The sequence below is a fragment of the Dryobates pubescens genome, chromosome 17, assembly GCF_014839835.1.
Source record: "Dryobates pubescens isolate bDryPub1 chromosome 17, bDryPub1.pri, whole genome shotgun sequence".
Classification (NCBI taxonomy): domain Eukaryota; kingdom Metazoa; phylum Chordata; class Aves; order Piciformes; family Picidae; genus Dryobates; species Dryobates pubescens.
The window spans coordinates 9,538,656-9,607,351 of record NC_071628.1 but is presented as its reverse complement, the minus strand read 5'-3'; the positions used below and the strand labels follow the sequence as shown (position 1 = coordinate 9,607,351).

The window sequence follows — 68,696 nt, the reverse complement described above, 5'->3', positions numbered from 1 at the left end:
CCAGTGCAATAGCTCGTGTGGATAGCCCAAGCTCAAACAAATGTTTACTTGGTCTTAGTTTGCCACTGAACTTCTAAAAGTGGCTGAGGAATTGTGCTCCCCAGCTCTGCTCCAGCCTCCAGCCTGCAGCAAACCACCCTTCCTGCTCAGACTAAGCTCAATACCCATAATAGCTCTTAAATGCCCACATGGAATAGCTTGCCCAGGCAGGTGGTGGGGCTGGAAGCCCTCCTCTCTGAGGCTGAGCTGAGAGAGTTGGGCTTGCTCAGCCTGGAGAAGAGAAGGCTCCAGGGACAGCTTCTGGTGGCCTTTCAGCACTCAAAGGGGCCAGTCAGAAAGCTGGGGACAGACTCTCGGGCAGAGCCTGTTGTGACAGGACAAGGGGTGATGGTTTGAACTAAAAGAGGGAGATTCAGACTGGAGAGAAGGGAGAAAGGTTTGACCCTGAGAGTGGAGAGAGCCTGTGCCAGGCTGCCCAGAGAGGTGGGAGGTGTCTCATCCCTGGACCCATTGCAGGTCAGGCTGTTTGGGGCTCTGAGCAACCTGCTCTGGTTGCAGACGTCCCTGCTGACTGAGTGGGGTTATTCCACTTGCCCTTGTTGAGCTTCTTGGCGTTCCTCTCTGCCCTGTGCTGCTCACACATGCATCAGTGACTGTGTGGGACCCACGGCACCGGTGTTGGGGGACAGCAGCCCCACTGGTGCTGGTGCAAACCTTCCTCATAGAGCTTGTGCTCCAAACCCCTCAACAAAGCTGGAGAGGGCTTTGAAGCACAGCCCTGTGAGGAGAGGCTGAGGGAGATGGGAGCTGGGAGCTGGAGAAGAGGAGGCTCAGGGGAGACCTTATTGCTGCCTACAGCTACCTGAAGGGAGGTTGTAGCCAGGTGGGGGTTGGTCTCTTCTTCCAGGCAACCAGCACCAGAACAAGAGGACACAGTCTCAAGTTGTGCCAGGGGAGGTTTAGGCTGGATATTAGGAAGAAGTTCTTCATAGAAAGAGAGATTGGCCACTGGAATGTGCTGCCCAGGGAGGTGGTGGAGTCACCATCCCTGGAGGTGTTTAGGAAGAGCCTGGATGGGGTGCTTGGTGCCATGGGTTAGTTGATTAGATGGTGTTGGGTGATAGGTTGGACTTGATGATCTCAAAGGTCTCTTCCAACCTGGTTAATTCTATTCTATTCTATCCTATCCTATTCTATCCTATTCTATTCTATCCTATTCTATTCTATTCTATTCTATTCTATTCTATTCTATTCTATTCTATTCTATTCTATTCTATTCTGTTCTATTCTATTCTATTCTATTCTATTCTATTCCATCCTAGTCTATTCCATTCTAGTCTATTCCATTCTATTCCATTCCATTCCATTCCATTCTATTCCATTCCATTCCATTCTATTCTATTCTATTCTATTCTATTCTATTCTATTCCATTCCATTCCATTCCATTCCATTCCATTCCATTCCATTCCATTCTTCACAGGCCTGTGGAGGGGAGAGCACAGCAAGGGGCTACCAGAGGGCACTGAGGGCTACCAGAGGGCACTGAGACCTCCTGCACTTCCAAACGGCTGCCAGGACCTGGAGCAGGGCGAGGCAAAGGCTAATAAATGGTTTCAAAAAAGCCTTTCCAAGCAGAGCAGAAGGGCTGCTTCCCTTGGAAACGTGGCAGGGCAGAAGATTTCCTCAGCAGAGCTGATGTTCCTCACCATCTGTGTTCCCTGGAAAGGTTAAAGCTCCGTGAGCCAAGCTGTGCTGAGGGCCTTTGCCGTGACCTGCTGCTCCACACACTCATTTAATCTAATTTCTCTGGCTTTCGTCTGCAGAACACCTTCTACCCCCTTTCAGCAGCACAGAGCCAAAAGCCCAAAGCTAATATTTATGCCTTAGATCTCCTTGATGATGCAATCGAGTAACAAATCACTACTTAAATAATCCAGCCATTTAATCATCCAGAAATGTGTAGAAATAAGAGGATTAGCCTTCCTATCCTGGGGAATTGTATTTCACAGGCTCCAAGGGTTGGGGTTGGGGTTGTTGGGTGGGTGTTTTTTTTTCCCCTAAAAAAAAAAAAAGGGCAACAAGAGCAGCTCTAAAAATAAACCCAAGTAGCCAGAGCTCCAGAGCTGGTGGGGCAGGAGGAGGCTTCCCCATGAGGCAGAAGAAAGCTTCTCCATGGGGCAGAAGAAAGCTTCTCCACGGGGCAGGAGGAGGCTTCTCCATGGGGCACAAGGAAGCTTCTCCACAGGGCAGAAGGAGGCTTCTCCATGAGGCAGAAGGAGGCTTCTCCATGGGGCAGGAGAAGGCTTCTCCATAGGGCACAAGGAGGCTTCTCCATGGGGCAGAAGGAGGCTTCTCCATGGGGCAGGAGAAGGCTTCTCCATAGGGCACAAGGAGGCTTCTCCATGAGGCAGAAGGAGGCTTCTCCATGGGGCAGGAGAAGGCTTCTCCATAGGGCACAAGGAGGCTTCTCCATGGGGCAGAAGGAGGCTTCTCCACGGGGCACAAGGAGGCTCCTCCACGGGGCAGAAGGAGGCTTCTCCATAGGGCACAAGGAGGCTCCTCCACGGGGCAGAAGGAGGCTTCTCCATAGGGCAGAAGGAGGCTTCTCCATAGGGCACAAGGAGGCTCCTCCATGGGGCACAAGGAGGCTTCTCCATAGGGCACAAGGAGGCTCCTCCATGGGGCAGAAGGAGGCTTCTCCATAGGGCACAAGGAGGCTTCTCCACAGGGCAGAAGGAGGCTTCTCCATGGGGCAGAAGGAGGCTTCTCCATGGGGAACAAGGAGGCTTCTCCATAGGGCAGGAGGAGGCTTCTCCATGGGGCAGAAGGAGGCTTCTCCATAGGGCACAAGGAGGCTTCTCCACAGGGCAGAAGGAGGCTTCTCCATGGGGCAGAAGGAGGCTTCTCCATGGGGAACAAGGAGGCTTCTTCACAGGGCAGGAGGAGGCTTCTCCATGGGGCAGGAGAAAGGTGCTCCACAGGGCAGAAGGATGCTCCTCCAGAGCAGGAGGAGGCTTCTCCTCTACCAGCAACAGTTCTTTGCTTGATCATTCAAGAGCTGGATCACAGGTTAAAGGATGTCTTTAACTCTTGCACGTCCAGCCTTGGAAGCCAAGACGAATTCTTAGTAGGAGCAAACTGGGAACCATCATAGAATCATAGAATGCCCTGGGTTGGAAGGAACTCTTGAGGTCATCTTGTCCAACCCCTCTGCAGTGAGTGAGCAGGGACACAGAATCACAGAACTTACCCACAGCTCACAATGCCACCACTGCTGCTGCTAAGCTGCTACCGCTGAACCATGGCCCTCAGAACCACATCCACACAGCTTTTCAACGCTTCCAGGGATGGTGACTCCACCACCTCCCTGGGCAGCCTCTTCCAGAGCCTGAAAACCCTTTATGGGAAGAAATTTGTCCTAATATCCAACCTGAACCTCCCCTGGCACAACTTGAGGCCATTTCCTCTTGCCTGTCACTTGCTGCACATGAGAAAAGCCCCAGCCCTGCAGGAGGTCTTTCCCCAACCTTCTCTTTTCCAGGCTGAACAACTCCAGGTCCAGGGCCCCATCAAGTTTGACCCTGAATGTCTCCAGAGGTGTGGACTCCACCACATCCCATAGACTCATAGATTCATAGAATGGTTTGGTTTGGAAGGCACCTTCAAGATCATAGAAGCATAGAATCAATAAGGTTGGAAAAGACCTCAGAGATCATCAAGTCCAACCTGTCACCCAAGAGATCATCTCATTCCAACTCCCCTGCCATGGGCAGAGACACCTTCCACTAGAGCAGGTTGCTCAGGGCCTCATCCAGCCTGGCCTTGAGCACCTCCAGAGAGGGGACATCCACAACCTCCCTGGGCAACCTTTCCAGTGTCTCACCACCCTCACTGGAAAGACTTTCTTCCTCATCCTCACTCTAAATCCCCCCTCTTCCAGCTTTAAAGCCATTCCCCTTCAACTACATCTCTGGGCAACCTGTTCCAGCTTTCCACCACCCTCACAGTAAAGAACTTCCTCCTTATGCCCAGCCTAAACCTACCCTGATCCAGCTTAAAAGCAGCTAATTTTGGGTGATCCAACCTTGCCAGCGCTCTCCCTGCCCCTGGATAACAGCTTTGGCCACAGCAAAGGAGAAACTTCTTCCCCGCAGAAGGCAACTTTTGGTCCTGCCACCACCCAAGCACCATTTCACTCCTTTTTCTGAGGCTTTCTGCCCACAAAGCCAACCAGAAGCAGAGACAATGCAATTTTAGCACGTGGGTGGATTATTTTTAACAGCATCTGAACCCAGCATCCATCACAGGCAGGCCCTGGAGACAAAGGCTATTTCTGGGAAGCAGGGAGCAGCTTGTTGGAGATCATCATCACTTAGATGTGGTTCAGGCTGCTGGAGGAGGTCCTGCTGAAGGTGGTTGGCCACCAGTGCTGTCTGCTCACAAACATCTGCCCCTGTTGGGAAGGAGGGATAAAAGCTCAATCCCTGGCATGTGGATGCTGCCAAGATGTCACAGAAACTGGCTGTTTGTCACATCAGCTGCTCTCCCCAGCAAGATGAATGCTTCTGCCTCAAGTTGTGAGGGTCAAGGTAGGAGTGAGGTTCAAAAGAGTTGGGGTTGTTCAGCCTGGAGAAGAGAAGGCTCCAGGGAGACTTTCTGGTAGCCCTTCAGAGCTTCAAGGGGCTGAGAAGAAAGCTGGGGACAGACTTTTGAGCAGGGCCTGTTGTGACAGGACAAGGGGCGATGGTTTGAACCGAAAGAGGCAGCTATAAAACTCTTGAGGTTGGAAGAGACCTCTGAAATCCTCAAGTCCAGCTGAGAGATTCAGATTAGATAGAAGAAAGACATTTTTGACACTGAGGGTTGTAAGAGCCTGGCCCAGGCTGCCCAGAGAGGTGGGAGCTGCCCCATCCCTGGAACCATTGCAGTTCAGGTTGTTTGGGGCTCTGAGCAACCTGCTCTGGTTCCAGATGTCCCTGCTGACTGCAGGGGGGTTGGACTAGGTGACTTTCAAAGGTCCTTTCCAACCCAAACCAGTCAGGGTTTCTATGATTCTAAGGTGGCTTTCATCACCCACAAACCCTTGGCTGCCACTGCCAGTGCTGTCCCCCCACAAAGCCACCCTGCTCTGCCAGCACAGGCTATGCCATGTGCCAGTGGCATGACTTCACATGGGTCACTTGTGCCTGCCAGGCTTCTTGCTCACCATTATTCACACTGAGCCACCAGGGGCAAGATTCTCAGAAGAAAAGAACTCCAGTTTTGATTCCTTTGGGCAATCTAAAACTCTGAAGAGCTTTTCAGCCTTCCTAGCCAACCCCTAAGTACCTCTCAAAGGGCATCACTGTGGGGGAGATACAGGTCATCCCACAATGAACCACTCAAGCCTAGCAAGCATTGACCTCACCAAGAAGCCACAACACAGGCCACACATTCTGCAGCCTTGGACATGAAAGAGGAGACCACAAGAGTGGAAAACACAAAATGCTGTGAGAAAGAGCATTGAAAGCAAAAGAAAGCAGTTAAAAAGCATCCCAAGCCTCCAGCAGTGGCTGTTCTCTGATCCCACCTTGTGCTTTGGAGGATGATTTCTTCAGAGCCAGATGAATTCCTGCAGCCTCACTGAGAAACATCTGATGGACACATCTGATTTAGAATGGCTTGTGGTGACAGGACAAGAGCAATGGTTTGAAACTAGAGCAGGGTAGATTTAGGTTGGACATTAGGAAGAAACTCTTTGCTATGAGAGTGGTGAGACACTGGAACAGATTGGCCAGAGAATTTGTGGACACCTCAGCCCTGGAAGTGTTTAAGACCAGGCTGGATGAGGCTTTGAACAGCCTGCTCTAGTGGAAGGTGTCCCAGCCCATGGCAGGGGGGGTTGGAACTGGCTGATCCTTGGGGTCCCTTCCAACCCTGACCATTCTATGGGTCTACAATCTGTAAGGTCCCTTCCAGCCCAAACCATTCTATGAGATGGGCAGGAGCAGAAGCCCAGCTTCCTGCACCTGAGGTCAGTGCCTGCCTCTGCAAGCCCATTTTGCCTCTGCAAGCACATTTTGCCTCCACATCCCACACTGAGGACAAGGCAGTGGCACCAAGCGCCAGCACAGCTCATGGGCCGTCAGGGAGCACAGCTTGGCACAGGGAGCCAAAGCAGTGATGGTTGCCAACGACTTTGAAGCAGGAGTTGCCTTCCATACCACACAGCCCCCATTTCATGTCCAGTTCTGGGCTCCCCAGTGCAAGAGGGACAGGAAAATACTGGAGAGACTCCAAGGGAGGCTACAAGGATGAGGGACTGGAACATGTCTGAGGAGGAAAGGCTGAGAGACCTGGGGCTGCTTGGTCTGGAGAGCAGCCTGAGGGCATTTGATCAATGCTCACAAACAGCTGAAGGGTGAGGGCAAGAAGAAGGGGCCAGGCTCTTTCCAGAGGTGTCCTCTGATAGGGCAAGGGGCAATGGACACAAACTGGAACACAGGAAGCTCCACCTCAGCTCGAGGAGGAACTTTAGCGTGAGGGTGCTGGAGCCCCGGAGCAGGCTGCCAGGAGAGGCTGTGGAGCCTCTTTCTCTGGAGACTTTCAAGACCCTTCTGGCTGTGCTCCTGTGTGACATGCCCTAGGTGACCCTGCTTTGGCAGTGGGGTTGGCCTCAATGATCTCCAGAGGTCCCTTCCAACCCCTACCCTTCTCTGACCCCTCTCTGCAAACAGCCCCCAGCAGACAGCATGGGAGGCTCTGCAGAGCCTGCCAGTCCCTGTTGCAGAGGCCAGGCTGAGAACAGCTGGAGCTGATGGGGTCAGGGTGGGAGCATGGCAGCACACAAGTGTGAAGCAGGCACAGGAGCTGCCAGCTCCAACAGCAACCAGGCTGCTCCATGTCAGCTTCTTCCTCCCCTGCTCGCTGGCAGCCTGCCCTGCACAGCCTGGGGTCAGCCAGGACACTGCACAGCAGCAGGCTGCAGCCACCTGCTGGGCTTTGTCTTCTGTACAGCACTTGGCCATAGGAGCAGCAGGGCAGTGAGACCCCCAGGAACCGCACTGGGAAGAGCTCAGCTCATCCTGCAAGATGCTGGCACTTGCATTCACTGGGAGCAGGCTGGTGTCCTCAACTTCTGCACCTTGTCTCAACCTGGGTTCGAAAGAAACCTTTGGAACAGCCCCAGCTCAAGAACAGCTCCACTCCAGCTCTTTTGTGTCTGCACTCCCAAGGACATTGAGGAGCTGGAGCAGGTCCAGAGAAGGGCAACAAAGCTGCTGAAGGAGGAGCTGGTGAGGAGCAACTGAGGGAACTGGGGTTGTGGAACCTGGAGAAAAGGAAGCTGAGGGAAGACCTTTCCACTCTATAGCTCCCTAGAAGGAAGCCAGAGCCAGGTAGGGGTTGGTCTCTTTTCCCATGGAACAAGCAATAGGACAAACATGAATGGCCTCGTGTTGCCCCAGGGGAGGTTTAGGTTGGACATGAAGAAGAATTTCTTCCCCTTGAGGGTTGTGAAGGCCTGGCCCAGGCTGCCCAGGGCAGTGGTGGAGTCCCCATCCCTGGAGGGGTTTCAAAGCCCCAGAGATGTGGTACTGAGGGCCATGGTTTGGTGGTGAGCTGGCAGTGCTGGCTTAACAGCTGGACTTGATGATCTGGAAGGCCTCTTCCAACCCAAACTATTCAGTGATTCCACTATTTCAGGGCTGAGGCTGCAGGTTATTAATTTGCTTTTCATTACTCAGCAGAGGCTGCAGCCAATTAATGCCAAGAACATTCAAGCAGCAGAGTCCTGAGCCTTCACCTTTTGCCAGCAGGAAACTCTGACACCTCAGAACTGGCAGGAAGATCAGGCAGCCTCAGCTGCAGCCTTCAGCCCATCATGGCAGGGCTTTGTTACCTCAAAAGGCAAACATGAGTTCTGTTTGGTGTTCCTGACCACTGCTGGCTTGCCAAGGAACTAGAGAACGAGCCAACTGACAGAGATTCTTCTCTTGCTCACAGAGCTGGGCATCCACTGCTTGTCAGCTCTTCCAGAGTGGAGCAGCTGGCTGGGAGTGTTGAAATTCTGCAGGCTTGCAGCTCCAGGAACCAGCAGCAATCAGAGAAACTGCAGAATACAGAACTAACCAGGTTGGAAAAGCCCTTTGAGGTCATAAAGTGCAACCTATCACCCAACACCATCTAATGAACTAAACCATGGCACTAAATGCCCCATCCAATCTCTTTTTAAACACTTCCAGTGATGGTGACTCCACCACCTCCCTGGGCAGCACATTCCAATGGCAAATCACTCCTTCTGTGAAGAATTTCTTCCTAACACCCAGCCTAAACCTTCCCTGGCACAGCTTGAGGGCTACCAGCCTCAGAACAAAGGCACCGAGGAGCTGCTTTCACCAGCAGGCTACAGGCCCTTGCAAAGCAGCATGATGGATCACACTGGAGTATGGCCTGATCCCCCTGGCCAGCAGGAGGACTGGCAGAAACAAGAGGGACCTGCCATGAGCCTTGTTTAGATGGAAACAAAAAAGCCTGAATCACATAGATGCCTTCACACCACCCACGCTGCTTTCTGTGTGCTCATGGGACTGAGCTCTCCTCAGCAAGAGGTTCAAGCATAGGAGAATGGGTTTGGTTAGAAAAGACCTCCAGGATGATTGAGTCCAACCATTGGCCCAGCACCACAGTGGCCACTAAACCATGCCCCAAAGTGCTATGCCCACATGTTGCTTGAACACCTCCAGGGATGGTGACTCCACCGCCTCCCTGGGCAGCCTGTTCCAATGCCTGACCACTGTTAGGAAGAAGTCCTTCACAGAAAGAGTGGTTGGCCATTGGAATGGGCTGCCCAGGGAGGTGGTGGAGTCACCATCCCTGGAGGTGTTTAGGAAGAGATGGATGGCATGCTTGGTGCCATGGTTTGGTTGATTAGATGGTGTTGGGTGATAGGTTGGACTGGATGATCTCAAAGGTCTCTCCCAACCTGGTTAATTCTATTCTATTCTTTTCTATTCTATTCTATTCTATTCCATTCCATTCCATTCCATTCCATTCTATTCTATTCTATTCCATTCCATTCCATTCCATTCTTCCATCCCAACAGGAAGGTGGATGGGCAGCTGCTGTTCCAAGCAGAGAGCGAACAGACCCCAAGCCAACAAATCCAACCCAAACATTCCTGCTGTGGGCAGCAGGGCCCTAAGATCCCCCTGAGGTGCTCCAGACATAGCTCCAGCCCAATAAATTGCTCTAATATTGGGGAATAAGAAATTCAGGGATTGAGAGGTGGGCCCAAGCCAACTTCAGGAAGTTCAACAAGGCCAGGTGCAAGGTCCTGCACCTGGGAAGGAGCAATCCCAAGCAGATATCCAGGCTGGGTGAGGAATGGCTCAAGAGCAGTCTGAAGGAGAAGGACCTGGAGGTGTTAGCTGATGAAAAACTCAACATGAGCCAGCAATGGGCACTGGCAGCCTAGAAGGCAGCTGTGTGCTGGGCTGCATCAAAAGAAGCGTGGCCAGCAGGGCAGGGAGGTGGTTTTGCCCCTCTGCTCTGCGCTGGTGAGACCCTACCTGGAGTCCTGTGTCCAGCTCTGGAGTCCTCAGCAGCAGAAGGACATGAACCTGCTGAAGAGGCTCCAGAGGAGGCCACAAAGATGATCAGAAGGTTGGAGAAACTCCCAAGCTGAGAGTTGGGACTGTTCAGCCTAGAGGAGAGAGGGCTCCAGGGAGAACTTAAAGCAGCCTTCCAGTACCTGAGGGGGGCTAAAGGAGAGCTGGGGAGGGACTTTTTACAAGGGCTTGTAGTGACAGGGCAAGAGGCAGTGGCTCTGAGCTGAAAAAGGGAGATTGAGCCTGGAGATTAGGAAGAAATTCTTTATGGTGAGGGTGATGAGACACTGAAACAGGTTGCCCAGGGAGGTTGTGGATGCCTCCTCCCTGGAGGTGCTCAAGGCCAGGCTGGATGAGGCCTTCAGCAGCCTGGACTAGTAGAATGTGTCTCTGCCCATGGCAGGGGAGTTGGAACTAGATGAGCTTGAAGGTGCCTTCCAACCCAACCCATTCTATGCATCTAGGAATCCTATGATCTCCCCCTCAAAAGCTTGCCTGCTAGAAACTTGGAACTTTGAGTTATTCCTTCCCTGCTCTGGGGAAATGTTAGCTGCAATCAGGGAAAAGCTCCAGGGAGAAATAAAGGAGCAATAAAGGAGAAATAAAGGAGGGTTTATTTGCACTGGAAAGAGGAGGGAAGGGGGAGGGTGGGAGGGGAAAAGCTGAATTTCCAAAGATGAAAATGTTTCTCCAAAGCCCCACTTGCTTAAAAAAAAAAAAGGGGGGGTGGGGAGGGAGGAAAAAAGGCTTTTCCATCCTCCTAGCTGACAGCAGACTGGTGGGAGCTGACTCCAAGCAGTTGAGCTGTTTCACAGAGGAGCCTTGGTAGAGGCAAGCCTCCCTGCTGCTGTTTGTTTTAATGCTTCCCACTGAATGTCAGCGGAGACCAAAGAACGACAAGTACACAGAGGTACCCACCATAAATGCCAGCCCTTGTTAGCCAAGTAAATTGTGTGCTTAGCTGAGTCTGAGAGGAATCTTTGCAGAGTAAACAGTGCCAGGAGCGTGAGGCAGGGTAAATATGTGAAGAAGACACAAAGACATGAGGAGCGACTCCGGAGGAATGCGATGGAGCTGCCGCCGAAGGCAGCTCTGCTGACGGGGAAGCTTGGCTAGGCCTGGCTTAGGAAACAGAGCTTGGTGGGCATGCTGAGCTCCTCCTGCCACTGCTGACACCACAGGTCCCATGTCTTCTCCTCCACCAAGCTAGCAGGCTTCAGTCCTAGAATCACAGAGTGCTTTGGGTGGGAAGGGAACTTTAAAGTGCATCCAGCCCAGCGCCCTGCAGTCGGCAGGGACAGCTGCAGCTAGAGCAGGTTGCTCTCCCACCTCTCTGGGCAACCTGGGGCAGGCTCTCACCACCCTCAGGGTCAAACATTTCTCCCTTCTCTCCAGTCTCAATCTCCCTCTTTTAGTTCAAACCATCACCCCTTGTCCTGTCACAACAGGCCCTGAGAAGAAGTCTGTCCCCAGCTTTCTGATCAGCCCCTTTGAGCACTGAAAGGCCACCAGAAGGTCTCCCTGGAGCCTTCTTTCCTCCAGGCTGAACATCCCCAACTCTCTCAGCCTGGCCTCACGGCAGAGGGCTTCCAGCCCTCCCATTTCTGCTGTGGTCTCCTCTGGCCCCTCTCCAGCAGGACCCTGCCTGTGCTGTGCTGAGCACTCCAGACCTGGCCCCAGCACTGCAGGTGAGGTCTCAGCAGAGCACAGGAGAGGGGCAGAATCCCCTCCCTCCACCTGCTGCCCATGGTGCTGGGGATCAGCCCAGGACATGGCTGGGGCTAGGCTAGGAAAGCAGAGTGTTGGCTCATGTTTGGCTTTGCACACACCCCAGCACCCCAAGTCCTTCACTTCTCTGAATCACCTCTCACAGAACCCAAGTCCTCATCCAAGTTCTGCTTCTTGCCAGACACGAACCCAGGGCAGCTCTCAAAGCTCTTTCTCACTCATTAGGTTTCAGTCTTTGAAGTTTGTTCTGGTGCCCATATCAGGAGGTAATAATAGCATGTGAGTAATTAAAGCTGGAACTAAGACAGGAGGGAGGTGCAGTAGGGTCATGCTGACTGCACAGGGGTGATGACTCCTCAGGACTTCAAGCCCAGAAGAGCAGCTCCAGCTTTTACCCTACCCTCAAATGCTACTCAAGGCAGGACAGTTAGCTCAGTCAGAGGCCTCAAGGACAGTTGAGGGACACGAAGAACAAGCCCCAGAGTCAAGACTGGTTGTCACCATGCTGTCACCTTCCTCACAGCCCTAGCAAGAACAGATCTCCTCCTCAGCAAGGTTTTATATTTGCACTTTTGATTAGCATTTACAACAAGACAAGGTGGCTGCAGCAACTGCTTCCCATGTGCTTAACAGCTTTCTCCTTCAAAACAAGGACCCCCTGAGCCAAGCTCTTGCCAAAAATCAACATCAAACTAGATGATCTTCAAGGTCCCTTCCAACCCAAACCATTCAAAGAATCTATGAATTATGGGTTCAAAACAGAGAAGGTGGCGAGGGCTGAGAAACAAAACACTTTGGTCACACATCTTTTGCTGCCAAGGATATAAACCAAAACCCCACAAACCACAAACCAGCAGCGTTTTGAGAGCTAATTTAGAGGCTTTTGAAGGAGTCAAATGAAGCCAAATGCAGCTAAATGTTTCCCCCTTCACAAAGTTCTGAATATCAGTTTCTCATGTCTCCCAGCCAGTTTTTCCCCCCCAGTAACACCTTTGAGATGACTTACACTGATGACAGGATGATTGAGTCCAAAAAAATCAGAGGGATAATGCATCTGACAGCTGGCTCATCATTCATAGGAGATTAAATCATTTCAGGAGATGTGAAGGAATTAATTTAAGTGCCAGAAATAGGACCACAAGCTTTATTGGAGTTTCTTCCACCGTTATTTGTTAGCTGCCCTTCTCACCCCCATCCTCCCACAGAGCAGCAGCAAAAGTGAAGGCGATGGGGTGGTGCAGAGGAGCTCCTGCACAGCTCAGGGGTCTGCCAAGACTCCTGGAAAGGGAGAATACCCTGCCCAGGGTAAAGCCTCCCTTCCCACAGGAAAGAGGAAGAGGGGCTGGAGCCCGAGCGCCTGGTGGTGATTTCACACCATCTAGTGGCACCAGTTCGCCATGCAGCTTCCCACGCTCCATCGCCAGCCAGGCTCTGCCTGCCCATCAGATTCACAGAAGCTTCTCAAACCGACACAAGAATTCCTTCAGACTGCTTCTTCCTCTTGATGTTTTTGGGGTTTTTTTAATTCTGATGAGATAATTAGCTTCTTATGAGCCAATTATAATTAGGCCGAGAATAGGATAGAAAAGAATAGGAACAGAAAAGAAAGGAAAAGAAAAAGGGGGGAAAGGGGGAGAGGGGGAGAGGGGGAGAGGAGGAGAGGGGGAGAGGGGGAGAGGGGGAGAGGGGGAGAGGGGGAGAGGGGGAGAGGGGGAGAGGGGGAGAGGAAGAGGAAAAGGAGAAATTAACCAGGTTGGAAGAACCTGGTTAATATCAGGCAACATAATGTGCTGCCCAGGGAGGTGGTTGAGTCACCAACCCTGGATGTTTGGGGATATGGTTTAAGGGATGAACCTTGTAGAGCAGGACTGCTGGTTGGACTTGGTGATCCTGAGGGTCTTTTCCAACCTGAACGTTTCTGTCACTCTGTGATTCTGTAATAGCAACATTTACTTCAGCCAGCGTCTGAGCAGACTGCAGCCCTGGGGCCAGCTCTGGAGTCCTCAGCATAGAACAGACATGGACCTGTTGGGAGAGGGCCAGAGGGGAAGGGGATCAGGAGCTGTCAGCACAACAGGAGAGCTCGGGAGTGAATTTTGCAGGCTTGGTTAAGACGTGCTTGTGCAAAGATCAAAGCTCGGTTCCTAAAGTGCTTTCAGAGCATTGAATAGAATTAACAGATTATTGGGGGCGGGGGGGGGGGAGGAGGGGGGGGCCGAGGCGGGACGGCCCCTCGGCAGCAAGCCAGGCTAGGCCAGGCAGGCCCAAGCCAAACAGTGCCCCGTGGCCGGACAGGGAACCAGCGGTGACTTGCGCTGCCTCCATGCGGCGGGGAGCAGGCCCAAGCCGCCGCTCCGCTTCCGCGCTGCGATTCAAGTCCAACCAATCAGCGTGCGGGGCGCCGCCTGGCGCCGTCACGCAGGGTGCGTGATTACGTAAACTCGTCGCCGCCAATCACCGCCCAGCCCCGTGCGCGAGCGGAGGGAGGGCTGCGTGGGTTGTCATGGCGAGGCCAACGGGCGCGGCTCAGCGCGCGGGCGCCTCCCGCTGGGCACAGTGCGGGCACAGTGCGGGCACAGTGCGGGCACAGTGCGGGCACAGTGCGGGCACAGTGCGGGCACAGTGCGGGCACAGTGCGGGCACAGTGGACCCCCCGGCGTTTGAAGAGGGTCCAGACCAGCCCCGGTACAGCGGGACCCGGAGCCCCGAAGCCAAGTGAGACCCAGGCCTGGAGGGAATCCCGAGGCCTCGCTGTGGCCTCCAGTGATCCCCGCAGCTGCGCTGGGGGTGCTCCCACCTTGGCCTAGAGGACGGAGCCAAGCCCTTGCCTGAAGGAGATGGTGGAAGCCGTCGTGCTGAGGGCTCTGGGTGCCCATTAAGCAAGGAGTGCCCAGTGAGGGAGTGGGAGCAGGCCCCTCCACACTCCACCTTTTCCCCCCATGGCTGCTTTCCTGCGTGTCAAACTGCCCTGAGCTCGAGAGGGGATGGAGACAAAGATGTCACTGGAGTGCATGGCCTGAGCTGCAGGGCTCTGGGCCTTGGGAGCCTCTGCCTGGGAGGCTGCCTGGGCTGTGCCTTGTCTTCTGAATGGCAATTTTTATCTGCTTGGTGTAAATAAAGGTTGGAGTTGAGAGCAAAACTGTGATCCAGCAAGTTGACTGTGCCAGGGGCATTCTAGAGCTGGCATCTACCTGGAGGTCGATTGGTTAATTCACAGCCTGTAGGAAATGATTGATGGTGGAAAACAAAGGTTAAACCGTGAAGCTGAAACGCTTGGGTATACAGTGCCCAACCAAACAAGCCCCCTGGAAGGCCAAACTTCCAGACAAGGAGATGCACATCAGATGGGGAAACTGAGGCAAAGGATGAAGTCACTTGGGTTCCAACCCTGGGTGAGAGCTCTAAAGCCTCCAGGGAAGCTGAACTTTTATAAACCACAGAATTCAGTCAGTTCTCGGGGTTTAGTGCAAATAACCAAGTAAATTTACTCCCTTAAAAGTAAAAAAAGGAAATCCCAACAAACTGTCTTCTGTTTTTTACCGTGACTCCTGTCAGAGGAAGCCACTCTCCATCTCCTGTAGCCACCTAGTTGGCACCTGGCCCAACCTTTGCGTCTTAAACAGTGGTTTAAAATCCCTGCGAGACCGCGTTTCACTTTTCTTCGGTGCTGCCGGGCCCGCCGTACCGGGACTAGCTCCTCCCCAGCTCTCCCCAAACCCCAGGGCTGCAGTGGGAGCGCCCGAGCTGAGCCCGCGGTGCCCAGCAGAGGGGAGCAGCGCGCCGGGCCGCGCCCGTTGGTTGCCACCATGGCAACGCGTGCGGCCCTAACCTCCCTACGCCCCGCCCTCCCACCCCTGGGCGGGTGTTGGTTGGCGGCGTACGCGCGCACGCTGCGCGATGACGCCAGACGCCGCCGCACGCTGATTGGATCAATTTGAATCGCGGCAGGCGCGGGGCGCAGTCCGTGGAAGGCAGCGCGGAGCCGGAGGGGCGGCGGCGGGGCCGTTTCGATCGCAGTACCAGCCTGCTCCCCGCGACATGAAGTCAGCGTAAGTCACCCTGCGCTCCCTGCCCGGGCACGGCTTGGCCTGGGTCTGACCCGCCTGTCCCGGTCCTCAGGTCGCCCCTGCCCCACTCCTGAGGGGCTGACCCTCACGCTTTCTCCTTATCACAGTAGGGCCAAGACGCCGCGGAGGCCGGCGCTGAAAAAACCGTCCAACTCCAGCCTGAAGGATCCCGTTGGGGTAAGTGCAGAGCCGCAGGGAAGCGCCCTGGTGAGGCTCCTCCGGGGAGGGCGCTCCTGGGATGCTCGGGCTGCCGCCACCCACTGGGGCTGCTCGGAGTGAGAAGGGGCCCTGATCCCCCGAGCTTTTCCTCCCCAGGTGTACTGCAGGGTGCGGCCCCTCAGCCGTCCGGACCAGGAATGTTGCATCGAGGTGATCAACGAGACCACGGTGCAGATCCACCCGCCCGAGGGCTATCGGATATTCCGCAACGGGGAGTACCGGGAGGTAAGGGAAACCTACGTGTCCTCTGCCCTGGAGCTGGGCCGAAGGGGCCGCGTGGAGAATGAAGGATCGAGGGCCGTGTTGTCGAGATTTTTCTCCTTAGAAATGTGGGTTTTAAAACCCACCAAAAAAGGCTGCAAAAAAATGCACCCTTAGGCATCAAATGAATTCTTAATGTAGAATAGGATTAACCAGGTTGGAAAAGACTTTTGAGATCAAGTCCAACCTATCACCCAACACCATCTAATCAACTAAACCATGGCACCAAGCACCCCATCAACTCTCCTCCTAAACACCTCCAGGGATGGTGACTCCGCCACCTCCCTGAGCAGCCCATTCCTCCTCTTCTCCAGGCTAAGCAACCCCAGCTCCACCAGCCTCTCCTCACAGGGTTTGTGCTCCAAACCTCTCACCAGCTATATGAAAAGGCTTTAGCAAGGTGGAGGAAAGGGGTGAAAGAAGCTAAAGCAAGGCTGACAAATGTTTAAGCTGCTTGAGAGACATTTTCATGTAGAAGTGCTGGGCTGATCCCCAGCAGGTGTGCGCTGTAGGTGGAAGGAGAACTTAAATTCAAAAGTCTTTGCAAACCTCAACAGTTCTATCTTCTTCCCTTCAGACTCAGTATTCATTTAAAGAAGTCTTTGGCACCCTTGTTGTGCAAAAGGAGCTTTTTGATGTTGTGGCTAAACCTCTGGTGGAAGATCTCATTCGAGGGAAAAATGGTAAGTGGTTTTACAAGGCTCAAGGTTTATTGGCTAGGTAAAAAGATGAGCATCTTGTTTGCCATAGCTCCCCTATACAGCAGCTTTGGAAGCTCTTCTTGCCTTTCATTAATTCTAAACCTGTTTATCCTTGTTTGCTGCAAAGCCCTGTGTTTTTGTACATCAGTAGCTGGAGAAACTTCCTTTTTTCTACAGAAAGGGCTAATATCTCTGCTAAAGACTGACAACAGACTTAGTTGGTAGGGCTTGGACTCCTGGGTGTTGTTTGGTGTTGTTTTGCTGGTCCTTGAAATCTCTGGTTTACATCAGAATCAGTCATAACAACTCAGCCCTGAGGAGGGTGACTTTGGAGTGCTCATGGGTGAAAAGCTGAACGTGAGCCAGCCCAGAGCAAACCTGTCCTGGACTGATCCCCAGCATTGTGGGCAACAGGGGGAGGGAGAGGATTCTGCTCCTCTGCTGAGAGCTCACCTGCAGTGCTGGGGCCAGCTCTGAAGTCCTCAGCACAGCAGAGACATGGGCCTGTTGGAGTAGGGCCAAAGGAGGCCATAGCAATGATGTGAGAGCTGGGAGCCCTCTGCTGTGAGACCAGGCTGAGAGAGCTGGGGTTGTTCAGCCTGCAGAAGAGGAGGCTCCAGGGAGACCTTCTGGTGGCCTTTCAGTGCCTAAAGGGGACAATCAGAAAGGTGGGGACAGATGTTTAAGCAGGGCTTATTGTGACAGGACAAGGGGTGATGGTTTGAACTGAAAGAGGGAGATTGAGACTGGAGAGAAGGGAGAAATGTTTGACTCAGAGGGTAGCAAGATCCTGGCCCAGGTTGCCCAGAGAGGTGGGAGAAGCCCCCTCCCTGGGTGGTGAGAGCCTGGCCCGGGTTGCCTGAAGCATTGATAGATGCCCTATCCCAGAACCCATTGCTGCTGAGGTTGGTTGGGCCTCTGAGCAACCTGCTCTAGCTGCAGGTGCTGAGTGCAAGGGGCTGGACTGGATGACCTTTAAAGATCTCTTCCCACCCAAACCAGTCTGATGTTATGCAAACAGCAATGGTGAGAGTGGCTTTTGCTGGGCTGGAATAATTTAATGTCATTGTATTTTACCATCTATTTTAGGGTTGTGCTTACCACTCAGCTTCTTTTGGGGGACAGCAAACCTGATCACCCAACTCTCCCGTCCCTCCTAGGTCTGCTTTTCACCTATGGTGTGACAGGCAGTGGGAAAACCCACACCATGACAGGATCTCCTGGTGATGGAGGACTTCTCCCTCGGTGCCTGGATATGATCTTCAACAGCATAGGACCCTTCCAGGCCAAGCGCTTTGTGAGTGTCTTTCCCCTCAGTTCCCTCCAGCCTCCAAAGAGTGGATAAAATGCTGTGTTTGAGGTGTTGCTCTCCTGTCCAGATGTGTGACTGGAGAAAAAAGCAACCAGAAAAACCTTCATTCCCATGGGATCTGAAGTGCAGGGCCAAGGGGGCAGATGTAGCAGCTAGGGACAGATGTCTCATGAAGATGTGTGGTCTGGCTGTAACTGCAATGGAGCTGGGGGGAAAGAAAGAGGAACCTTTCTGAGACAGAGAATGAGCTCTCACCACAAGGTCCAAACCCACAGGAAAACACCTAAAATAGCCTAGAATATGTGACCTTTTCTTGTGGTCACACATCTCAGGTCTTTGGCTATCTAAATGAAGTAACAGTGGAAGACTTCTTTTTGCCTTGAGAGCTTTTAGGAAGTGTCTTGGAAAGAGCTGTTTGCTGTGGAGGATGTGCAATTTGTTAGTCTCCAGAAGTCTTGATCAAGTAATTTGTTTTGCTGGCCAACATCAGCTTTTCCTTGGTGTTTGTCACTCTGTCTAAACCTTGCTGCTCAGGTTTTTAAACTGGATGACAAGAATGGTGTGGAAGTTCAGTGTGAAGTAGATGCTCTGTTAGAGCGCCAGAAAAGAGATGCCATGCCCGTGACAAAAACTCCCTCTGGCAAGTAAGTGACTGCTGCTGTAACAGGGATGAATTTGATTGATCTCAGTCTTATTCTCTGGGGTTTGACTTACCTTGGTTTCTTCATCCTTGGTTTGGAGGTTGGGGGGGGAAAGAGAAAGAAATATAAGTAGGGTATGTAGAATCCTAGCATGGTGGGGTTGGAAAGGACCTCTGGAGATCATCCAGTCTGAGCCCCATGCTGAAGCAGAGGCACCCACAGCTGCTTGCCCAGCATCACAATGGCCAGGTGGGGTTGGAAGCTCTCCAGGGACAGAGACTCTACAACCTCTCAGGGCAGCCTGCTCCAGAGGTCCAGCACCTTCACACCAAAGAAGTTTCTCCTCAAGTCGAAGTGGAACTTCCTGTGTTCCAGTTTATATCCATTGCCCCTTGCCCTGTCACTGAGCACCACTAACAAGAGTCTGGCCCCATCCTCTTGCCCACTCCCCTTTAGCTTGTGCTGAGCACTGAGCAGATCCCCTCTCAGGCTGCTCCTCTCCATGCTCAACAGCCCCAGGGCGCTCTCAGCTTTTCCTCCTCACAGAGCTGCTCCAGGCTCCTCAGCATCTTTGCAGCCTCCTCTGGACTCTCCAGTAGTTCCTATCTCATTAACTGGAGAGCCCAGATGTGGACCCAGTACTCTAGATGTGGCAGAGTAGAGGGGAATCCTAGAATGCCAGGATGCTTTGGGTTGGAAAGGACCTGCAAAGGCCATGTAGTATTTTGAGTGATTGCATCATTAAGTATTTAGATCAAAAAGACTTGGAATCAGTCAACAGAAGTCTGGGGTTTGTACCTGTTAACCCATGAGTGAAGCTCATCTTCAGGCCATGCTGTCTATCAACAAAGCTGTTTTGTGGTGGTGTTTTTTGAACTGTATGGCTGCTGCCTGAGAGGTTCCCTGGCTGTGGCTGCTCCACTACAATCACTTCCTGTGTGTCTTTCAACAGGAGACAAATAGATCCAGAATTTGCTGACATGATCAACGTGCAAGAGCACTGCAAAGTGGAAGAGGTTGATGAAGACAATGTCTACAGTGTCTTTGTCTCCTACATTGAGATCTACAACAACTACATCTATGACCTCTTGGAAGAAGCTCCCTTTGAGCCTATAAAACCCAAGTTAGTTTCCTCCTTGAGCACTGCTTTTGTGGGAGCTCCAGTGTGTCTCTGTGGTTTTGGTCTTGGCAAGCCTGGCTCAATTCACAGGAATCACTTAAAAATCACCTTCAAAAGGTGATGGCAAAGGAGTTCCAGACAGTAATATCACAGTATCACCAAGGTTGGAAGAGACCTCAAAGACCATCAAGTCCAACCTGTCACCACAGACCTCATGACCAGACCATGGCACCAAGTGCCACCTCCAATCCCCTCTTGAACACCCCCAGGGATGGTGACTCCACCACCTCCCTGGGCAGCACATTCCAATGGCAAGCAAAGTGTGCCAAGTAGTTGTTGTGTTCCTGCTAAAGCTTGGTGCTTTCTCCCTCATTAACACAGGAGATTAATAAGCAAATCTTTCATTTGTTAGACAGTGTGGTGTATCCCCCAGAGATTCTAAGTCTATTTAAGCTGGTCCATGAAAGCTCCTCCCAGCAGGTGACTACAGCTTGAAGAGTAAGCTGAAATAGCTGACACTCTGGGTGGGGTTTTTTCCCCCCTTCCCTTGCAACAGCATATTGGGCACAACCAGCTATGTACTTATTTCTTTAGCTTTGAACTTAATGAAGGTTTGCATATTAATCCCCTGTCATTTCCATAAAAGGCAGTCCCTCATTTTCTCAGGAAGGAAATTCTGGGTAGCTTTTGGAAAGCTGTGTGCTTGGCTGAGTGGGGGGAAAAAGAAAGGGGGGAGGGGGGAGAAAGCCCCCAATCTGCAAATTCAACTTTGACTGCATTTTAAGTTCTCTAATCCATCAAGGAAAGGCCAATGCCAATTGGTACATGTGTTTAATTAAAGATTTACAAAGAGCAGAGCAAAACATGCTCTGTCTGAACCATCAAGGGCTGTCTCCAAGGTGCTGATGCGAGGGAGGGTTGGAATCAAATGATTTGGTTTCATATTGTGCTTATGCTTTAAAGAAGGGAAAAAGAATCAGCCTGGGAAGAATTTTTGGGTTGGTTCTACTTCTGGCAGCTTCAGTGTGTGTGAAAAAGCAGAATGACTTCGTGTGACTTTGTTTTTTTAACCCTGTTTTTTCGGTAGGTGGAACAGTTGCAACACTCCTGTGCGAAATGGTGACTTGATGTACGTGCCCATGTGACAAAAAGCAAGCCAATTCTCTGGCAGTAGAAGCCAAAAGAAAGCAGCTCAAAGAGACTGGCTCCCTCTCTTCTTGCTTCACTAGTGGCTGTAGAATGCTGCTGAAGCCACCTTGCTTCTGCATGCATGTAGTAAACCGGTAGCTGCCACCCCAAGCCATGGTTTGCAGTTAGAGTTGCAATCAGCAGTAGCTTCTAAATTAGAGCAGTAGCCGAAGTGTCACTAATCTTGGCTTGGATGTGTGTCCCTCTGCTTCCTCTTCCATTTGCTGTATGGATGACTGGCTGTAGGATGAGATTGTTTTTTGAGCACAAACCCTCTCCATTTCAGTGGCTTGTGTTTTCTCCCTGTTTTTTCAAGACCTCCCCAGTCCAAACTGCTTCGTGAGGACCAGAATCACAACATGTACGTCACGGGCTGCACCGAGGTCGAGGTGAAGTCGACAGAAGAAGCTTTTGAAGTGTTTTGGAGAGGTATAAAAATCTTGTTCAGCTCAGTACAGAGGGGCTTGTCCTGGACATCATCCTGCTGGAAACAGAACTGACTGGTTAAATGAAAGGTTTTTAGAGGGGTTGTTTTTCCTTCCTTCCTTCTTCCCAGGTCAGAAGAAGAGGAGGATTGCAAACACGCAGCTGAATCGAGAATCGAGTCGCTCTCACAGTGTCTTCATAATAAAGCTGGCTCAGGCACCCCTGGATGCTGATGGAGATAATGTGCTGCAGGTGAGTTCTGGGGCAGGTTCTTTAAGGAGAGCTGTGTGGGCCATTTTAGTTTTCACAGAATACATCTGGTTGGAAGAGACCTCCAAGATCACCCAGTCCAACCCTCCACCCAGCACTGAAGGGCTGACACTAAGCCAAGTCCCCAAGCACCAGGTCCACACACTGCTTGAACCACCTCCAGGGGTAGTGACTCCACCACTGCCCTGGGCAGACCATTCCAGTGTTTGAGAACCCTTTCAGTGAAGAAATATTTCCTAACACCTAGCCTGAACCTCCCCTGGTGCAGCTTGAAATGTTGTCTCCTAGTCCTGTCACTTGACACCAAGGAGAAGAGGCTGCATCCTCCTTGCTCCAACCTCCCTTCAGGCAGTTACAGAGAGCAATGAGGTCTCCCCTCAGCCTCCTCTTTTCCAGCCTGAACCCCTCCAGCTTGCTCAGATGCTCCTTGTAGGCCACATGCTCCAGGCCCTTCACCAGCCCACTGCCCTTCTCTGGACATGCTCAGATGTTGGGAAGACATTTTTCTCTCAGGGTGGTGGTGCACTGGAACAGGTTGCCCAGAGAAGCTGTGGAGGGTCCAAGCCTAGAAGTGTTCAAAGCCAGGCTGGATGAGGCTTTGAGCAGCCTGGTCTAGTAGGAGGTGTCTTTGCCCACGGTAGGGTGGTTGGAACTAGATGATCTTGAGGGTCCCTTCCAGCCCAAACCATTCTGTGATTCTCTGATATTCTAAGTGTAGAGGCTGATTTGAAGAAGCTAGGGTGTTCCCCTTAGCCCTGGTAGAAGGAGCATGTTGCTAATCATGTGTGTTCTGTGACAGGAGAAAGAACAGATCATCCTGAGCCAGCTGTCTCTGGTGGATCTGGCTGGAAGTGAAAGGACAAACAGAACCAAAGCTGAAGGCAGCAGGTTGCGAGAGGCAGGTATGTGCCACCTTCAGGCAGCCTGGTGACTTCATGTGCTAATCCATCTTCAGGTCACTCTTGTCTCTTAGAGAGGGCATCACAGGGTGAGTTGGAGGGTTCTGTGATGTTCAGTTGTCTGATTTGATGTTCTTAAACCCTCCACTTTGGAAAGCAGAAGTTTTCAGCAACACTTGGGCTAATTAGAGCGGCTCTCTACTAATAAATGTAACTGGAGCTTATAACTTCACCAGTTTCTTCTCAAAAAGAAACTGCTCAATAGCTTGAGAACCTGATCCAAATGGCTGCTAACAGATTCATTTTCTGTTTCTTGGGTGGTTTTATTTTAAGGCAACATTAATCAGTCACTCATGACACTGAGAACCTGCATCGAAGTCCTAAGGGAAAACCAGATGTATGGAACAAATAAGGTATGCAGCTCACTGAGTAGCCTTTGATTCGATGCCTGGTGTCAGGAGAGCTTGCTAGATGTTTTCTGTGCTTCATTTGAAGATGGTGCCATACAGAGACTCCAAACTGACTCACCTCTTCAAGAACTACTTTGATGGGGAAGGCAAAGTCCGTATGATCGTGTGTGTCAACCCGAAAGCGGAGGACTACGAGGAGAGCTTGGTAACGCCATGCAGATCTTCACCTCGTTCCATCCATCTTCTTCCCTCTGTATCACTGTTCAGTAGCTCAGAGGAATGATACATTTTCTTGCCTGGGCACTTGAGGTGATAGTCAAATATAATATTGTAGGGCAAATATAGGCCAGAGAGAAGGAAGAAAACTTTTATGCTGAGGGTGGTGAGACCCTGGCCCAGGTAGGTGATAGATGTCCTGTCCCTGGAGCCCTTAGACATTAGGAAGAAAGTCTTCCCCCTGAGGGTGGTGAGGCACTGGAACAGGTTGCCCAGAGAAGTTGTGGAGCCTGGCAGTGTTCACAGCCAGGTTGGGTGAGGCTTTGAGCGACCTGCTCAAGCTGCAGATGTCCCTGCTGACTGCAAGGGGGTTGGACTGGATGGATGGCTTTTAAAGGTCCCTCCCAAAGCAAGCTGTTCTAAATGTGTCCTCAAATCCTTCATTTTCCCTCCTAAAAATGACACCTGCTACTTGTTTCTGAACCAGGAAAGCTTTCCCTTAACTCCAGAGAGCCACATTTAGGTGTTTAACCCCTCCTATGACTGTACTTGGAAAGACTTCAGCTGTCTCAGAGTGCTGGTGGGTGATGATGGGAGGTGATAGTGGGTAGTTTCTGGATGTTCTGCTTCAGAACCTCAGCTAGTCAGGAGCAACTTGAGATGGCAGCTTGCTGATGGCCCCTCTAACGCTTCTGTTTGCCTTCAAACTGACAGTGTGCTGCTTCTGGCTCCTTCTGGTGTTGACCCTGTGTTCTTTCACAGCAAGTCATGCGCTTTGCAGAGATGACCCAAGAGGTAGAAGTTGCCAGACCTGTGGACAGAGTCCTCTGTGGGCTAACCCCAGGCCGGCGCTACCGGAACCAGGCCTTCAAAGAGGAGCTGGCCCGCAAGCTGGAGCTGCGGGGCGGCCCCATAGATGGAGGTGAGTGCTGCAGTGTGTGGTGAGGACAGCACAGGGTCTTCTGCTGGCTGGGCTGAAATGCTGTTTGAGCCTTGGAAATGCCAAAGTAATCCCAGCATGGTAGGGGTTGGAAGGGGACCTCTGGAGATCGTCCAGTCCAACCCCAGCACTCACAGCAGCGTGACCTGGTGGGTTTGGGTGCTCTCCAGAGGAGACTCCACAACCTCCCTGGGCAGCCTGCTCCAGGCATCCAATCCAACACCCTCACACCAAACAAGTTTCTTGTCCTGTTCAGATGGAACCTCCTGGAGTCCTGTTTGTGCCCCTTGCCCCCTGTCCTGTCCCTGGGCACCACTGAGCAGAGTCTGGCCCCATCTTCTTGCCCCCCACCCTGTATCTTGCTAAGCATTGATCAGATCCCCTCTCAGGCTGCTCTTCTCCAGACTCAACAGCCCCAGGGCTCTCAGCCTTTCCTCCTCACAGAGATATTCCAGGCCTCTCAGCACCTTTGTAGCCTCCACTGGGTTCTCTCCAGTAATTTCCTGTCTCATGAGCTGGAGAGCCCACAACTGGACCCAGTACTGCAGATGTGGACTCAGTGGGCCACAGTAGATGGGGAGGAGAACTTCCCTCTAGCTGCTGGCTACACTTTTGCATGCATGCACCCTGGGACACCATTGTTCTTTCTTGGCCACAAGGGCCCATTGCTGCCTCACAGTGACCTTGTTGTCCATTAGCACTCCCAGGGCCTGCTCTACAGAGCTGCTTTCACCAGGGGAGGTTTGGGCTGGATGTTAGGAAGAAGTTCTTCACAGAAAGAGAGATTGGCCATTGGAATGTGCTACCCAGGGAGGTGGTGGAGTCACCATCAGTGGAGGTGTTTAGGAAGAGACTGGCTGGGGTGCTTGGTGCCATGGGTTAGTTGATTAGGTGGTGTTGGGTGATAGGTTGGTCTTGATGATCTCAAAGCTCTTTTCCAACCTGGTTAATTCTGTGTATATTCCCAGCAGGCCAAGCCCTCTTCCCCTGTCCTGGTGCAGGGGCCTATTCCTCCCTATGTGCAGGGCCCTACACTTGCCCTTGGTGAACTTCATGTTCTAATGGGAGGAATTTCACTTAATTGTGAACCTTCTCTGCCACAGTTGCTGCTCTTTCCCTACTGCAGTGCTAGCTGTAGTAGAAACCCAGTTCCTCTGTAAGTCTCAGAGTAATTCTTTGTAATGAGCTGAATTCATGCTCTCATTATTGCACCCCCTGGAGGGACATTTGTGCTGAGGGTGGTACTTTGTATGCTTAGGCCCCACTTTAGACATCAAGAGTTGCCTGGAGCTATTATAAAGCCATGAATCAAGAATGTCACACCTAATCTCTTTTCTCCATGCTGTCATCTCTGAAGGCTTCCTCTCATTAATGATTCTGTCTGCTCCACAGCCCTGTGGAACTAACGACCCAGGGCTGGCCCCTGTCAAGTGGGATTGCCTTGCTTTGTGTTTGCTGACAGACTCTCTTGGCTCTCAACCCCCCACAGAACCAGAAGAGCAATTTGGTTTAGAAAGCTCCTTGCAGAGCTTCCCTCCCCTGCCTCCCTGTGAGCTGCTGGACATCGAGGACGATCAGATGCTGCCGAAGCTGATGGAGGTCCTGGAGAAGCGCCGGCAGCTGAGGCAAGCCTTGTCAGAGGAGTTCTCCAAGAATGGTAAGAGCTGGCACCTCAGGCTGCAGCTGGGGGCTTTGGCAGCCTTTGCATCCTTTACTCAAGGGATTTTCATGAAACAAGCAACTTGTCTTTGCAGGAGGTTTGGTGGTTTGTGGGGTTTTTTCTCAGAGAGACCTGGCCAGGCTGGCCAGATGGGCAGAGCCCAAGGGCATGAGATTGAACACACCCAGCTGCAGGGTTGTGCACATTGGCCACAGCAACCCCAGGCAGTGCTACAGGCTGGGTCAGAGTGTCTGGAGAGCAGCCAGGCAGAAAGGGACCCAGGGGTAGTGGTTGATAGTAGGCTGAACATGAGCCTGCAGTGTGCCCAGGTGGCCAAGAGGGCCAGTGGCATCCTGGTCTGTATCAGGAACAGTGTGGCCAGCAGGAGCAGGGAGGTCATTCTGCCCCTGTGCTCAGCACTGGTTAGGCCACACCTTGAATCCTGTGTCCAGTCCTGGGTCCCTCAGTTTAGGAAAGAGGTTGAGTTGCTGGAAGGTGTCCAGAGAAGGGCAACAAAGTTGGGGAGGGCTTTGGAGCACAGCCCTGGGAGGAGAGGCTGAGGGAGCTGGGGTTGCTTAGCCTGGAGAAGGGGAGGCTCAGGGGAGACCTTCTTGCTCTCTGCAACTCCCTGAAGGGAGGTTGTAGCCAGGTGGGGGTTGGTCTCTTCTCCCAGGCAACCAGCACCAGAACAAGATGACACAGTCTCAGGCTGTGCCAGGGGAGGTTTAGGTTGGATGTTAGGAAGAAGTTCTTCCCAGAGAGAGAGATTGGCCATTGGAATGTGCTGCCCAGGGAGGTGGTAGAGTCACCATCCCTGGAGGTGTTTAGGAAGAGGCTGGATGGGGTGCTTGGTGCCAGGGTTTAATTGATTAGGTGGTGTTGGATGATAGGTTGGACTGGATGATCTCAAAGGTCCTTCCCACCTGGTTAATCCTATTCTATTCCTGGTTATGAGGTAATGAAATCAGTGGTAGCGTGAAACAGGGAGGAGCAAACCATCCCTCCTCCTGCCAGGGAGGCACAGTGAGAAGATTACAATAATTGATTCTCTTGCAGCACTTACATTAAAAAAAATATTGCAAGATTTTGACTCCAATGTTGCATCCAAGGAGAAGTATTTCCAAGGAAAGCTTTCTGAAAAAGAGAAGACAATAACAGGGCAGAGAACAGAGCTGGAACGGCTGGAGAAGAAAATTAAGACTCTGGAATACAAGGTCAGGTGGTGGCTGTTTTTTCTTCCTAACTTTGGCAAGCTTCTTGACATCCTTCCCCTGTTAGGACTTCTGTAAAGCCTGTTCCCCACAACATCCTCCTCTCTAAGCTGGGGAGCTATGGGTTTGATGGGTGGACTGTCCAGTGGATAAGGAATTGGTTGGATGCTTGCATGCAAAGGGTAGCAGGCATCAGCTCTATGTGCAGATGGAGGCTGGTGACAAGTGGTGTCCCTCAGGGGTCCTCAGTGCTGGTCAATATCCTCATCAATGACACAGCAAGAGTGAGGGCACCCTCAGCAAGTCTGCAGAGGACACCAAGCTGAGTGGTGAGGCTGATAAGGCTGAAGGTTTGGTGTCATCCAGAGGGACCTGGGCAGGCTGGAGAGATGGGCTGAGGAGAATCTCATGAGGTTCAATAAGGCAGAGGGCAAGGCTCTTCACCTAGGTCAGGGCAACCCTTAGTATCAGTCCAGGCTGGGGGATGAGGAGATTGAGAGCAGCCCTGCAGAAAAGGACTTGGGGGTGCTGGTGGGTGAGAAGCAGGACATGAGCCAGCCATGGGCACTTGCAGGCCAGGAGGGCAATGGCAGCCTGGGCTGCTTCAAAAGCAGCACAGCCAACAGCTAAGAGGTGATTCTGCCACTTCACTCTGCTCTGCTGAGACCTCACCTGCAGTGCTGTGCCCAGCTCTGGAGCCCCTGACACAAGAGGGACATGGACCAGCTCTGGAGAGTGATGATCCAGAGGGCTGGAGCACCTCTCCTGTGAGGACAGGCTGAGGGAGCTGGGGCTGTTCAGCCTGAGGAAGAGAAGGCTCCAGGGGAGATCTTGGAGTCGTTCAGAAGGGCCTGTGGGGATAGGACAAGGGGCAATGGTTTGTAACTGGAGCAGGGGAGATGTAGGTTGGACACCCTCAGCTGTACAGTGCCTGAACCTTTATGGTGTGGGGACTCTTCTGGGCCCCTCAGTTTAGGAAAGATGCTGGAAGAAGGTGTCCAGAGAAGGGCAACAAAGCTGGGGAGGGGTTTGGAGCACAGCCCTGTGAGGAGAGGCTGAGGGAGCTGGGGTTGCTTAGCCTGGAGAAGAGGAGGCTCAGGGAAGACCTAATTGCTGCCTACAACTCCCTGAAGGGAGGTTGTAGCCAGGTGGGGGTTGGTCTCTTCTCTCAGGCAACCAGCACCAGAACAAGAGGACACAGTCAAAAGCTGTGCCAGGAGAGGTTTAGGCTGGAGGTTAGGAAGAAGTTCTTCCCAGAGAGAGAGAGATTGACCTTTGGAATGTGCTGCCCAGGGAGGTGGTGGAGTCACCAGCACTGGAGGTGTTTAGGAAGAGACTGGCTGGGGTTCTTGGTGCCATGGTTTAGTTGACCAGATGGTGTTGGGTGACAGGTTGGACTGGATGATCTCAAAGGTCTTTTCCAACCTGGTTAATTCTATTCTGTTGTCTGGAGCTATTTGTGCAACAGCCAACATCTTCCAGTCTGTGTTGCCAGTTGTGGTGGGCTGATATTGCCCCCTGCCCCCACTTAAACTACCACAGCAATTCAGCAGAACCAGTGAGCCTGGGCTGGCTTGGTTGTGCCACTCAGGCAATTTCTTCCTCTCTCCCTCCAGATTGAGATTCTGGAGAAGACCACCACCATTTATGAAGAAGACAAACGCAGCCTGCAGCAGGAGCTGGAGAGCAAGAACCAGAAGCTGCAGCGTCAGGCCTCCGACAAGCGGAGGCTGGAGGCACGCTTGCAGGGCATGGTGACGGAGACGACCATGAAATGGGAGAGGGAGTGTGTAAGTGGCTGCTGGAGCAATGCTGGAGCAGCTGGCTGCCTTTGCTTTGGGAAGGAAAAGCCCCAACCAACCTGACCTGCGATGGCTCCAGGCATGGGGCAACTCCTGCCTCCCTGGGCAACCTGGGCCAGGCTCTCACTGCCCTCAGGGTCGAACATTTGTCCCTTCTCTCCAGCTTCAATCTCCCTCTTTCAGTTCAAACCATCACCCCTTGCCCTGTCACAACAGGCCCTCAGAAAAAGTCTGTCTCCATCTTCTAGGCCTTCTCTAAGTACTGAAAGGCTGCAATAATATTTCCCCATTCTCTCCCCGGTCTTTTGGGTTTGTGGCCCCCTCCAAGAGATCTTTTGCTCTGTCAGTAGAAGCCCAGTGTCAGAACATCCCCTTTTATCTTCAGCTCTTGCTCAGATACAGCATTGAGAAGCAGTAAGAAAAGGAACTGGTGGACAGAAGGGTGACCATGAGCCAGCAATGTGCCTTGGGGCCAAAAAAAGCCAATGGCATCCAGGGGTGTGGTTAGCAGTTCAAGAGGTTATCCTCCCCCTCTGCTTTACCCTGCTGAGCTCACATCTGGAATATTGTGTCCAGTTCTGGGCCCCTCAGTTCAAGAAGGACCTCAGGAAACTGCTTGGAAGAGTCCAACACAGAGCCACAAAGATGCTGAAGGCAGTGGAACGTCTGCCTGCTGAAAAAAGGCTGAGGGAGCTGGGGCTCTTTAGTTTGGGGGAGACCAAGGGGTGACCTCATCTGTATCATTCATGTTTATCAAGATGTGAAGGATGAGTGTCAGGTGCACAGAGCCAGGCTCTGCTCAGAGATGTCAATGACAGGACAAGGGGCAGTGGGTGCCAGCTGCAGCAGAGGAGGTTCCACATGAACACAAGGGAAAACTTCTTCACTGTGAGGGTGACAGAGCCCTGGAGCAGGCTGCCCAGAGAGGTTGTGGAGTCTCCTCCTCTGGAGACATTCAAAACCTGCCTGGATGTGTTCCAGTGTGACCTACTCTAGGTGACCTTGCTCTGGCAGGGGGGTTGGAGTGGATGATCTCTCTAGGTCCCTTCCAACTCCTAACCTTCTGTGATTCTGTGAACTCTGCGGGATGAGCTTACTGCTGCAGGACTATGTGCTGCTCTAGGATCATTGGTAGAACTGGAGTTAATCATGCTCTCACTTGTCAGCATTTGGGAAGCAAAATGCTGCTGGCACTAGCTGTGGAAGAATTCCACTCCATGTGGACTATCTCATTCCCTTCACCCTTTCAGCCCAGCTCTCTGTGCCAGGGCCTTCACCGCTGTTCCTCCCTCGCAGGAGCGCCGTGTAGCAGCAAAGCAGCTGGAGATGCAGAACAAGCTTTGGGTGAAAGATGAGAAGCTGAAGCAGCTGAAAGCCATTGTGACAGAGCCAAAGCCTGATAAACCAGAGAGGCCTTCAAGGGAGAGGGACCGAGAGAAGCCTGCTCCCAGATCCGTCTCTCCTTTGCCAGTGCCTGTAAGTCGCCTTGAAAGCCCTTTTGGATAGGGGGGGGGAAAGCAGACTTTGAGCTCAGTGCAGACCCCTTCAGTGGCCAGAATATAGTTGCCAAAGGACAGAATTTGGTTAACTTCACCTTGCTTTTTGAAGTCTGTGTCTCCTGTTGCATTTATCAGTGCTCTTTATTTGTGCTCCTCTCTTCTGATGCTGCTGGTGTCGAGTGGCTCTTAATGCTGTCACTGTCACACCACGGACTGGCGCTCCACAGGTTGTATTGATTTGGTTCATTGATGTGTTCTGTGTGCTCACTAACTTCTTTCCTGTTCTCTCCAGCCTTCTGGTAACCTCCTTGCTCAGGTGCCTCAGAGCCAGCAGGTGGTGAGCAGCCCTCAGCTGCACAGACGTTCTAACTCTTGTAGCAGCATTTCTGTGGCCTCCTGTGTTCTGGAATGGGAGCAGAAAACCCCTTCGCACAAGCAGACCAGTGGCACACCCAGTGCAAGGAGTAGACATCAAGAGCAAAATAGAGACTTTAACACCTCAGACAGAAGGAGAGGGAAGTGCTGGACTGGAGTCCTTGAGGTTCCCAGGCGTAGAGATGAGCTAGAGGTAGAAGAGGATCAATGCTGCAGGGTTAGTGCCGCTCCTCTCAAACGTAGCGTTGCTTGGTCTGGCTCCAAAGCTCCTTACAACAGCTCTGACCCCCCCAGCACACCTAACCTAGAGTAGAGTTCTCCCCTCAGTCTCTCTCTTGTAGATTAGTGCTGCTTCCCAATCAAGTCTCACTGCTCATGCTCTTCTCTAGAGACTCCTTACAAACAGCCTGTGTATTTCTTGCTGGCACCTAGATAGCCCTTCCAAGGAGCTCTGAACTAGCTGGACCTTTCCTCTAGCTTTGAGTGTCCTCATGTTCTAACTTCTGTCTCCTCAAATCTACCTTGCAGCCTGCAATCTGGTTTGGGGCAGCTGAAAAGGTGGTTTTTATGAACCATATCTGCTGGAAAACAGTGCTTGGACAAACATTTTGCTGGTGTGCCTCTAACTTGAACTCTCTGCCCTGATTTTTCACATCTCTGTTTAAGCTCTGGGGGCTTTGCTTCCAGGTGGGAGGCCTTTTTTTCCTTGCCACTGAAGCCCTGTTTGCAGTGGTGACATCTCTGTCACGTTACCTCACTGTCACAGTGGCCCAGGGGGAATCAAAGGGAGAAAAGTTCATCATGGTGCAGCTCAGTCTGGAGTGTTCTTCAAACTCTCCAGCCCTTGCTGGACCCTCTGAAGCGAGGGGCATGCTTTTGAGCACATGTTATTCCAGCCAATGAATAAACCAATGACTGTCAGCAGAGTGAGACATGTGAGCAACACCTTTTTCCTGTGTCTGCCTCAGTCAGACATGACCAGAAGGAGCTTGCCCCACCTCTCCTTAGAACTTCTAAGGCACCTTGGCAGAACTGTTTCCAAAAACCATCAGTGGAACTCAGAGTTAGCCTTCTAAAAGGGGGGTGAAAAAGTAGTTCAATCCCTTTTTGTTGTGGTTGTCATTTTAATGGCAGGTTTTGTTTGCTAGAAGCCAGATTTCCCTAAAGAAGTGGAGTTTTTGAAGAGCTGGGAAGGGTACAGCCAATCTCATGGCCCCCTCCCTGGAGCTGTTTAAGGCCTGGTTGGATGAGACCTTGAGCAGTCTTGGTGTAGTTGAAGGTGTTCCTGCCCGTGGCAGGGGAGGTTGGAACTAGGTGATCTTCAAGGTCCCTTCCAACCCAAACCATTCTGTGTCTGTTGCTCAAAGAAATCCTAACTGATGCTCACCTGAGGATGAGGTTTGCATTTCTGGGTTTGGAACATAACCTTAACCATCACTCAGAGGCCTCTGAATGAAGTGTGCAAAGGGAGCAGAGCCTACAAATGCTCTTTCAACAGCCCATGGAGAAGCCTTGAAGGGCCTGAGGGTTTTTAAGCAAGCTTCCAGAATGTTCTGCTTTTCCTGAGCAGCTGCCAATGATGTTCATGAGCTGCAAATGCCCAAGCTTTGGTCATTTCTCATGGATTTCCAACAGCTGAGCTGAGGAATGCCAGCACAGGAGCTGCTTCCTCCGCTCAGTGTACTCAGGGGTGAGGAACTCGGGAACCCTTGGGAGATGTTGGAAATCCATGCTTGGATCTGCTTGCTTTGCTACCTCAGAATTACATTGCAGTGCCTGGATGTTGCCATGAAAAGCTGAATTTGCCTTTCCTGCTTGGTTGATATGTTCAGAGCAATCCGTTTGGATTTGGGAACTCGGGAGGAGTGAAGGACGAGGAGCAAGGGTTTGAAATTGAGAGTATCATAGAATCAACAAGGTTGGAAAAGACCTCAGAGATCAGCCAGTCCAACCTGTCACCCCACACCTCATGACTGCTAAACCATGGCTTCAAGTGCCACATCCAAGCCCTTTTTGAACACCCCCAGGGATGGTGACTCCACCACCTCCCTGGGCAGCCCATGCCAATGGCCAACAACTCTTTCTGTGAGTAGATTTAGACTGGAGAGAAGGCAGAAATGCTTGGCACTGAGGCTGGTGAGACCCTCACCCGGGTTGCCCGGAGAGGTGGGAGATGCTCCATGCCTGGAATCATTCCAGCTGTGGTTGCTTGAGGCTCTGAGCGACCTGATCCAGCTGAAGGTGTCCCAGCTGACTGCAGGGGGGCTGGACTAGATGACCTCTAGAGGTCACTTCCCACCCAAACTGTGATTCTAGATCCTCCTCGAGGAACCTTTACTAGGGGTGGAATGGGCTGCCTGGGGAGGTGGTGCAGTCACCATCATTGGAGGTGTTTAGGAGGAGGCTTGGTAGGGTGCTTGGTTGCACGGTTTAGTCGATTAGGTGGTGTTGGGTGACAGGTTGGATGCACTGATCTCGAAGGCCTCTTCCAACCTGCTTTATTCTGTTCTAATGCCCCGGGTTGGCTGAGAGCTAAAATGGACAGGGAACAGCAACAGTCTGTTGATGACCTCAGTCCAGGCTCTTGGTAGCTGCGAGAGCCCTTCAGGGGCCGGGCAGCGAGCGGCAGCCTCCGCACTCTGCTGCGTGCTGATCGGCTTCTCCTCTCTCCCGCCGGGCTCAGAGCGCCCCTCCGGTGCGCCTGCGGCACAGGCGCTCCCGCTCGGCCGGCGAGCGCTGGGTGGACCACAAGCCGGCCTCCAACCTGCCCACCGACACGGTGCTGCAGCCGCACGTGCCCCACGCCATCACCGTGGCAGCTGCCAGCGAGAAGGCCCTGGCCAAGTGCGACAAGTACATGCTGACGCACCAGGAGCTGGCCTCCGACGGGGAGATCGAAACCAAGCTCATCAAGGTAAAGCCCTCTCCAAAGCCACCACCCGCCAGCTGGGCTCCGGCTGGGAAGATTCCATGCCACAGCCTTCTGCAGGGGGGGGTTCAAAGGAGGTGTTAGGGCCTGGAAATGCTTCTCTTTGAAGGTCATCGTTGCTTTCCTGTCCAGCGCTGGCAAGGGCTAGGGCTGAGCTGGCCACGGGATGAATGACAAAGCTCTCTGGTTTCTCTCTCTCTCACTGTTTCCCTTCAGCTGAACTATTTTTCTCCCTAGTTAAAGGCAATAATCCTTTGGGAGCAAAAGTTTCTTGCACTTCTGGCTGCATCTGCTCTTGTGGAATCACTCTTGGGGTGATGCTATTTGATTCTCACCAGCAGGGTCACTCTTGGGGTGATGGTACTTGAATTACACCAGCAGAGTGAGTCTTGGGGTGGCGGTACTTGGTCTCCACCAGCAGAGTCTTGGGGTGGTGGTACTTGGTCTCCTCCAGCAGAGTGAGTCTTGGGGTGGTGGTACTTGGTCTCCTCCAGCAGAGTGAGTCTTGGGGTGGTGGTACTTGGTCTCCACCAGCAGAGTCTTGGGGTGGTGGTACTTGGTCTCCACCAGCAGAGTGAGTTTTGGGGTGGTGGTACTTGAATTCCACCAGCAGAGTGAGTCTTGGGGTGGTGGTACTTGGTCTCCTCCAGCAGAGTGAGTCTTGGGGTGGTGGTACTTGGTCTCCACCAGCAGAGTGAGTCTTGGGGTGATGGTACTTGATCTCCACCCCCAGTGGCACTCTGGGGGTGGAGATCAAGTACCATCACCCCCCAGAGGCCCTCTTGGGGGTGATGGCCCTTGGTCTCCACCCCCCCCAGAGGCCCTCTTGGGGGTGATGGCCCTTGGTCTCCCCCAGCACTGTGAGTAAGCTTGCTGCAGAGTTGGATGTTCAGATGCTCCAGAACCTAACTTCTAGTACTCAACAGGCAAACAGGCAGCCCAAGCTTTGGTTGTGCCCCAAAGTGCTGAGTGGCCTTACTTAAGGCAAACTGAGAGCTTTGGAATTTGTAGCCAGAAGCCTTTGGTTCCTTTCCCTTACAGCCATGGGCCTCCCAGTGAGGCTTTGAGGCTTAAAAAGCTCTCCCTCTTTTAAGGGAACCTTGTAGGCTCCAGCCCAAAGGCAAGTCTGGCACCACTGGCAACATTCCTGTTCATGCTGTGGGATGGAACTGTTGAAGCTGAGCCCATGACCTGGTTTCTGTGGTGGCACTTTAGTCATCACCCCCAGCATCATGGAGAAATATTTGTCCTCACACTGACTGCTCTTTAGGTTTCTTGCATGGTCACTGGGGCAGATGGTGTTGCCTCTTCATTGTCCTCTGTATGGTAAGAGGTGATGTCTCGTGGGGAATTGTGACCTGGTGGCTGCTAGCCTGCAGGCAGGGACAGCTGCAGGCACTTCTCTCACGTGGCAGCTGGAGCTGCAGCCATCAGACTGTGCCTTTGTGAAGTGCCTTTTGCTTTGCAGGGCGATGTATTCAAAACCAGGGGCGGTGGACAGGCTGTGCAGTTCACAGAGATCGAGACTCTGAAGCAGGAATCTCCAACTGGGTGAGTTGTGAGCCTCAGTTTAGAGTGGAAGAGAATTAACCAGGTTGGAAAAGACCTTTGAGATCATTGAGTCCAACCTATCAGCCAACACCATCTAATCAACTAACCCATGGCACCAAGTGCCTCATCCAGGCTCTTCCTGAACACCTCCAGGGATGGTGACTCCACCACCTCCCTGGGCAGCACATTTCTGTGAAGAACTTCTTCCTTACCTCCAACTTAAACCTCCCCTGGCACAGCTTGAGACTGTGTCCTCTTGTTCTGGTGCTGCTTGCCTGGGAGAAGAGACCAACCCCCACCTGGCTACAGCTTCCCTTCAGGGAGTTGTAGGCAGCAAGAAGGTCTCCCCTGAGCCTCCTCTTCCCCAGGCTAAGCAACCCCAGCTCCCTCAGCCTCTCCTCACAGGGCTGTGCTCCAAACCCCTCCCCAGCTTTGTTGCCCTTCTCTGGACACCTTCCAGCAGCTCAACATCTTTCCTAAACTGAGGGGCCCAGAACTGGACACAGGACTCCAGGTGTGGCCTGGCCAGGTGGTGTCATTCCAGCAGCACACAGGCAGGCAGCCACTTCTGGTCCAAATGGTTGGACAGGAAACTGTTCAATCGACCTTGAAATCACACAGAAGTGACTCAGAGTGGCTTCTAGATGCTGTAGCTGCTTTTAGGGTGGGTGTGCTGCTGGAAGCAAGGTGTTTTACTTGGAATGAAGCAGGAGCTGTGTCCCTGTGTGTGAGGACCTGCCCCACACCTGATGTTGGTCACCTTTTTGTTTTCCCCTTGTTCTTGGGAGCTGAGGTTGCTTAGCCTGGAGAAGAGGAGGCTCAGGGGAGACCACCTTGCTCTCTACAACTCCCTGAAGGGAGGTTGTAGCCAGGAGGGGGTTGGTCTCTTCTCCCAGGCAAGCAGCACCAGAACAAGAGGACACAGTCTCAAGCTGCACCAGGGGAAGTTTAGGCTTGAAGTGAGGAGAAAGTTCTTCCCAGAGAGAGTTGTTAGCCATTGGAATGTGCTATCCAGGGAGGTGGTGGAGTCTCCATCCCTGGAGGTGTTCAAGAGGGGACTGGAGGTGGCACTGGGTGCCATGGTTTAGCAGCCATGAGGTGCTGGGTGACAGGCTGGACTGGCTGATCTCTGAGGTCTCTTCCAACCCTGATTCTATGATTCTCCTCTTCCAGGAGAAAGCGAAGATCATCCCCTTCCAATCCTGACCCTCCTGAGGATGCTGCAGACTCTGAGTGGACTGATGTAGAAACCAGGGTAAGCTAAAAAGGAAGGAGGGGGACATCTCATGCTTGCTCTGGGGGATGATTCAGGGTGATGCTGAGTGAAGGATAAGCAGGACATGCTGACTTTGTTTTCTGTCTTCTCAGTGTTCTGTGGCAGTGGAGATGAGGGCAGGATCAGTTCTTGGACCTGGCTATCAGCATCATGCTCAGCCCAAGTAAGTGCAAGTTTCCTTTGTGGCTGGGATGTTTCATCCTCTTACCTCATGGCATCTAAAGTGAGAGCTTCTCCTTCATTTCTGTGTCTTCAGAGAGGGATTTAAATGATTCCTGTCTTCATTTCAGCATGGTTTAGGGAGGAGGAAACTGAGGTGGATAGTGAAATGTCTAGGGAAAGGTCATGGAATAACTGTGTTGGTTGGAGGAGGCCTTTAAGATCTTGGGAGGCCAACCTTTCACCCAGCACTGCCAGCTCACCTCTGAACCATGGCCCTCAGCACCACATCTCCATGGCTTTGAAACCCTTCTAGGAATGAGGACTGCATCACAGCCTTGAGCAGCTTGGGCCAGGAGAACCCTCAAGGAGAATAAATTGTCTCTCATGTCTAGCCTAAACCTCCCCTGGGGCAGCTTGAGGCCACATCCCCTTGTCTTGTTTCTTGGGAAAAAGAGACCAACCCCACTTGGCTCCAACCTCCTGTCAAGGAGTTGTAGGGAGCCAGAAGGTCTCCCCTCAGCCTCCTTTCCTCCAGTCTGAACAAGCCCAGTTCTCTAAGCTCCAGACCTTTTACCACCCTTCTCTGGAGCTTATCCAGTCCCTCAATGTCCTCCTTGGACTGAAGAACCCAAAACTGAGCCCAGGATTTGAGATGTGTCCTCACCAGTGCCCAGCCCAGGGGGACAACCCCTGCCCTAGTCCTGCTGGCCACACTAATGCTGTTCCCAGCCAGGATGCTAGTGGCCTCCTTGGCTCTATTGGAGCCCCCCACATCTAACAAAGACTTTGCTGACCAAAGAAATGCTTCAGATGAGAGAGTTCTGTTGAACCAGGGCTTGCAGAGCAGAATTCCATGTCCAGCTTTGGCCTCTTGCAGGTAGTGCCTGACATCACCTGCTCAGCTCAGGGAGAGAAGATGGGCAGTGTCAGAGGATGTGTTTCCAGGCAGGAGAAAGGGCTAGAGAGGCCAAGGGGGGGGTTCTGTGAAGCCCAAATCAACTCAGCTTACTGCAGCTGGAATCCAGAGTGTTTCCAGCTGTGCTGGAGAAGGGCATTGTGCAGAGGAGCTGAAGCCAGGAGTCCCTCTTCCAGCTGAGGTGACCAAGAAGGGTCCTTCCTAGGCTTGACTGCAGCCAGTTACAAAGGGGAGCCCGCTCAAGGTGGCTACAGCAGCTTGCAGCAGCCTTGTTACAGCACAGCAAACCCTTTAGTTTGCCTGGGGCATGACTTGGAGCTGCTCACAGACCTGCAATAAAACGTTTCTTGGTAACTCAGCTGCTTGCTTGTGTCAGTTGTGGCCTTGCTTAGCCCAGGACATCCCAGCAGAAGACAGAAAAAAGGCTTCTGACTGCTGCCAAGGGAAGCTGCTCCTGGGGCAAGTCTGAAAGTTGTGTGTGGCTTTTTTTTTCCCCCCTCTCCTTATCTTTTTAGGAGGAGAAAGCCCTGAAGTGAAGGTGCTGCTGTGCTGGGATCCCCTGGCTCTGATCAGACTGATGGAACAAGCTGCTGCCAGGGATCAGCTGGACACAAACTGCTTTCTTGTCACCACAGGCTGGGCTTTGACAGCAACCAGCCTGTGCTGGCTGATGGCTAAATGGGAGAGGTTTGCTTGCTGATCCCTCTGTGGATGCCTTGAGCAGGTGGCAGGAGGAAGCTTCTGCCACCCTGGCCTCTGGACTCCAGCTGAACACCTTCTGTCTCACACCTATGAAACTCCTGTTGGGAAGCTGGATCTTTCTAGGTTCATGACTGAAGGCTTCTGCCTTGCCTGGTTTTCAGCTTTTAACAGTGCAAAACCCTTTCTGGTCACTCTCCATCCCTCTCAGCTCCTCTCTTGAAGAGGCATCAGTGCTGCTATCTACCTAGACACTGCCACGCACTTTAAGGTGTCTCTGCCATTTCCTGCTTTATTCTAGACAGCAACAGCCTGGAAAGGTCTCCCCCTGGGGGATGGTCTCCCCTGGGTGGGGGGGGGGATGGATCCTCCCTAAGGCCTCTCCTCCTCCTGGTGGGGGGATGGATCCTCCCCAAAGCCTCTCCTCCTCCTGGGGGGGGATGGATCCTCCCCAAGGCCTCTCCTCCTCCTGGGGGGGGGGATGGATCCTCCCCAAGGCCTCTCCTCCTCCTGGTGGGGGGATGGATCCTCCCCAAGGCCTCTCCTCCTCCTGGTGGGGGGATGGATCCTCCCCAAAGCCTCTCCTCCTCCTGGGGGGGATGGATCCTCCCCAAGGCCTCTCCTCCTCCTGGGGGGGGGATGGATCCTCCCCAAGGCCTCTCCTCCTCCTGGTGGGGGGATGGATCCTCCCCAAAGCCTCTCCTCCTCCTGGGGGGGATGGATCCTCCCCAAGGCCTCTCCTCCTCCTGGGGGGGGGGATGGATCCTCCCCAAGGCCTCTCCTCCTCCTGGGGGGGGGGATGGATCCTCCCCAAGGCCTCTCCTGCTCCTGGGGGGGGGATGGATCCTCCCCAAAGCCTCTCCTCCTCCTGGGGGGGGATGGATCCTCCCCAAAGCCTCTCCTCCTCCTGGGGGGGGATGGATCCTCCCCAAGGCCTCTCCTTAGCAGAATTCCCTCTGGAATATTATTTAATATGCCAATCAGCTTGTGCAAACATTTTATACCTTCCTAGTGGAGAAGCAAGGAGGCTGAGGGGGGAGGAGCCATGGTGACTTGACCTCAGCCCCACTTAATTCTGTAGTGGAATGCAGTACTTCAGTGTCCCCCAGCTGTAGATGTGGGGTCACAGGGGGGTTGGTTTGGGTGTGTGTTTTTTGCTCACAGGTGCAGTGAGAGCTCTCCAGGTGTGGCTCTGCAAATGTGTTCAAATAAAGCCTTTCACTTGATGCCTCTCCCAAACCAGAGCTGCTTTGGTTAGGGCTGTGGTAAGCTGCAGGAACTCAGCACCACAGCATCTTCTGCAGAGGGCTGGGGGTGGATACCACAATCCCAGACTGCTTGGGGGTTGGAAGAGACCTTTCAAGGGCATCTAGGTCCACCCCCTCCTCCAGTCAGCTCCACCTCTTGGGATGCTTCTGAAGTTTAACCCAAGGAATCTGTTTGGATGTCAAGAGAAGTTTGGGACAAGTCTTTTCCTGGCTGCAGCTTGCTTTTGAGGGTGGTTGGTTCTTTCTTGACTGCTTTGTCCATGGCTTTGAAAGCCACCACTGCCCTGGGCAGCCTGGGGCAGGCCTTCACAGCCCTTTCCAGGAGGAAATTGTTCCTCCTGTTCAACCTAAACCTTCCCTGGAGAATCTTGAGGCCATTTCCTCTTGGCCTCTCACTTGTTCCTTGGGAGAACAGACCAATCCCCACCTGGCTCCAAACTCCTTTCAGGGAGTTGGAGAGAACAATGAGGTCTCTCCTCAGCCTCCTCCAGGCTGAACACCCCCAGGTCCCTCACCTGCTCTGTCCCCCAGCCCCTTCCCCAGCTCCACTGAAGTACAGGCTCAGTGCTTCACCCTGATCATGCAGGAGAGGTGCTCCAGCCCTCTGCTCATCCTTGACTGTCTTTAAGGCCTTTTCCACCCAGAATGAGGATTTTGTAGCAACTTCACCCAGATTTCTTTCTTCTCTTTTATTGGCTTTGTGAATCATTTGAGTACATCACTGAGTTCTGAAGGCCTGGCTGCAGCTGAAGAAGAAATCTGGCACCTTTCCCTCTTCCACTGTGCAAACCATGGGCCAGGGCCAGACCAAGGGCCCTGGGTGGTGGTTAGTAACCCTGGGCTAACTTTTAATGAAGTCAACAACTACCTTCACCTGAGGAGGACTTCCCCAAGCCAAGCTAAACAACCCAAGAGAAGAAAGGGAGATGTCACAGCTGCTTCAGTCCCATCTGGCACACAGAGCCAGATTCCTTTCTGCTCAGAGGAGTGCTGGAGGTGAGGAAAGCTTTGCAATGCTCAGCAATTAGCTCTGAAGTGATTAATTGTCACAGCTGGGCCCTTGTAGGACGTGACACAAAGCAGCAGAGATCAGTGCAACAGTTGAGGTGAGTTTGCTGTGGGAAGGAAAGGAACCTCTTGGCTAAACAAGAATGTCCCAGTGCTTCACAGAGCAGGGGGTTGGGGTGGAAGGGACCTTGGAGATCCTCTAGTTCCAAGCCCAATGCCAGGGGCAGGGACTCTTTCCACTAGAGCAGGTTCTTCAAGGCCTCATCCAACCTGGCCTTCAGGGAGGGGGCATCCCCAGCCTCCCTGGGCACCCTGTTCCAGTGTCAGAGCCATGTCAGAAAGAGAAGGAGCAGAAATCTTGGGCAGCTGGCAGAAGAAAGGTCTTCTGCAAAAGCCTTCTTTCTTCCTTACTCTCTTTAACAAGCTGTTGTGTTGCCTCTGTCAAGGCCTAACTGATGCAGTGACAATCAGACACAAACCCCAACTTCTCCACCTCTGTGATTATCAAGAAGCTTGACCATATTCCCTCACAGGCACCTTTGTGCTCCATGTCCTGCTAGGTACATCCCATGGGACTGCCACCAGCTGACATCTCCCCCTTGCCTGGACCAGGCTGAGAACTCCCAAGCTGCTTCCAGGGCTCCCTCCTCCTGTCTGTAAAATCCCAATGCAGCAGCAAAGGAAAATGAGCAGCAAGAGATGGAGCACAGGAGCAGAAGTGTGCTCTGGGGGCCAGGAAAGGCAATGGTCTCCTGAGGTGCATGAAGAAGTGTGCTCAGCAGTTTGAGGGAGGTTTGGTTCTCCTCTCTAGGGGGAGGCCCTAGCTGGAGTCCTGGATCCAGTTTTGGGCTCCCCAGTTCAAGAGGGACAGGGAAGTACTGGAGAGAGTCCAGTGGAGGTTCCAAAGATGAGGGAGGGCCCTGGAGCATCTCTGTGAGGAGGAAAGGCTGAGAGCCCTGGGGCTGTGGAGCCTGGAGAAGAGCAGCCTGAGAGGGGATCTGCTCAGTGCTCAGCAAGAGCTAAAGGGTAGGGAGCAAGAGGCTGGAGCCAGGCTCCTGTCAGTGGTGCCCAGGGACAGGACAAGGGGCAGTGAGCACAAACTGAAACCTGGAAGGCTCCATCTGAAGAGGAGAAACTTCTTTGGTGTGTGACTGCTGGAGCCCTGGAGCAGGCTGCCCAGGGAGGTTGTGGAGTCTCCCTCTCTGGAGAGCTTCCACATCCCCCTGGCCATTGTGGTCCTGGGCAAGCTGCTGCTTGAGCAGAGTTTAGCAGATGATCTCCAGGGGTCCCTTCCCCACCTCACCATGCTGGGAGTCTGTGAATCTCTCCTGGAAGTTTCTTCTAGATCAGCTCTTTCTGGGTAATGCTGAATGTATCTACAGCCAAACCTTCGTCTCCTTCAGTCCCCCAGTTTCCAGGCACTTGGGTTCAGTGTAAGGCTGCAGACTGTGGCTGCTTGAGGATTTCATCCCCTAAATCATGTCCATTTTAAGGCTAAAAGAAGAAGCCCTTGGCTGAGCCCTTCCTTGTGCCTTCACTGAAGGAGTGTCCAACCTGCTGCCAAAGCTATGTGTGCCAGCAGCTCCCCAGTGTCAGCTCCCTGATTGCTCCAGCAGGCAGAGCTGAGGAATGCCTCTTGCTTTGGTAAAGCATCAGCACTTGGCTGCCTCTAACCTCCCCCCAGAGAAGGCATCTTACATATTCCTGATGCCTTTGATCAAGGCAACTTGGTCAAAAAGCTTGCCAGAAGCTCTGTGTACAAGGCCCAGTGCAAAACCACCTTCTGCTCTTGAGGAAAAAGCCTGAAAGAAAAACCTTGTCCTCAGAGAGCAGTGGGGAACAAACTTCTCCTCCTCCTCCTCCCCTCACACCTCGTGGGCAGCAGCACCACACACCCTGCCCAGCCCCACAGCCTAATGCCTGTGAGGTTTTTCCCTCTGCAGAGGCTCTGGCATGAAGGGCAGGAAGGTGGAGCAGAGCCCAATGACAGCCAGGCTGGTGGCCACACAGACCCCCATGGAGGCCAGGGTCTGGAGGGAGGAGGGGAGCAGCAGGGGGGGCTGGAGGCGGCGCTGTCGCTCAGCCATGTCCATCATGATGGCCTCCATCTGGAAGTGTGTGCCCATGATCCCACAGACGTGGAAGACTTGGTGGCTGTGCCCTGCAAGGAAGCAAAAAAGCTCCTTGAGTCTTCCACCAAACTCCTTGAGACCACCCCCAAACTCCCTGAGACCACCAGGCCCTGTGGAGGGCCTTCCTGCAGCCAGTTTTGGGCTCCCCAGGTCAAGAGGGATAGGGAACTACTGGAGAGAGTCCAGAAGAGGCTACAAAGATGCTGAGGGGCCTGGACCATCTCTGTGAGGAGGAAAGGCTGAGAGCCCTGGGGCTGTTGAGCCTGGAGAAGAGCAGCCTGAGAGGGGATCTGGTCCATGCTCAACAAGAGCTAAAGGGTGGGAAGCAAGATGGGGCCAGACTCTTGTCAGTGGTGCCCATGGACAGGACAAGGGGCAACAGCCACAACCTGGAAGCTAGGAGGTTCTATCTAACCAGGAGGAGAAACTTCTTTGGTGTGAGGGTGCTGGAGCCCTGGAGCAGGCTGCCCAGAGAGGTTGTGGAGTCTCCTCTGGAGAGCTTCCACACCCAACCTGGCCATTGTGATGCTGGGCAAGCTGCTGGGGGTGCCCTGCTTTAGCAGTAGGGTTGGACTGGATGCGCCCCAGAGGTCCTTTCCAACCCCACCCTGCTGAGATGCAGGGTGTGAAGGCCCTTTTCTTTCAGACTCCCCTCAGTGAGTGAGGAAGGCTCCCCCAGCACTCACCAATGTAATCAAAGTGTCCTGGGGCGAGCCTCTCTGGCAGGTGGCTGGCGAAGATGAAGCAGGTGAGGAAGGCCAGGAAGGTGTGCTTGTAGTGGAGCAGGATGGAAGCATCTGTGCAGCTCTCTGCTGCACACTGGTAGAACTGCAGCAGCAGGGAGGTGCCCAGGCAGAGGTACCATGCAGAGGAGAGAATCATGGAGCTGCTGAGACTTGGAAGAGACCTTTGAGGTCATCAACCACTCGCCTGGAGCTCACTGCTGCTCAGCCACCACCACTGACCCAAGCCCCTCAGCACCACATCCATGTGGGGTTTAAACCCTTCCAGGCATGGTGACTCCCCCACCTCCCCTTGCAGCCTGCTGCAGTGCTTTGGAGCACCACATTGCTTCCTTTAGAAGAGACATTCCCTAAGCCACACCATCCCACCCAACCCCCTGGTGGGGCAGGAGCCAGGGCTCAGCACAAGATCTTCCACTGAACATCTTCTCACTTAAGCAGGAGGAGAAACTTCTTTGGTGTGAGGGTGCTGCAGCCCTGGAGCAGGCTGCCCAGAGAGGCTGTGGAGTCTCCTTCTCTGGAGAGCTTCCAGCCCCCCCTGGCCATTGTGATGCTGGGCAAGCTGCTGGGGGTGCCCCTGCCTGAGCAGGGGAAGGTTGGACTGGATGATCCCCAGGGGGTCCCTTCCAACCCTTCTGCCACCATCCTTACATGCAAATCCCACACCTCCTGTCCTTAGACAGCCCTGCAGCACCATTCCCACCTCACTCCCACTGGGGAAGTGGAAAGCCTGCAGCTTTCCAAGGCAGTAACTTTCCAGGCTGGGCTTTGAAGTGGAAGGAATTTGCCTGTCAATAGGTGCAGGAAAAAATAACCCAATGCCTCTTCCTGCCAGAGTTTGTTTGCCTTTGGAAGAATGCAGAAAGCTGGGATTATTTTGTGTGTGTCCCCCCAGCTATTTTCAGGCTGAGATGAGGCAGCTGAGGTTTCTCTGCACCCAGTGAGGGCCTTGGGTGCTGTGCCCAGGGGCAGTGGGAGACATACCCTGTAGAAGAGGGGGATGCTGTCGAACAGGTAGGGGTACACGAAGGCCAGGGTGCGGGAAGCCTTGCTGAGCCTGGGCTGCTCCACCTCCACAAACCTGGAGAGGACAGAGCAGGAGGTGGCAGGTGGCACAGGACAGCAGCTTGGGCAGTCTGAGAGCAGCCCTGGGGAGAAGGACTTGGGGGTACTGGTGGCTGAAAAGCTGAACCTGGGCTGCTCCACCTGCACAAAGCTAGAGGAGGACAGAGCAGAGGGTGTCCGGTGGCACAGGACAGCAGATTGGGCTGACAGTGTGAGCAGCCCTGGGGAGAAGGACTTGGGGGTGCAAAGCTGGAGGTGATCTGGCACTGAGTGCTCCCAGCCCAGCCACAGCAGTGGCCTGGCTGATCCCCTGCAGTGTGGGCAGCAGGGAGAGGGAAGGGATTCTGCCCCTCTGCTCTGCTGAGACCCCACCTGCAGTGCTGGGGCCAGCTCTGGAGTGCTCAGCACAGACAGGGACCTGTTGGAGAGGGGCTAGAGGCCACCACAGCAATGCTGGGAGGGCTGGAAGCCCTCTGCTGTGAGGCCAGGCTGGGAGAGTTGGGGTTTTTCAGCCTGGAGAAGAGAAGGCTCCAGGGAGAGCTTCTGGTGGCCTTTCAGGACTTAAAGTGGCCAAAAGGAAACCGGGGACAGACTTTTGAGCAGGGCCTGTTGTGACAGGAGAAGAGGTGATGGTGTGAACTGAAAGGAGGAGATTCAGACTGGAGAGAAGGCAGAAATGTTTGACCCTGAGGGTGGTGAGAGCCTGTGCCAGGCTGCCCAGAGATGGGAGATGTCTCATCCCTGGAGCCATTGCAGGTCAGGCTGTCTGGGACCCTGAGCAACCTGCTGTAGCTGCAGATGTCCCTGCTGACTGCAGGGCAGCTGGGCTAGATAAGCCTTAAAGGTCCCTTCCCAGCCAAAGCAGTCCCTGATTCCATCACTCTGTGACTCACCAAGCAGCCATTTAGGGTTTCAAAACTTCCTGAGGAGTTGGTTCCATTTGGTGCAGCAGCTCAGCAAATCCTTTCTTCTGCTGTCCCACTGCCACTCCCTGCCCTCATCATCTCCCTGCATCCTCCTCTGCTCTAAGCCCTGCTCCTGCTGACCTTCACAGGGTGCACCAAGAGGCTGAGCACATTCTGCTGCTGTGTTTGGCCACGACATTAAAGCTCAGCAGAAGTCAGGAGCCCTTCCCTTGGCTGAACCTCTCTGAACAGATCAGATGTGATTCTTATCTCTTTCTCCTGGAGTGACCCAAGACACCGGTGCCAGGCAGCCCCAGAGCCTCCCAGCCCCTGCAGCCTGCCCTGCCCAGGGTGTGGTTGGTGGAGCAGCCCCAGCAGCATTGCTGAGGCCTCTGCAAGCTGGGCAGGGGCAGGAGTGCCTGGGCAGGTGCCCCTGGAGCACACCTGAGCAGTGCCCGCGGCACAAGTGGGGGCTGAGTCTGCTCCCATCCGAGCCTCCCACCTTGGGTGGACCCTGTGGCTGGTGTGAGCCAGCTGAGGGTGAGGCCAAGGTGATCACAATCAGCCAGCAGGAAAGGGGGTGGCCCAGGTGCTGGTGGCCTCATGTGCAGCTCAGGAGGGGCCAGATCCACCGAGTGCCTGTCCCCAGGCAGCAGGCTGTGAGCCTGGCACAAGCCACTCAGCCTGAGGACAAGCAGCACCAGAGCAGAGCTGGGCACAAAACCATTCACCCTCTGCAGCCCCACCAGGAAGACAAAGGAGAGGAAATGGTCTCAAGGAAGCTTGAGGGTGGACATGAGGAAGAATTTCTGCCCCAGATAGGTTGTCAAGGCCTGGAGCAGGCTGCCCAGGAGCAGCTGAGGGACTTGGGGCTGTTCTGCCTGGGGAAAAGGAGGCTGAGGGGAGACCTCCTGGCTCTCTGCAGCTCCCTGAAAGGAGGCTGGAGCCAGGTGGGGGTTGGTCTCTTCCCCCAATGAAGAAGCGACAGGATGAGAGGAAACAAACTCAGGTTACACCAGGGGAGGTTTAGGCTGGAAAGATTTCATCCCCTTGAGGGTTGTCAAGACCTGGAGCTGCCCAGGGCAGAGTCCCCATGCCTGGAAGGGTATCAAAGCTGTGCAGAGGTGGTGCTGAGGGCCATGGTTGGGTGGTGAGCTGGCAGTGCTGGGGGAATGGCTGAACTGGATGATCTTTGAGGTCTTTTCCACCCTTACTGATTCTGTGGTCCTCTGACAGCTGCCTGCTTTTCAGGTGCCTGCACTCAGGAGCTCTGTAGCAGGGAGATGCTGAGAATGAAAATCTGCAGATCAAGAATCAGTTTTTAAGCCAGCCCCAAATGAACCTGGAACTGCTCCCAAGCTGCTGAGGCTCCCTACAAGTCCTCTTCAAGTGGCAAGGCCTAAGGGGAGCCCAGGGTCAGTGAGCTTCCTTTGCTAAGTGAGACAATAGAGAGATGCACAAGACGAAAACAAGGGGGAGAGGGGGACGGAGGAAGAAAGGAGGAATAAGATCCCAGCTGGTGAGGGGTGAGACACTGCAACAGGCTGCCCAGGAGGGCTGTGGATGCCACCTCCCTGGAGGTGTTCTGAGCCTTGGTGCAAGCTCCTGGATCACTCAGTGGATTCACAGACTCACAGAATGGTTTGGCTGGGAAAGGACCTTGGAGATCATCTAGTTCCAAGCCCCTGCCACGGGCAGGGACACCTCCCTCTGGAACTGTCTGCTCAAAGCCTCATCCAACCTGGCCTTGAACACCTCCAGGGAGGGGGCAGCCACAGCCTCCCTGGGCAGCCTGTTCCAGTGTCTCCCCACCCTCACTGGGAAGGATTTCTTCCTCATCTCCAGTCTCAATCTCCCCTCCTCCAGCTTCAATCCAGTGCCTCTCATCCTAGCACCACAAGCCCTTGCAGAAAGTCCCTCCCCAGCTTTCTTGTAGCCCATGTCAGGTACTGAAAGGCCACCATAAGGTCCCTCTAGAGAATTCCCTTCTCCAGGCTGTCTACCATGAGTGAAGTAAACCCCAGTGCAGGTAGAGAAGGGGCAGAGCAGGTCTGGCTGGGACCCAGGGTTCAGCTGTTTGACTTGCTGCAGACAAAGTGTTTGCTGCCACTCAGGAGCAAAACTCAGCACGCAGAGGGCTGCTGCTGGTGCCTGGGGAGTGGTGCAATCAGCTGCCAGAACCTTGAGGTTCCTCCTCTGCAGAGCTGTTATGTAAACACACACAGGAGCCCAGAGCCAAGGAGCTGTTTAGGTTGGAAGAGATCTTTCAGACCATGGAGTCCAACCCTTACCCCAGCACTGCCAGCTCACCACCAGGCCATGGCCCCCAGCACCACATCTGCACAGCTTTGAGTCCCCCTCCAGGGATGGGGGCTCCACCTGGGCAGCCTGGGACAGGCCTTCACAGCCCCTTCCATGAAGAAGCTGTTCCTCATGCCCAACCTAAACCTCCCCTGGGAAAACCTGAGGCCATTTCATCTTGTTCTGTCACTTGTTCCTTGGCAGAGGAGGCCAACCCCCACCTGCCTCCAGCCTCCTTCCATGGCGCTGCAGAGAGCCAAGTGGTCTCCCCTCAGCCTCCTTTTCTGCAGGCTGGACAACCCCAGCTCCCTCAGCTGCTCCTCCCCAGCCCTGCTCTCCAGACCCTTCCCCAGCTTGCTGTCTCTGCTCTGGCCACGCTTCAGCCCCTCAATGTCCTCCTGGCAGCGAGAGGCCCAAAACTCAAGCCAGGATTCAAGGTGTGAGCTCACCGGTGCCCAGTCCAGGGGTGACAATCCCTTCCCTGCTCCTGCTTGGTGGCATCTCCCTGCCAGCCACACACACACCCCCCCTCCCCCCACTTGAAATTCCCTTTGGCACCTTCAAAACCTCCAGCTCTTCGCTTTGGTTGGCATTTGAGGACCATCAAACTCCGCCGATGCCGTCGGGCAACACCACCTTGCCCAAAGCACGAGCCCTCCCCTCTTCCCCTTCCTGAACTGCTGTGCCTGCCATTGCCAAGCTTGCTTAACTACCCTGGTGAAGGCTGAGGCTGCAGCAGTGCCTGTGGGGGGAGGCAGGAGCTTACCTGGAGTAGCAGGACAGGCTGGTGCTGAGCAGGGTGTTGAAGAGGGCGATGGGGACGTAGCAGTGGTGGAAGGTGCTGTCGAGCCACTCGGCTGGGAAAATGTATGCTGAGTATGCCAGGGCTGAGCCTGCAAGGACAGGAGGTGCCTGCTGAGGGACTGCAGGTGCCTGCTGAAGGACTGCAGGTGCCTGCTGAGGGACTGCAGGTGCCTGCTGAGGCACAGCTCCCACCAGGACCTGCAGTCTCCTCCTCTGAAGGCTTTCAGCACCCATTTGGATGTGTTCCTCTGTGACCTGCGCTGGATTCTATGGTCCTGCCCCGGTAGCAGGGGTTGGACTTGATGATCTTCCAGCCCCTAGCATCCTGTGAGCCTGTGTTCCTGTGGCCATCAGCATGCTCCTGGGCTCAGATGAGAGCTCTCACGCTGGAGCTTGGCATTGGGTGTTCTCAGGCAAGGGAGATGGGAAGTGAGGTTGAGGAGCAGTCAGCTGGAGCACAGAACCATGGAATTGTTGTGGGTGGCAGAGACCTTTAAGCTCATGGAGCCCAACCATTCCCCCAGCACTGCCAGCTCACCACCAAATCACATCCCTCAGCACCACATCTCCAGGGCTTTGAAGCCCCTCCAGGGATGGGGACTCCACCACTGCCCTGGGCAGCCTGGGCCAGGCCTCGACAACCCTCAAGGGAGAGAAATTGTTCCTGATGTCCAACTTAAACCTCCCCTGGGGCAGCTTGAGGCTGTTGCCTCTTGTCCTGTCCCTTTTTCCTTGGGAGAAGTGATCTATCCCCACCTGGCTCCAGCCTCCTTTCAGGGAGTTGTAGAGAGCCAGGAGCTCTCCCCTCAGCCTCCTTTTCTCCAGGCTCAACACCCCCAGGTCCCTCAGCTGCTCTCACACAACCTGTTCTGCAGAGCCTTCACCAGCCAGCTCCTGCAGACACCTTTCCATGAGGAGCTGGAGGTGTGTTGTGCCACATGGACAGGTCTCCATCCCTGGGCTGATACCAAACTCAGCTCCAAATCCATGGCGGTATCAGAGATGCTTCATGGTCCCTGCTCCCAAACACCAGGCTGCAGGGAGGTGGAGGAAAGGGAGGAGTGGAAGCACCCCCCCTGCTTGCCTGGTGGGTACAAGCCATCTGAGCAGCCAGGCTTCAGGCCCTGGCCTTGCTGTCTCCATGCCCCTCAGCTCCTGCTGCCCCAGGGACCGGCTGGGGCTGACTCCCCCCAGCACCTCTGCCCATCCTTACCCAGGCTGTACATGCTGAGAGCTGCATAGTCAAAGAAGTAGCAGATGTGCCTGGCATGGGTGGACATGGTGCTGAAGGTGTGGGCACAGCTGGAGGCCAGAGGGTAGATGCAGCAGGTCAGCAGGTAGGCAAGGAGGGGCCAGGCCTGGGGGTCCTCAGGGCCGCCCGGCCCCCGCAGCCGCCCCACCAGGGTCCACACAAAGTACCTGTGGGGTGGAGGGAGGTGAGCAGCACACCCCTGGGTATCCCCCCGCCATCCCACCACCTCCTCCCAGGAAGGATGCTGAAGCCCCAGAGGCTGGCTCCTACCAGGCAGGCACAAAATGGGTCCAGATGTTTAGGGTCTCGTTGGTCATCTGGAAGACACTGAGCAGACAGTCGGCAGCTGAGCTCCTGGGGGGGCGATACCCAAAGAGGATCCCCTGCTCCTGGTAGCCCTGAAAGGCAAGGACTGGCACCAGGGGCAGGAGGAGGGAGAGGAGGGAGGGAGAGGGGGGAGGGAGAGGGGGGAGGGAGAGGGGGGAGGGAGAGGGGGGAGGGAGAGGGGGGAGGGAGAGGGGGGAGGGAGAGGGGGGAGGGAGAGGGGGGGAGGGAGAGGGGGGAGGGAGAGGGGGGAGGGAGAGGGGGGAGGGAGAGGGGGGAGGGAGAGGGGGGAGGGAGAGGGGGGAGGGAGAGGGGGGAGGGAGAGGAGGGAGGGAGAGGAGGGAGAGAGAGGAGGGAGAGAGAGGAGGGAGAGAGAGGAGGGAGAGAGAGGAGGGAGAGAGAGGAGGGAGAGAGAGGAGGGAGAGAGAGGAGGGAGAGAGAGGAGGGAGAGAGAGGAGGGAGAGAGAGGAGGGAGAGAGAGGAGGGAGAGAGAGGAGGGAGAGAGAGGAGGGAGAGAGAGGAGGGAGAGAGAGGAGGGAGAGAGAGGAGGGAGAGAGAGGAGGGAGAGAGAGGAGGGAGAGAGAGGAGAAGGAACCAAAAGAAGGGTGCCCATAATTCAGGACCCAGCTGCAAGGACAGAGCTGTGTCCCTCTCCTCTGGGAGGTGGTCCCAGGGAGTGGCTGAGCACTGTGCCAGGGTGGGGGTGGTCTCCTCAGCACCCTGCTGCCCCCTGTCACCCACCTCCCAAAATGATGGGGACAATGTTTTTAGCAGAGCCTGTTCTGACAGGACAGAGGGTGGTGAGTTTAAACTACGCTGGGAGGCCAGGCTGAGAGAGTTGGGGCTGCTCAGCCTGGAGAAGAGAAAGGCTCCAGGGACACCTTCTGGTGGCCTTTCAGTGCTCACAGGGGCTGATCAGAAAGCTGGGGACAGGCTCTTGAGCAGGGCCTGGTGTGACAGGGCAAGGGGTGATGGTTTGCAATGGAAGAAGTAGATTCAGACTGGAGAGAAGGAAGAAAGGTTTGACCCTGAGGGTGCTGAGAGCCTGGCCCAGGCTGCCCAGAGAGGTGGGAGCTGCCCCATCCCTGAATCCCTTGCAGGTCAGGCTGTTTGGGGCTCTGAGCAAGCTGCCCTAGTTGCAGCAGTCCCTGCTGGCTGCAGGGGGGCTGGACTAGGTGGCTAGGTCCCTCCCCACCCAAACCACTCCATGATCCTGTGAAAACCCCACCAAGCTGTGGGCACAGAGCAGAAGAACTCTCTGACCTTAGGCACTTGGTTGATGCTCAGCAGCCTGGGCAACTTGAGACTCAGCATCATGCAGGTTAGGGGCTCCAGCTCCAAGGGATGTTTCTGGCTCAGCTCCCTTGGGGACAAGCCCCTCTGGTGCCTCACACCCAGCCTGGCCACATCTGCCCCCACTCTGGGGAAGCAGTGGGCTGGGGCTGCCCCGTGGTGGCTGAGGAAATGGTCCTTGGCTTTAGGAGAGGTGATCTGGAGGAGACAAACCTTCACCAGGCTGTGGCACAGTGTCCCCATGCAGGGTCCCAAACCCACACATGAGAAATGCTTCTTGGGGTGGATCCTGTGGCGTGGGGATGGGAGATGGCATCCATCCCATGCTGGGCTTCTCCTGACTACCCACACCCAAATGGGGCAAGGGGAGGACACCATACCCCTGAGCCCACCACCTGGAGGGCCTCAAGCCCTCTGTTACCACCCCAACAGAGATGTAGGAACAGCACCCATGTGCCCAGAGCACTTGAAGTGACACCAAAAGCCCTGGGCATGGGCTGGGGGGGGCTGCAGGGTACAGGCAGGTCCCCTCAGGGAGGCAGGGAGGACATGGGAGCCCCAAGCAGCATCTGGGTTGGATCCCCTCTACCCACTCCTCATCAAACATCCCAGCCCCATGGTGTAGCCCTTCCAGCCCCAACATCTCCATCTCTTACCTGCTGATGGCTTCCCCAGCGCCGCCTCTCCCCCCTCCAGTCTGTGAAACAAAGGTGACAAAACCACCATCACCTCCTGTGTGCTACTCCAAAGGACCTCCTGGCCTGGGGGAAAGTGGGTGAGAAGAAGCCTGAGCACTGGCTTGGAGTTGTAGCAAGCCAGCAGCTCTCCCCTTGGCCTCCTTTTCTCCAGGCTGAATAACCCCAGGTCCCCTCAGCCTCCAGGGAGCCGCTCCTGGGCTGGCACTCCAGCTGCTGCAGCCATCCCACAACTTCACACCAGGATGTCACCAAGCTTCAGCACACATTGGTGGTGCTGCCAGTCCCAAAGAACCCCCTGGGCCCTGGCACTATGCTTCATCTTCCTCTGCTCTTCCTCCCCACTCGTACTCTACCTCTCCTGACGGCCAAGCAGCTCCAGTGCAAGCCACCTGGGGCACCTCGAGGTGGGAGTGCCCAGAGAGAGGGAGGTGGCTGGGAGGTGGTTCACAGGAGGGAAAAAATTAACAAGGCAGGAGAGCAATAAAGCCAACATAAAATCACATTGGAAATGCCTCCAGTTAAAGATTAGACCCAAACCCAGAGCCCTCTCTTGGCTGTTCAAGCCCAGGGGTGCTGCCTCCAAGTCGTGATCCCCAGGGTGGGAAGGGGGAGCCTGAGGTGGCTTCCCAAGCACCAGGACCCAGCTGGAGGGCAGGGAGTGGGGTCTAGAGCAAAGGTCTTGGGAGGAGCAGCTGAGGGAACTGAGGTTGTTCAGCCTGATGGAGAGAAGGAGGCTGAGGGGAGAGCTGGCTTGTAACAATTCCCTGCAAGGAGGTAGGAGCCAGGTGAGGACTGGGCTCTGATCCCAAGGAACCAGGGACAGGACAAGAGGAAATGGCCTCAGGCTGCATCAGGCTGAGGAACAATTACTTCTTCAACAGGCTTGCCAAGACCTGCCCCAGGCTGCCCAGGGCAGTGGTGGAGTCCCCATGCCCTGGAGGGGCTTCAGAGCCCTGGAGATGTGGTGCTGAGGGCCATGGTTTGGTGGTGAGCTGGCAGTGCTGGGGGAATGGTTGGACAACGTGACCTGAAAGGTCTCTTCCACCCAGGAACATTTCCATGGCTCTAGGAGCAAGGACAGCCGTCGGTGATTTGCATGCTCCAGGAGCACAGAGCTTGCTGGCCCCATCCCACATCTGATAGAGACACAAAAGAGGGGGGGAAGGGTGGGATGGAACAAAAACAATGCCCCCCTTTATCTTGGGGAAGCCACACAAGCTCTTCACAAAGGCTCAGGTGCAACCCAGGTGAGGCAGGTCAGAAACAGGGAGCTGGTGCTGCTGTGCTCACCCCATGGAGAACGTGGGAAGCACCAGGCCCAGGCTCAGCAGGGAATTTGTGCTCTGCAGAGCAAAATGAGTCACTGGAGCCGCGGGCGCAGCCAGGCACACCCTGCAGTGCTCTTTTCCTCCTCCTTCGGCTGAGCTTTTTCCACTGGGCTCCTGGGGAAGCCTCGTGGGATGAGGGACAGGGCCACACCAGAGCTCTGGCCGCTGCCAGCGGCGCCTTACAAGCTTCACAGGCTGCAAACACACCTCCTCCCTTCCCCTCTCCCTCTCCTCCCTTCCCCTCTCCCCCCTTCCCCTCTCCCTCTCCTCCCTTCCCCTCTCCCTCTCCTCCCTTCCCCTCTCCCTCTCCCTCCCCTTCTCCTCTTTTTCCTTCTTCTTCTCCTCCCCCTTTTTCTTCTCTCTTTCTCCTCCTTTTCCTTCTCCTTTTCATAGACTCACAGAAGGCTTTGGGTTGTAAGGGACCTCTAAAGGTCATCTAGTCCATCCCCTTCCTTCTCCTCCTCCTCCTTCTTCTTTTCCTCCTTTTCATTCTCCTTCACTTTGTTCTCCCTCTCCTATTCCTTCTCCTCCTTTTCATTCTCTTCCCTCTCCTCCTTTTCATTCTCTTCCCTCTCCTCCTTTTCATTCTCTTCCCTCTCCTCCTTTTCATTCTCTTCCCTCTCCTCCTTTTCATTCTCCCTCCCCTTTTCCTTCTCCCCCCTCTCCTTTTCCTCCTCCTGCTGATTCCCCCCATGCCATTCCCAAATCTCCACAGGGACATCAGGTACCACAAGCTTCAGGTCCAGCCCAGGAGCCTTTGGCCTTTTGCCCATGTCACCCAGGGAAGGTCCCTGTTGAGCACCAGCTTTTACCCTCAGTGAACGCTGTGGCTGGTCCCTGGCAAGGGGCGCCCGGACACGTCCCCTGTCACCATTCCTCCGCCCTGCGTCCGGGCTTGGTTCCAACGAGCGTGGTCACAGCAGCTCTGTCCCAGCTCAGCTCTCCCCACCGGTGTCATTTAATGGGGGGGGTGGGGGGGAATATCTGAGCTGTTAATGATTAACTTCGGTGACTTTCTTCGGGTGGTACAAGGAGAGAGCCGAGCCGGGCGGTGAAGCCGGGCTCCCGGCAGCGCTCGGCACCGGCCTCGGCAGCGCAGGACATGCCAAGACCTTCTCCAGCAGAACAAGAGAGGCTTTGTAGGAGGTTGTTATTGCTGCGGGTGGCTGCTGGTATCTGCTCGGGCTGGGAGACCAGCAGGCAGCTCCCAGCAGACGTGGAAGCTTCAGGGCTTTCCCCAAGTCCCTGCGCTTCAGACACGTGCGGAGCCCTCAGCCAGAGCCGGGGCTCTCACCCACCCTCCTTGGGACGCACTCGCAGCTCAGCACCTCCTCAAGCCCTCGGCAGCTGCCACAAAGCCTGCAGGCAACCGGCCCCAGCCCCCAGCCGCTGGGAGAGGGCAGGAGGGAAAAAAACACATTGTCCCCACCGCACCATCCCCAGCACAACAGGGGCGCATCAAAGCTTGCAGACTTTCAGCATCCCGGAGAGCAACCCGCAACAGAAACTGATTGAGAGGGAAGGAGGGCAAAAAAACCCCTTCAAACAAACCGGAACAGCTCCCACAGTCCTGATGAGACTGCCACAAACCCTGCAACCAACCGGCCCCAGCCGCCAGAGGAGAGCGGGGGACCAAATAAGCAAAACCCACTGTCCCCACCACCCACATCACTCCCACCCCACGCGATGGGTGAGCATCAAACCCTGCAGAGCTTCAGCATCCCTTGGGGGGCAACCAAAAGAGGAACTGATGGAGGGGAGAAAGGACAAACCCCTAAAACCCCACTACACCATCCTCATCTCCATCATCACTTAACTACAAACAGAATGGGTGAGCATCAAACCCTGCAGAGCTTCAGCATCCCTTGGGGGGCAACCAAAAGAGGAACTGATGGAGGGGAGAAAGGACAAACCCCTAAATCCCCACTACACCATCCTCATCCCCATCATCACTTAACTACAAACAGAATGGGTGAGCACCAAACCCTGCAGAGCTTCAGCATCCCTTGGGGGATAACCAAAAGAGGAAGTGATGGAGAAGGGGAAAGGACAAAACCCCAAATCCCCCCTACACCATCCCCATCAGCGCTTAACTCCCAATCAACACAATGGGTGAGCATCAAAGCCCTGCAAAGCTTCAGCATCCCTTGGAGGCAACCAAAAAAGAGAAACCAATGGAGGAGGGGAAAGGACAAAACCCCAAATCCCCCCTACACTGTCCCCATCACCCACATCGCTTCACTCCCAACCAGCACAATGGGTGAGCATCAAAGCCCTGCAGAGCTTCAGCATCCCTTGGGGGGCAACCAAAAGAGGAAGTGATGGAGGGGGGGGAAGGACAAAGTCCTAAATCCCCACTACACCATCCTCATCCCCATCATCACTTAACTACAAACAGAATGGGTGAGCACCAAACCCTGCCGAGCTTCAGCATCCCTTGGGGGGCAACCAAAAGAGGAACTGATGGAGGGGGGGAAGGACAAGTCCTAAATCCCCACTACACCATCCTCATCCCCATCATCACTTAACTCCCAACCAGCACAATGGGCGGGCATCAAAGCCCTGCAAAGCTTCGGCATCCCTTGGAGGCAACCAAAAGAGGAACTGATGGAGAAGGGGAAAGGACAAAACCCCAACCCCCCCCCTACACCGTCCCCCATCAGCACTTAACTCCCAACCAACACAATGGGCGAGCATCGAAGCCCTGCAGAGCTTCAGCATCCCTCGGGGGCAACCAAAACAAATGAAAGTGGTTGCGGGAGAAGGGGCAAAACCGAAACAACCCGAGAGGCAGAGCCAGCAAAGCAGAGCAGCCGGTACTTACAGCTCTGCTGGTGGGGAGCGGGGCTGGGTCGGATGCTGCGTTCCCGGCGGCGGCGGCGCTGGCTCCGGCCGCCCGCCCGCGTTACTCATCTGTGTACAAACACAACCCACATGGCCCGGCCGTCTTTGGAAGCTCTCGGCTGGGGCGTGGGCAGCCAAAGAAGAACGGGCTGGGACAGGTCTGCCAAAGCCCACAGCCCCGTAGGAAAACTCTTTTCTTGTTTTGAAAGCTTCCCTTTGCTTTGCTTTACCAGCACCACCCCCTCCCCCCCTCCAAGGAGGACGGTCCCCAGGTTAGGGAGGAGAAGGAGGCTGGTGGTGGTGGAGGGTCAGGCTGCTTTCCCAGATTGGGAGCAAATGACTTCTGGCTCGTCTTGGTGGTGGAACAGGAAAAAGGCAACAAAATAAAACCGGAAATCACTGCGGCCAAACTGCTCTCAGATCAGGCTCTGGATCAGCCTCAGCTGGGCTGTGAGGAAGTGGGAGAAGGACAGGAAAAAAGATCAGCTCCCAGCCCTCCCCGTGCATCTTCAGCTCCCGGGACCCTCTGCTTTCAGCACCGGAAAACGCCCCCGAACTTGCTTCTCTGTCTGCAAAGGGACTGTCAAGCCCAAGTGCTCCCAAACTGGGGAGCAGCTCGTTCCCGGGAGGGGGCTGGAAGCCCCTCTGCTTGGCCACCACGGGGCAGAAAGCCGCCAGCAAGCCCCACAGCTGTGCTGGCTACAAAACTCAGCCTTTTCCCCCCTTCTCCACCCCGAGAAAGCCTCTATTCTCCTCTGTCCTCCAGCTCTTACATCATTCCCAGCAGCGTGGTGGAAGTCCTTCTGCTTGGCCACCACGGAACAGAAGCCCCCAGGTCCGTGCTGGCTGCAGCACTCAGGCTGTTTCCCCTTCTCCACCCCCAGGAAGCCTCTGTCCTCCCGCAGCCGTTGGTAACAGGTTTCACAACATGTGAGCAGAGCCTTGGAGCGGCTGCAGAGGGATGCCCGGGCGTTGCTCCTGCCTTCTTAAGTAGCTGGAGGAACTGGAGCCAAGTGTAATACTCACAAGTCATGGGGAGAAGCTAAAAGGGTCCTTTGAAATCAGGGCTGGAGAAGCTGCAGCGCTAACCCTGCTGGGATTTTCCCCTGAGACCAGCTTCTGCCCTGCTTGTGGGATCAAGCAAGTTTGCAGGTGCCACCGAGCATGAGTCGTCTGGGTGACACATCTGAGGGATGGGATCCACCCAGAGGGACCTGGGCATACTCCACGAGGTTCAACAAGGCCAAGTGCAAGGTCCTGCACCTGGCTTGGAGCAACTCCTGGTGTCAGCACAGGCTGGGCATGAAGGGCTGGAGAGCAGCCCTGTGGAGAGGGTTTTGGGGGTGCTAGGGGGTGCAAAGCTGGAGATGAGCCAGCACAGAACGATCCCAGCCCACCCCAGCATGTTTCCTGGGCTGATCCCCAGCAGTGTGTGCAGCCAGGGGAGGGAGGGGATTCTGCCCCTCTGCTCCACTCCACTGAGACCCCACCTGCAGGGCTGGGGCCAGCTCCGGAGTGCTCAGCACAGACAGGGACCTGTTGGAGCAGGGCCAGAGGAGGCCACAGCAATGCTGGGGGGGCTGGAAGCCCTCTGCTGTGAGGCCAGGCTGAGAGAGTTGGGGTTGTTCAGCCTGGAGAAGAGAAAGCTCCAGGGAGACCTTCTGGTGGCCTTTCAGTACTTCAAGGGGTCAGTCAGAAAGCTGGGGTCAGACTTTTTCTCAGGGCCTGTTGTGACAGGTTTGAACTAAAAGAGGGAGATTCAGACTGGAGAGAAGGGAGAAATGTTTGACCCTGAGTGTGGTGAGCCTGGCCCAGGCTGCCCAGTGGGGCAGGAGATGCCTCATCCCTGGCACCATTCTAGGCTGTGAGCAACCTGCTCTAGTTGCAGCTGTCCCTGCTGACTGCAGAGGGGCTGGACAAGATGCCTTGTGTTGCCTGGCCCAGCTGGGTTGATGAGCTGCAGCCACTCAAATGAGGTGGAAAAGGATGAAGTCTGCTGCAGAGCTGCAATAAAGCCACAAAGCACTTCCTGATTATTTTCACACCACCTTTGGCACCAGCCCACCAGAGAATCCAGGGTGCTGGAGGCTCCTGCAGCACCAGCAGCTCTGCCTGGAGAGGCTTCATCCCCGAGGACTTCGACCCCACTTCCACCACAACCTCCAGCCCCAGGCAGGGCTTTCTTCTCAGCACCATGCACAGGCAGCCAGGGAAACCTCCTGCCTCCAGCACTGGGGGTTTCAGCCCTTGCAAAGGGTGTCCCAGCTCTGTGGTGTCTCCCATCTGACTGGGGCAGCCAGTTTCAACCCAGTGGAGGCCTCCCGGTGCTGGATGGCTGAACACCAGCTGTGGGGGTTGGGACGAAACAGGATCATGGAGCCACAGAACAGTCTGGGTTGGAAAAGCCCCTTCAAGATCCTGGAGTCCAACCATTCTCCTGCTCTACCAAGGCTGGTGCTAACCCATGTCTCTCAGCACCACATCTCTGCATCTCTCAAAGCCCTCCAGAGATGGGGATGCAACCACCTCCCTGGGCAGCCTGTTCCAGGGTATGAGAACCCTTTCAGTGGAGAAGGTTCTTCTAACATCCAACCCTAAACCTCTCCTGCTGCAATTTGAGGCCATTTAGGAACTGAGCCCAGATGCAGCCATAAGAGCAGCGTGTCCTCGGGGTCTGGAAACCAGCAGCAAGCACAAACCAGCCAAGAGCTTCTCCTGGCTCTTGCTCCTGGGGTCAAAGCCCTGGGAGCAGGCACTTGCAGAGGGGAAGCTCCCAGCTCAGCTGCCCCCTAGGACATTGCCCTGGGTAAAGGTTTTGTGGGCACAGCACCAAGCCAGCAGGAGACCTCAGCTGGAGGCCTGTGCAGCCCAAAATCCCACGGGAGTGACAAAGAGCTGAAAGGTCTCCTCCAACCCAGACCATTCCATGACCTTTGCAGCAGACATTGCTGCCAGCCAGTGCTGCTGACCACAACCACAGTGGGAATACCAACGAGGGACAATTCAGGGGGTGACAGCTGTGGGCCAGGAAGGGGATGGTTTGTTCTGCTGCTCCCAGTTGTGTGTGTTTGTTTGTTTTCCCATAAAAGGGACTTATTGTCTCTAAATTGAGTCGTTGTGAGCTGGAGCTGTTCTGAATGAGGGCAATCAGCTGTTCCAGGCCTTGTGCTGGAGCTCATGATGTCCCTGGCTTGCAGAACAGCAAAACATTTGTAGGTGGCACACCCCCCTGCATCCCCCTCCCCTGCTTTGGGGGGTGCTAATGGAATGTGCTGCCCATGGGACCTGCACCTGCGTCCTGAGCACACAGGATCCCCCTGGCACTGCCAGATCTTGGCTGCAGGCAGGGCCAGGAAAGGGTTAACAGGACTCACTGGGAGCAACAGGATGGGGAAAAGCAGGATCAGGGAATCACAGAATGGTTTTGGTTGGAAGAGACCTCTAAGATCACAGAGTCCAACCATTCCCCCAGCACCCCCAGGGCACCACCAAACCATGGCACCACATCCCCACAGCTTTGAAACCCCTCCAGGGATGGGGAATCCACCCTGGGCCAGGCCTTGACAACACTCAAGGGGAAGAAAAAAGGAGGGTGCAGCCCAAATCACCACTCTGGGACACCCCAGGCATGGAGCAGCCAGCCTTGGCCCCTGCACACAGCCAGCCCCAGGCACTGGCCTAGCCCAGCTCATGCAGCACATTCCTGGCCCCAGCCTGCCCTAATTAATATTTTTAATTACAAAATGATTATGCTGACACCTCCTGCTTCCAGGGTGTGTGAGATGGAGGAAAGTGCCAGTGCTGATGATCCTGTTCCAGGTTTGGAGGCCACAGGGGAGCAGAGATGGCACAGGAGTGGCTGTGGAAACCAGCCAGGAGGGCAGGGAGTGCTGAGAAGCCACAACATGGGAGAGGAGCGAAATCCTTGCTGGAATGCTGGGACTCCAGGGGGGAAATCCCAGAATCCCAGCATGGTGGGGATTAGAAGGGACCTCTGGAGATCACCCAGCCCAACTCCCCTGCTAAAGCCAGGCACCCCAAGCAGCTTGCCCAGCATCACAATGGCCAGAGGGGTTTGGAAGCTCTCCAGGGAAGGAGCCTCCACAACCTCCCTGGGCAGCCTGCTCCAGGGCTCCAGCACCCTCACACCATAGAATTTTCTCCTCCTGTTCAGGTGAAACCTCCTGGGTTAAAGTTTGTGCCTGTCATTGGGCACCACTAAGAGTCTACCCCCACCCTCTTGCCCCCTACCCTTTAGCTCTTGCTGAGCACTGAGCAGATCCCCTCTGGGGCTGCTCTCCTCCAGGCTCAACAGCCCCAGGGCTCTCAGCCTTTCCTCCTCACAGAGATTCTCCAAGCCTCTCAGCATCTTTGTAGCCTCCACTGGACTCTCTCCAGCAGTTCCCTGTCTCTTGAAGAGGGGTAGCCCAGAACTGGACCCTGTATTCCAGCTGTGGCCTCACCAGGGCAGAGCAGAGGGGGAGGATGGTTGGACTCAACAATCTCAGACATCTTTTCCAACCAAAGCAATTCTGTGATTCCCTGAGAAGACCCTCCCTTGACCTGCTGGCCACACTCAACTCACCCCCACCTCCTCCTCACCATCCTTGGCAGAGGAACCTCAATGCAAATGTGCCTTGAGACAGTTCTTGCTGCCAGCCTCACCCCTTGCCCATAGAATCATAGAATCAGTCAGGGTTGGAAGGGACCACAAGGATCGTCCAGTTCCAACCCCCCTGCCATGGGCAGGGACACCCCACACTAGATCAGGCTGGCCACAGCCTCATCCAGCCTGGGCTTAAACACCTCCAGGGATGGCACCCCAACCACCTCCCTGGACAACCCATTCCAGGGCTTCACCACTCTCATGGGGAAGAACTTCCTCCCCACATCCAGCCTGAATCTCCCCACCTCCAGCTTCATTCCATTCCCCCTCATCCTATCACTACCTGAGATCCTGAGCAGTCCCTCCCCAGCCTTCTTGTAACCCCCTTCAGATCCTGGAAGGCCACAATGAGGTCACCTCAGAGCCTTCTCTTCTCCAGACTGAACAGCCCCAACTCCTTCAGTCTGTCCTCACAGGAGAGGTGCTCCAGCCCTCTGCTCATCCTCGTGGCCCTTCTCTGGACACCTTCCAGCTGCTCCATGTCCCTCTTGCACTCCAGAAGCAGAGGCAGTGCTCCAGGTGGGGTGTCCCCAGGCATCCCATCCCAGCTGCCCCGGGGCCGGCGCGGGCAGCTCTCATACCTCCAGAACTCATCTTTGATTCTCCTAAGCGGCTCCCAGCTGGCTCCAGCAGCTCCCTGGGCAGAGGGAAATGCCATTTCCCCACCAGCTGCTTTCTGCTGACATTTGGGTTGTTCAAACAAAGCCCAGGGTGAAAGAAAAAGAAAACTAAGGCAAAAAAACCTCCCCCACAACAAAAGAGCTACAGTGGAAGATGGGAGCAGTTAATGAGACCCAGGCAAGGCTCTTGCAGAGGGCTGGGGAGAAGGCTGGGACTGCCATCAAAAGGCTTCTTGATGATCACATTAATGGGTTACTGTTCTCCACCCAACCCATCCTATCTGACTTCTCTCTTTGTCTTTGCTTTTTTTCTTCCTCTCCCAGTAATGGGCTTTACAGAAATGCATCTGTTTATAGATTGGGAAATTGCATGGCTTGGAAAAGACCTCCAAGGTCGTGGAGCTCAACCAGCCAGCCCAGCCCCGCCAGCTCACCGCTAAGCCACAGCCCTCGGCACCACTGTCAAACCCCTCCGGGGATGGGGACTCCACCACTGCCCTGAGCGGCCAGGGCTGGGTCTTGACAGCCCTCAGGGTGAAGAAATTGTTCCTCATGTCCAATGTGTTTAGATGTTGAAGGTCCCACTCGTTGGAGGCCCCACACTGCCAGAGGGATCCTGTGTGATTTGGTAATGGTTAGACTTGAGGAGCCTCAAGGTCTTTTCCAATCTAAAAGCACCTACCATGTATTAAAGGACACAATGCAAAGGGTAGTTTCATTTCCCACAGGGAAAAGAGCAGGACCAACCTGAGTCATCGTAGCAATCTCTTCCCCAGGCTGAGCAGCCCCAACTCTCCCAGCCTGGCCTCACAGCAGAGGGCTTCCAGCCCTCCCAGCATTGCTGTGGTGGTCTCTGGCCCCTCTCCAACAGGTCCCTGTCTGTGCTGAGCACTCCAGAGCTGGCCCCAGCACTGCAGGTGGGGTCTCAGCAGAGCAGAGGGGCAGAATCCTTTCCCTCCCCCTGCTGCCCACACTGCCCAGGACACCGCTGGGGCTGGGCTGGGAGCACTCAGTGCCAGATCACCTCCAGCTTTGCACCCCCAAGTCCTTCTCCCCAGGGCTGCTCACACTGTCAGCCCAATCTGCTGTCCTGTGCCACCTGAAACCACCTCCTCTGTTCTCCCCTAGCTTTGTGCAGGGTGGAGCAGCCCAGGTTCAGCTTTTCAGCCACCAGCACCCCCAAGTCCTTCTCCACAGCCCTTCACCCCACACCCTATGTTGATACCAGGGGTTGCCCCAACCCATGTGCGACACCTTGCAGTCAGCCCTGTTGAACTCCATGAAGCTGACTCAACCTCACTTGTTCCCAACAAGTTGCTTAGAGACACAAATCCCCCAGGATGTGCTCTTACCTGAAGGGATCCTGCAGGAAGGCTGGACCTCGAGGGACTCTTCCTAAGGGTATGCAGTGATAAGAGAAGGGGGAATGGTTTGAAGCTGAGTGGAGTGTGGGTTTAGACTGGATCTTAGGAAGAAGTTCTTCAGTATGAGACTCTGGAACAGGCTGCCCAGGGAGGCTGTGGATGCCTCCTCCCTGGGGGTGTTCAAGGCCAGGTTGGATGAGGCCTTGAACAGCCAGTTGAGAGGTGTCCCTGCCCTTGGCAGGGAGGTCGGAGCAGACGATCTCTAAGGTCCCTTCCTACCTAAGCCATTCAGGGATTCTCTGATTGGAGCTGGTGAATGCCAGGAGGTCTCTCAACATTTGCACTTCACCACCACCAAGCTGCACCTTGTTGACTAGGCTGAGACAGTGAGAGCCTGGTGTTCCAACAGCTCCTGGGGATGTTAGAGGAGATCAGCCAAGTGCAGAAGCAGCTGCTGAAGGCTCCGGAAGCGTGAGGCGTGGTTGGGAGTTATCAGTCACTGCAGGCAGATGGTAAATGTGTCTCTCCTTTCACCACAAACTGAGCAGCAAGCACTCAAATTCATCACCCAGACAGCATATTTCAAACCACTTCTATTTTTTGATCCCCACATTTGGAGCAAACTGCCAAGTCATGCAAACTCACCCAAGCCGTTGGGAGCCAACTCCTGAAGCTCCTCCCAGCTCCAGGAGCTTTCCTTCTGTGGTGTTCCTGCCAGGACGAAAACATTACCGATGGCCAAGTCAAAAGGTGGCATCTGGGGGTGCTGGTGACCTCTCCAAGCCATGCAGGCATCAGCTTTTCACCAGCCAGCTCCAACCTGCCAGTGTTTCTGCCCCGGGGTGGGAAGTGTCACTTCAGGCAGGGAGTGGTCAAGACAGAGGTGACCTCAGCCCCAGTTTGAGGGGGAGTGGTGATAGGACATCATCTATCTTTAGCTGGAAACAGGAATTAAGAGTGGTGGGCTCTTGCATGTGACTGGCAACCCCAGCCCTCCTCCTCTTGTCTTAGGATGTTTTTAGTGACCACTTAAAATTGGTATTTAATGACAGTCACAGACAACAGGAGATGCAGTTAGACATCCAAGAACCACAGACAGGGTTGGGTGGGAAGGGACCTTTAAAGCTCATCCAGTCCAACCCTCCCTGCAGTCAGCAGGGACAGCTGCAGCTACAGCAGGTTGCTTAGAGCCACAAACAACCTGGCATGCAGTGGGTACAGGGATGGGGCATCTCCCACCTCTTTGATTCTATGACTCCCTAATTCCTAGATTCTCTGTCTCCATGTCTCCAAGAGTCTATGATTTCATGACTCCCTAACTCCAACTCTATGGTTTTATGAGCCCATGATTCTATGACTCTCTAATTCCATGATTCCACAGCTCCAAGATTCTATTATTTCATGGCTCTGTAACTCCAAGATTCTATGGTTTCATGGCTCTGGCTCCATAATTCCATAAATCACAGGACTCCCAAGAATCTAGGATTCCATGACTCCAAGATTCCAAGTTTTTATGATACCAGGAATCTAGGACTCCAGAATTCCAAGATTCTTTGCCTCCATGACTTGATGACTGTCTCCTTAACTGGCTCCACAGCTAGCTCCCTCCATGACTTCACAGCTCCCTCCCTGACTCCACAGCTAGCTCCCTCCATGGCTCCACAGCTAACTCACTCTCTCCATGGCTCCACAGCTAGCTCCATGACTCCACAACTAGCTCACTCCATGGCTCTACAGCTAGCCCCATGGTTAACTCATTCCATGGCTCCACAGTTAGCTCCCTCCATGGCTCCACAGCTAGCTCCTTGACTCCACAACTAGCTCCCTCCATGGCTCCACAGCTCCCTCCCTTCATGGCTCCACAGTTAACTCCCTCCATGGCTCCACAGCTAGCTCCCTGATTCCACAGCTAGCTCCCTCCATGGCTCCACAGCTAACTCACTCTCTCCATGGCTCCACAGCTAGCTCCCTGATTCCACAGCTAGCTCCCTCCATGGCTCCACAGCTAACTCACTCTCTCCATGGCTCCACAGCTAGCTCCATGACTCCACAACTAGCTCACTCCATGGCTCTACAGCTAGCCCCATGGTTAACTCATTCCATGGCTCCACAGTTAGCTCCCTCCATGGCTCCACAGCTAGCTCCTTGACTCCACAACTAGCTCCCTCCATGGCTCCACAGCTCCCTCCCTTCATGGCTCCACAGTTAACTCCCTCCATGGCTCCACAGCTAGCTCCATGACTCCACAACTAGCTCCCTCCATGGCTCCACAGCTAGCCCCATGACTCCATGGTTAACTCATTCCATGGCTCCACAGCTAGCTCCCTCCATGGCTCCACAGCTAGCCCATGACTCCATGTTTAACTCGCTCCATGGCTCCACAGCTAGCTCACTCCATGGCTCCACAGCTAGCCCCATGACTCCATGGTTAACTCGCTCCATGACTCCACAGCTAGCTCACTCCATGGCTCCACAGCTAGCCCCATGACTCCATGGTTAACTCGCTCCATGACTCCACAACTAGCTCACTCCATGGCTCCACAGCTAGCCCCATGACTCCATGTTTAACTCGCTCCATGACTCCACAGCTAGCTCACTCCATGGCTCCACAGCTAGCCCCATGACTCCATGTTTAACTCGCTCCATGACTCCACAGCTAGCTCACTCCATGGCTCCACAGCTAGCCCCATGACTCCATGTTTAACTCGCTCCATGACTCCACAGCTAGCTCACTCCATGGCTCCACAGCTAGCCCCATGACTCCATGTTTAACTCGCTCCATGACTCCACAGTTAGCTCCCTCCATGGCTCCACAGCTAGCCCATGACTCCATGTTTAACTCGCTCCATGGCTCCACAGCTAGCTCACTCCATGGCTCCACAGCTAGCCCCATGACTCCATGGTTAACTCGCTCCATGACTCCACAGCTAGCTCACTCCATGGCTCTACAGCTAGCCCCATGACTCCATGGTTAACTCATTCCATGGCTCCACAGTTAGCTCCCTCCATGGCTCCACAGCTAGCCCCATGACTCCATGTTTAACTCGCTCCATGGCTCCACAGCTAGCCCCATGACTCCACAACTAGCTCCCTCCATGGCTCCACAGCTCCCTCCCTTCATGGCTCCACAGTTAACTCCCTCCATGGCTCCACAGCTAACTCACTCTCTCCATGGCTCCACAGCTAGCTCCATGACTCCACAACTAGCTCCCTCCATGGCTCCACAGCTAGCCCCATGACTCCATGGTTAACTCGCTCCATGGCTCCACAGCTAACTCACTCTCTCCATGGCTCCACAGCTAGCTCCATGACTCCACAACTAGCTCACTCCATGGCTCTACAGCTAGCCCCATGACTCCATGGTTAACTCATTCCATGGCTCCACAGTTAGCTCCCTCCATGGCTCCACAGCTAGCCCCATGACTCCATGGTTAACTCATTCCATGGCTCCACAGCTAGCTCCCTCCCTGGCTCCACAGCTAGCCCCATGACTCCATGGTTAACTCGCTCCATGACTCCACAGCTAGCTCACTCCATGGCTCCACAGCTAGCCCCATGACTCCATGGTTAACTCATTCCATGGCTCCACAGTTAGCTCCCTCCATGGCTCCACAGCTAGCCCCATGACTCCATGGTTAACTCGCTCCATGGCTCCACAGCTAGCTCCCTCCCTGGCTCCACAGCTAGCTCCTGAGGGCCTCCCCTCCAACCCCTCGTAGAGCGGACGGCAGGAAGGAAGACACCTCTGCGTTTCTCTTATGATAAAAAAAAAAACCTTTTATTTTACACTCTTAGAAAGCAGCTTTTTTTTTTTTTTTCTCTCTTTTTTTTTTTTTTCTCCATGAAGCACAAAGGGCTGAGCCATTTAACTCTGTGTAGAAACATAGTAGAACCTCTCCCGCTGCAAAAAGTCCCCTCTGGCCGTCGTAGAAAACTAACGTGTGCACATTGTGCTTGAACTGCAGAAGTCTGTACAGCTTCACAAAGGACCACCCTTTACCAGAGCATCCTGTAAACAAGTTATTGCATATTTAACACATGGTCTAGAGCCCACATGTGCCCAATAAACCAACAACAATATAAAATATAGGGGGGGGGGGGGGGTGGAAATAAAATAGAAATCACCAAAGGAAGGGAGGGAAAAAAAAAGCCCAAAGCAAGGTAGAAAGCAGAAGGGTCCCACGAGAAGGTGAAGGAAAATAGCAGCAGCTTTCCACGAAGGTCTGGCGTGGTGGCTCAAGAGAAGCAGCACTGCCACGTCTGGATGGTTGTGCTTCTGTGTTAGTGGTTGGGGTACAGCCACGTGCACCACGCTCCCCCATCACACCTCTGTACAAGAGGGTGGGGAAAAGATCCTAGTTCCCCAAGGCCTTGGTCAGTTTGAAGGCTGAAAACAAAGCCAGCACCCCCCCCCCACCTCCCCCCAATCCCCAGCTGAAGTGATTTTGGGCACCAGCGGCCAATGAGCCTCTTCCACTGCACAGCTCAATGAAAAAGAATGCCAGGAGGAGCTCCACACGAACCCTCTTCAGCTCCACAACCTCAGGGCTGGTTGGTTGAAGGCAAACGTGTGCTAAGGCCAACCAAAATGTGAAGGGGATGTTAAGGAGTCACAGAATGGTTTGGGTTGGAAGGGACCTTGAAGATCATCCAGTCCCAACCCGCCCTGCCTTGGTCAGGGACACCTCCCTCAAGGCCTCATCCAGCCTGGTCTTGCCCACCTCCAGGGAGGGGGCAGGGATAGGGTGGTCTGGCAGGACCAACAGAGTTGGCATGGCCAACCAACACTTCTGAGCTCACCCATCCAACAAAGAGGCAACCAGGCTGGCTCTCCCAGAGCACTGTCAGATCAACACCACCACGACTTCTCAACAGCATTCAGCAAGCAATAATCGAAGGGGCAACTGTGGCCTCTGTAAGGCACCGATACCATCTCTTGAGCACTACCTAAAGAGCCTCTCTAGCTTCTCCACAGGGCAAAGAGATGATGGACAAGGGCAGGGGAAAGACGTTTCTGTGCCTGCAGGAAGGACCAGCTGGGAAAGGAAGCACGTTTGTGCGGCGGGGCTGGTGTGTGCGTATACACGTGGGCACGGCAAGAGAACAAGAGGTCACCTCTGCTACCTTTGGTACTGAACTTTCTGCTGGGACAGCCACTTCTCAATGATTGACCTTGGCAAAGATCAAGTAATCAAAAAGTCAGTTCAGATCTCGGCAAGAAACAGAAGAAAGCATCAAAAAATCGAGGGAGGGGGGGAAAAAAAAGGAGGTGAAAGCAAGACGCAGAATGTCCTTGTGCTGAGCGTTCTTGAGAGCTGAAATCAACTCTGTCCTCAAGAGAAACATCTTCAGCTTGACCCCCACCTCCACACAGGTGTTGTAGGATCAGTGGAACAAAGCTCATATGTGGCCTTCCCACATATGTTGAGTCTTGGACCTAGAGCAACCACCAGCATGTCTCAAGGAGTTGAGAACCTTGGAGTCTGAGACACTGCCAAACAAGCCAGCCCTGACCTCATGAGGGTTTTGCTCTTCTGGGTTAACCAGGAGCTGCTACGTGCCAGGGAGGCAGAGTATCAGTGGGTGTCAAGGACTGATGAATGGGAGGAAGAAACCCCACTTGGTTTCCTCTTAAGTTTGGTTTCACATGGCTTCTTCTGCACCACAACAGCCCGGTGAAAGAGCGCGGGGTGGGCCGTGCGTGTTCAGCCATGGTGCAGCTACTCCTGCTCGGGGGGCTGAGCCACAAGCACAAAGCCCACCCAAGAAGCCCAGGCTGGAGATGTGATGACCCCCTCACACCACGAGTAGGACAGTAAGGTGAGGTGAAATGCAGTGCTGGAGCACATGTGGAGCTGGAAAGCCTGCTGAGGTCATTTTTAGCTTTCTAAATCTTGATTAAGCCAAGCAGGTTAAAAATAAAACCCACCGAAGGAACTTCCCTTAACTCCAAGTTTCCTGTGCTGCTGACAACAAGCACCATGTATCATAGTATCAGTCAGGGTTGGAAGCGAC

General features: G+C 54.3%; 2 protein-coding genes across 2 annotated transcripts; one reads left to right on the top strand and one right to left on the bottom strand.

Annotated features, from left to right (window-relative positions):
* Positions 1-15,326: 15,326 nt before the first annotated feature.
* KIF23 (kinesin family member 23) lies at positions 15,327-38,271 on the top strand. The gene is made up of 24 exons (XM_054168865.1): positions 15,327-15,365; positions 15,491-15,560; positions 15,699-15,827; positions 16,441-16,546; positions 17,725-17,861; positions 18,411-18,520; positions 19,470-19,640; positions 20,725-20,766; positions 21,142-21,254; positions 21,382-21,503; positions 22,321-22,423; positions 22,754-22,833; positions 22,916-23,035; positions 23,809-23,968; positions 25,476-25,643; positions 26,703-26,860; positions 28,474-28,647; positions 29,956-30,135; positions 30,451-30,750; positions 33,217-33,447; positions 34,931-35,013; positions 36,187-36,268; positions 36,382-36,452; positions 37,883-38,271. Exons 1-24 carry the CDS (start codon positions 15,355-15,357, stop codon positions 37,896-37,898), a joined length of 2,937 nt encoding a protein of 978 aa, XP_054024840.1. The 5' UTR covers positions 15,327-15,354; the 3' UTR covers positions 37,899-38,271.
* A 3,624-nt stretch (positions 38,272-41,895) lies between these two features.
* On the bottom strand, positions 41,896-51,356 carry PAQR5 (progestin and adipoQ receptor family member 5). Its single transcript, XM_054168882.1, has 7 exons — positions 51,132-51,356; positions 49,815-49,942; positions 49,506-49,711; positions 48,255-48,381; positions 44,202-44,298; positions 43,161-43,302; positions 41,896-42,503 (listed from the first exon to the last, which is right to left on the bottom strand). The coding sequence occupies exons 1-7, from the start codon at positions 51,183-51,185 to the stop codon at positions 42,256-42,258; spliced, it is 1,002 nt and encodes a 333-aa protein (XP_054024857.1). The 5' UTR covers positions 51,186-51,356; the 3' UTR covers positions 41,896-42,255.
* Positions 51,357-68,696: the final 17,340 nt, after the last annotated feature.

Excerpts from the sequence above, each read along its gene's own strand:
- KIF23 (XM_054168865.1), top strand. Across the intron at positions 18,521-19,469 it reads ACAAAAACTCCCTCTGGCAA|GAGACAAATAGATCCAGAAT; the intron begins GTAAGTGACTGC and ends GTCTTTCAACAG. Across the intron at positions 21,504-22,320 it reads ATGGAGATAATGTGCTGCAG|GAGAAAGAACAGATCATCCT; the intron begins GTGAGTTCTGGG and ends GTTCTGTGACAG.
- PAQR5 (XM_054168882.1), bottom strand. The coding sequence starts at position 51,185 with ATGATGCTGAGTCTCAAGTTGCCCAGGCTGCTGAGCATCAACCAAGTG. Across the intron at positions 49,712-49,814 it reads ACCCATTTTGTGCCTGCCTG|GTACTTTGTGTGGACCCTGG; the intron begins GTAGGAGCCAGC and ends TCCACCCCACAG. Across the intron at positions 44,299-48,254 it reads AGCCTGTCCTGCTACTCCAG|GTTTGTGGAGGTGGAGCAGC; the intron begins GTAAGCTCCTGC and ends TGTCCTCTCCAG.